Source organism: Camelus bactrianus, chromosome 8, assembly GCF_048773025.1.
Source record: "Camelus bactrianus isolate YW-2024 breed Bactrian camel chromosome 8, ASM4877302v1, whole genome shotgun sequence".
NCBI lineage: Eukaryota > Metazoa > Chordata > Mammalia > Artiodactyla > Camelidae > Camelus > Camelus bactrianus.
Genome location: NC_133546.1, coordinates 35,923,371 through 35,995,459, shown reverse-complemented (window position 1 = coordinate 35,995,459; position 72,089 = coordinate 35,923,371). Strand labels below are relative to the sequence as shown.

The following is a 72,089-nucleotide window of genomic DNA, read 5'->3' as shown; positions in this document are numbered from 1 at the left end:
GGGGGTGAGGGGGCAACCAGTTAATAGAACTTTTGGTTCACAACAAAGTGAATGGCAACCAAAAAGAGTAACTGTTTTTGTTACCTCTCCTTGAGAATCACAATCATTACAAGCCATCACATTAAGCATTATCTGATGGGATCTATGACAGTGCTAATGCCAGGTATCTACACGTTAAGGGATACCGAGTGTCCAATTGGGTTATTCATCTTATTCAGATGAAAGAGCCTAACTCATTAATGCAAATGACAGTTGGGTGGGTGCTTAAAAGACACGTTTGCAATTAAGTCACTGGTATATTAATAAAGAACTAATACCCAGAGAACTGCCCAGTGACCCAATTCACATACTGTGGCACTATAGGGTATTTCTGTGGAATCTCGGTATTACAAGAAAGTCAGTTTTTATTTTCTCATAGAATGTAAAGAAACTTAGTAATTAATTACCACAAGCATCTACATAATTATATTTTACTTTGATTAACATTGAAACACTGACCAAACTGACAACTTCTCTGTGTGCCTGAAACACGTTAAGTTTTTCTTAAGCTCAGTCATTTCATGCATGTGATGAGATGTGTGCAGTTTATCATTTTTTACTTGCTTGTTTTTGTTGTTCATCCACCCTCCCACCCCCCACAATTGGAGTATTGAGCAAAAGCAGATGACACTGGCAAAATATTATATTCTCTACGAACAGAATTAGGGCCAATTTACACATCATCACATAGAAAACTATCTACTGATATAACTCCAAAAATTCTGTTATGTTTGTTTGACCCTCATGGACTGTACTTCATTCCCAGTGTAGTATTTTCTGCTAAATTGTAGGTTTTTTTTTTTTTTTCATCTTTCACATTCTCTCACCATCAAACTATCCATCAAAGCTAAATTACTCCCTCTCACTTCAGGCTTCCCCTGGCTGTTTAACTCTTTGTCAACCCTACAAGCCCTTGTTTGACTGCTCTTTCCATAACATCAATTTCACTGTCTAATGTGTCACTTCACAATGTAAAATACCCTTTCCTAGAGGGGACACTCCCTTTTTTATGACCCCTGGGAGGTGTGATTTCCCTGCCCACCTGCCTCCCACTCTTACCCCTTGCAGTCTTTGGCCCTGTCTCTGGGCTGTGATCACAGATACCCACTGACTGCTAATTTTGATGGCTGGTGCAGTTTCAGTTCATAGAACAGCCATCTCTTCTTTGTTCCATCCAGGAAATCCCAGGCCAGGGTTCCAATTCATTTTTTTCTGGCCTCTGTAGCCAGGAGGTACAGGCATTAGACAGAAATGTAATACTGCTTGGAAGGGAAGAAAATTCTCCTGGATTTCATTTACTTCCTACTAGGAGAAGATGGCTCACAGTTCAACACCAGATGAAAAAGTTCTTTAAATTCAGACAATGAACTTATTTCTAAGGAGCCTATGTAATCCTACTTGTAGTTACACTGTTTAAAATTCATTACCAAGCTCCTGGGAAGTCTTTGCTTTGCTTGCTTTTAATTTACCAAATAATCTTTGACTACTTCATCCTGTTCTGAATCCTCCAATTACTCTCTGCTGAAAATTAGACTATATTCTCTCTGACCAACACATGTAATGTTAATGTTACTTATTTCTTCCTAGATTTCAGCCCCTGCTAAGATTGTATATTATCAAAATATGGAAACATTTCTAGCTTTAACCCAGATTTACTATAGTTTTAAGACCAACGTCATGCATTGGGAAGCCTTAGTCTTGGGACTGAAAAGTTTTTTCTGGCTCTACTGATAGCTGAATATTGCCTATACACTTATGACTTCAATTTTCATCAGTTAAATGGACTGTTGGCAATTAGAAGTATAAATTGAGCTAGATAAATAACTTTTGGGATTCTTGTCATCTCTACAGACTTGAGGCTATTTCTTATCCCCAATAATGGGGAAGTCCTAGGCTTAAGATATCTAGGTATCGATAGGGAGTTAAATGAGTGTGTAAACTGAGGGCCCACAGCCCAGTAAAGGAAATTGAAGGTGGGCAGCAATCAAAAGATAAAAGTTGATAACTCACAGAGAAAAAAATGTGACGAATGTGCATATGTCCATGAATAACTGAAAAATTGTGCTGAACACTGGAATTTGACACAACATTGTAAAATGATTATAAATCAATAAAAAATGTTAAAAAAATTAAAAAAAAAAGATAAAAGTTAATCATTTTTTGCTAGAGATAACCCCTTAAAGTGATGTTTGTATTTCTCAGGCTATAATTAGTATTGAAGCCAACTATACTCTTCCATGAAATGTGATGTGCCCTCAGCCTTTGTTTTTGAAAGTAGATTCCTGCATCTAGTTATACATTGTGTTAAAGTGGTGTGTTTCAGTACCATATTTTCCTCCAGGCAGAAGACAGACTTGTGAACCACATAAGTCACTGCTTAAGAAGAAACAGAAGTATAAATGACCACAATACAGAGTATGCATAAATTACACTTGAAATACCAAGGAGAACTATTTCAGGGTACAATTAGGAATAAAGTGTTACGTGTACTGGGATTGAGGTTTGAAAACAGGTTGCGTGCAGCGTGCCTGTGCATGGGTACGGGTGTTCTTACCTCGATTCTTAGGTACCCATGCTTTTTGAAGACCTCGCATCAGCATTTTGCTCAGGCGTGCAGGCAGACACAGGCCTACCAGGCAAGAGCTGTCCTCATTTGTCAGATGGCTAAAATAAGCAGAGGCACTTAGCACAGGCAGCTTCTCAAGTCACATGGCAAGGCAGTGGTTGAGCAAGTAATACATCTTCGCAAGGTTAAGATTGCAATTTATTTGGCATGTGGGCTCTGTTGTTTCTAAGATTTAGCATGTCTCAAGAAAATTTAAGACCTCTTTTCAGGGGAAAGTGGAAGAGTTTGCACTTGTGGTGTTTCTGTTTGTTTGTTTGTTTTGTTTTTTGATTTTTGAAGAGTGCTAGAAAGAGGTGAGACCTTTTTGCAATATTTTGACTGTTGGCTGAAGGAAACTATATGTCGAACTAATGATTTGTAGTTTGCGATCATTTAGTCATCTTTTTGTTTCTTTTCAGGCGGTGCCCAGACAACATGGGTGACTGGAGTGCCTTAGGCAAACTCCTTGACAAGGTTCAAGCCTATTCCACCGCTGGAGGGAAGGTGTGGCTGTCTGTCCTTTTCATTTTCAGAATCCTGCTTCTGGGGACAGCGGTTGAGTCAGCCTGGGGTGACGAGCAGTCGGCCTTTCGCTGTAACACTCAACAGCCTGGTTGTGAAAACGTCTGCTATGACAAATCCTTCCCAATCTCTCATGTGCGTTTCTGGGTCCTGCAGATCATATTTGTATCTGTTCCCACACTCTTGTACCTGGCGCATGTGTTCTACGTGATGCGAAAGGAAGAGAAACTGAACAAGAAGGAGGAGGAACTCAAAGTTGCCCAAACCGATGGTGCCAACGTGGACATGCACTTGAAGCAGATTGAAATCAAGAAGTTCAAGTATGGCATTGAAGAGCACGGCAAGGTGAAAATGCGGGGGGGCTTGCTGCGAACCTACATCATCAGCATCCTCTTCAAGTCTGTCTTCGAGGTGGCCTTCCTGCTGATCCAGTGGTACATCTATGGATTCAGCCTGAGTGCTGTTTACACTTGCAAAAGAGATCCCTGCCCGCATCAGGTGGACTGCTTCCTCTCCCGTCCCACGGAGAAAACCATCTTCATCATCTTCATGCTGGTGGTGTCCTTGGTGTCTCTTGCCTTGAACATCATCGAACTCTTCTATGTCTTCTTCAAGGGTGTTAAGGATCGTGTCAAGGGAAAGAGCGATCCTTACCATGCTACCACTGGCCCACTGAGCCCCTCCAAAGACTGTGGATCTCCAAAATATGCTTATTTCAATGGCTGCTCCTCACCAACAGCTCCCCTCTCACCCATGTCCCCTCCTGGGTACAAGCTGGTTACCGGAGACAGAAACAATTCTTCCTGCCGCAATTACAACAAACAAGCGAGTGAGCAAAACTGGGCTAATTACAGTGCTGAACAAAATCGAATGGGGCAGGCAGGAAGCACCATCTCCAACTCCCATGCACAGCCTTTTGATTTCCCTGATGACAACCAGAACGCCAAAAAACTCGATACTGGCCACGAACTACAGCCTCTAGCCATTGTGGACCAGCGACCTTCCAGCAGAGCCAGCAGTCGCGCCAGCAGCCGACCTCGGCCTGATGACCTGGAGATCTAGATCCAGGCTTGAGAGCATCAAGATTCCACTCAATGTGGAGAAGAAAAAGGTGCTATAGAAAGTGCACCTTAGGTGTTTGCTTAGTTCCAGTGGAGGTGGTACTCAACAGCCTTGTCACGAGGCTTAGAAAACAAATACATTAGAATACCTGGTTCCTTGGGGGTGTTAGGGATAGGAAGGTGGGTGGAGAGGGGGGAGCTGAGGGAGGTACATGTTGGTATTTAATGTAGTTGATTCAGAGAACCTAAGTTCTAAATAAAAGATGCATTAGGCTATCCATAGGTGAGGGCTTTTCCCCACATACCCCCCTAAGAATAGTTCTGTGTATGTGAAAGAGTGGGTGATGTTTTTGGCTAGATACTTTTTTGTTTTACCAAGAAACTGAAATAACTTTGGCCAGGAGAAGGTAATTCCTGAACATCTTATTTCTCTTTTTCAAGAAAAAGACAGAGGATTGTCCTTATGTCCCTGCAAGAACATTCCATTGTTAAAATTTGCACTTTGAAGGTAAGCTTTTTCAGCCTGACCCTCCAGGTGTCAATGGACTCGTGTGCTACTATACTTTTTATTCTTGGTATCAGTTTAAAAGTTCAGACAAGGCCCACAGAAGACTTTCCATGCATTTGCACATCTCAGCCATTCACATTTACATTCTTTTTTACATCCACTTGCAGATATTATTACCATCACCTTGCATCATTCCTCAACTACTATTCACATTCATTTAGTGATTTCCCTAAACCTTTTAAAACAGTTGGGATGTCACTTAACATTTTGTGAGTTAGAGTCAGGGAAGAAAGCCATGCTCAATATTTAACAATCACTTGTATGTGTATGTGTGTGGAAGAGTGTGTTTTATTTGTCATGTATTGGTACAAACAGATGCAGTATATATTCACAAACACAGATTTGAAAATAATGCACACATGGTGTTCAAATTTGAACCTTCCTCATGGATTTTGTGGTGTGGGCCAATATGGTGTTTACATTATAGAATTCCTGCTGTGCAAGTAAAGCACATTTTTTTTTCCCTAAAATATTTTTTCCCCAGGTATCCTATCATGGATACTGGGTTTATTAATTATGATTCTCTTTTTTTTCCTTTTTTCTTTTTTCTTTTTTTTTTTTTTTAGAATATAGCAGTAATGCTATTGCAGAAATGAATGATTTTTCTTTTTCTGAAATATAATCATTGATGCTTGAATGATAGAATTTTAGTACTGTAAACAGGCTTTAGTAATTAATGTGAGAGACTTAGAAGAAATGCTTAGAGTGGGCTATTAAGTGTGCCTAAATGAATTTTACAGTAACTGGTATTCTTGGTTTTGTTCAACTTAATATACATTAATTCAGAACTTGTATTTGAAGTTTGACAGTCTTTTGGAGTAACCAGCAACTTTGATATTTGCACTAAGATTTTATATGGAATGCAAGAGAGGTTGAAAGAGATTTCAGTAGTACACATGTAACTAATTTATTTGAAATATATCCGAAGGAAATCTACCAGTTTCTTCAGATGCCTTTTTAGAACTCATCACAGATGATTAGTGAAAATGCAGAGTGTCATACTTTTCTTCTTGCATGTCAACAACATAAACGATTTTGTACAGTGAGAAATACTAATTTGTTTGACATTCCATGTTAAACTACTGTCATGTTCAGCTTCATTGCATGTAATGCAGACCTAGGCCATCAGATCATGTGTTCTGAAGAGTGTTCTTTATTCAATAAAGTTTTAATTTAGTATAAAGATAGCCTCCATAACCGTGTGATTTTTAAAACTTTTGTTGCATCAACTTTTATTGCATCTATTCACGATGATCAAAGACATTTCTGTTGGTTGGGGATTTGGGCAGAGAAGATTCACAAGGCTCCAGAATCTTTAAAAGGACAGTATTTATTATTAGCTCAGTTCCGTGCAACATTGACCAACATTTTTGGATATTTATTCAATGGAGAAGATACAGTATAAAAATGTTAAAGTTGGAAATTAAGATTAATGAGATGTGTGATAAAATCTAAAGGTACTACCGAGTAATTTAGTAGATCTCTACATTGACAGAAGTAAGCATAAACAGATGGGGGTGCGAACATCTTAAAGCTAGAGAGCCTTTTAGATGTAAAAGAATTAGAAGAGTCAGTTTGAGTATGGTTATGCTCTGTGACAAAAGAATGAAATAAATATAATCCTATTATTCCAAGACATTGTGAAAACACAGAAAATAAGACTTAAAAAATTTTCATCACCCAAGGAATTGAACAATTCAAAGAGACCAGAACAATTCTGGGCAATTGATAATATTGCTGCAATTTTATATATAAAATGTATGAACACTTTTAAGTCACAATTCAAGAAAGCTTTTTACCTTACTAAAATTGTTTACATAAAGGTTTATTGTCGCAAGGCAAACTAGTAGATTACTGGAACATAGAAATATTCCAAATTTAGAAATAACTGGTGGCTTTTTTTTTTTTCAGTGAACAAAAGTTGAAACTTGCCTCAAGTCAAAAGATGATCTAGTAATCAGTTAACAAGTCAATATAATTGATAGTGTCAACATTTCTTCACGTATTATTTGCCTGGCTGAGAATCTGAAGGGAGAGGAAAGTTTCCTCTGTGCATGTCTGTGTTCGCATTTATTGTGGGAAATAGAGAAACTGATGACTTAATGTAGGTTTCTGATGTACGTGTGTGTAGGTGGGAAACCAAGTTACATCTCTCAGAAATAGTCCATCTTAAATATTTCCCAACTTGAAAGCTTGCCACTATTTTTAGAAATATTTAAACATATTAGAAACTTACAGTTTTAAACTACAAAAGTACATGAAGTAGAAAATCAAACCTCTCATCTCTTCCCATTTGCCAACATAGAGAAATTCTAATTCCTGCAAAGTTTCAGATACCAACCATTTATCAGGCACGTTGTTAAGTAGTGGGGATTCTAACATGACACCATAGTCCCCTGCCCCATGAATAGGAATCCTTCCAGAAGTTTTAAAAATGATGTTCCACTGTGGCTTGTCTTAATTGGCTCCCTACTTTCCACAACTAAAAATTAAATTGAGCCGTGTTTAAAAATTATGAGAAAACTATGCTTTGTCATTCCACAAATATTTATTAGATACTTATTTTTTTGCACAAAATTTCATGTTTAAAAAATGAAATTTTTGAATCTTCTGGAAGTAGTAAAACTTTCTGTAGTGGAAATGTTCTAGTCTGTTCGCTGTGGTAGCCACTAGCCACATGTGGCTATTGGAGCACTTGAAACGTGACTCATGAGTCTGAAGCAAAGAATTATTTTGATTTTAATTAAAAAGCCGCATGTGGCTAATGGCTATGGCACTGGGCAGTGCAGTTTCTGAGTCTGCTGGGTTGGAGATGGGGGAGAGGATGGTCATGTTAGAAACAGGAAAGAGAGACTTCAAGGTCCTTTTATAGTCTAACATTGTTTCTTATTCTGTAAACAGTGGGAAACCCTTATTTTAAGTGAAGCTTCTGCTTTCATGTGAAATTCCCTAGTCTTTTTTAAGATAATCACATATTTTACATTACCATCATTTTACTTGAGAATTTATACACCAACTTCTGTTGCCTATTTTTAAAAGTGGCAGGATTGTCTAATGTCTTTAAATATTGCGATTAAATTTGGTTGAATGTATTAGCATCCTAGCCCCTGTGGGTCTTTATGAAGCTTTCAGGCCATGGGCTGTTCTTTTACCTTATTTTGAGAAACTTGCTGAACCTCAACCTGCCCACGGTGCTAGTTCCCTGCCCACACATTGCCTCTCCTAAAAATTCCAATCTTCAAATTTCAATATGCCAAAACATCTGTGCTTTGTACTTGGAGGGAGAGCAAAATAATGAAGTTTGGGGGCTTATGAAAGTCTTAGAGTGACTTCTTTTTATAAACAGCACACCAACAGTGTAGAAACATGTTTATAATCTTTACTGGCTCTGAGATTCTGTTTTTACCTTTTCTTGGTTGGGCAAATATAGCTGAGCCCTTGGCATGTCAGAATTTGCAGCTGGCAATTTTCAGAACTCAAGAGCAGACGTGGAACAAACACCATAGAAACACTGCTTCAAGGATAATAGAGTACGAAGAGTATCGTGTAAAGAAGAAAGCTAATTTGGAGGAAAAAAATTTACATTTGTTTCCTGGTCTTCAGAAGTATTGAAATTTTAAGTCGGATTATTTCTTCTGGTCTCCGGATGTTTCTCTCAAACAACCAAATGCTTATTTGGGTTATGACGTGTACAGTAATTTCAATACCCACACACTTTCCTGTTGAATATAAAAACTGTCTCAAGAGGCATCCACTTTAGAAAGCAAAACCTGGGCCCACGTCTTATTTAATGCAATGAGCCATCTGTCCCTACGAAATACGGAATGAAATGGAGTGTGGTTGGGCATTGGTGCTGGAAAGTCTCATCAGCCAGCTACTCTTTACAAAACTGTTTGTCAGAATTAGTATAGATAGTAAGGGAGTTTTTGTTACAGTAGCAGAAACCACGAGGGTTATTTTATTTTTAAAGTAAATGGAGAGAAGTTGTTAAGGCTGCCTTCTGCTTCGAGAAACTTGGGTCACCATTATGTATTTCATATATTTAGGTATGTTTAATTCTGAACACAACTAAATGAGAAACCCTTCCCTGCAAAAATTTAAACTAACCTTAAACCTAAACAGTGAGAAAATAACTACAACTGAGGTTAACTCAGAGAACTCCAGAACATAAGGGGTAAAAGATTGAGATTCCTTAAAACACTACTTGAAGCCTCAAATCCACTCAGAGTCCCCAAGTATGAAAGACTTTGATGTGATTACAGCTCATGTTCGAGTTTTTCTCAACTCCGAGTAACTGTAATTAAACTGACCTTTATAATTTGCGAACATATTAATTTCTAATCATTCAAGCTACTCACTATGTAAAGACATATTCAAAGACAGACACAACTGAATTAGGAAAATGTTTGTTCTGAGACAATTTTCCTTATTTTGGCCAAACTTCTCAAACTTTGGCAATGCCTTTTCTTGGGCAGGTAATTTAAAAATATTTGGGGGAACCATTTTACATTCATGAGTTACGAATTTCTGTGAGACGGAAGTAATTTGGAATGACCATCATTCAGTTATCTATAATTCTATGTAAATTAAAACTACAAAAGATATTTACATGTTATATTATTTCTGTACACTTAAAATATCTTATAATTTACAACTGCATAATTCATTATTTTAAAAATAAAAATGACAGCAGATACAATGAAATCTAATGTGACTGAAGTTATTTTTTTCAGTCTAGAACTTTCAGTCTTATTTCTTCTTCATTTTCACATTCTTTGTTTCTTCAGTCTAACCTCTTACCAGAATTTTCTGACTTGTGATAGCTTGAAATAGATACACATTATTTTCCTCTCAGGTTTCATTCATAGCTGAAGTGTCAATTATGAAATTGCTTTCCCACCTTGAATCTACAATTAAAGTTTAAAAGGATTTCAGTGATACAAAATTTCCATCAAACTCCTTTCTTTCTTTCTCTTACACACATTTAAAACAGTTCTGTTGTTGGTTTTTGTTTCTTAATTTGCAATATCGCTTTCTTTGGTCATGTATACCTTATACCTTGCTCCCCTAAATATTTACCTTTTAACAAACAAGTGCGAACTTAACATTTCAGTAGTAATTCTGGAATAACCTAGCAGATGTTTAACATTTGTAATTAAAGAGTATCATTGGAAACCATCAAAAAATGTGTTTAATTTTCATCTTTACTCTAGTCCTCACTTGTCTGGAGGACTTGCAGCACTTTATAATTATGAGTGTAAGCACTATGAGTGATGGTTATCTAAAACTCCAAACATGGCAAATGTGGGAACCAGGGTGCTATTTGGCACGTGACCAGTCTTTTCTGTCAGCATTGTTGCTGGGCTCTGCCTCTAAACTGATGATTCTATACGATAATTAGCTATTATGTGTGGGAGAAAAGAGAGCTAAAGAAGCTATCATGTAGAACAAGTAACACCAAATTAGAGAAAAAATGTCAGTGTGGGAATATGTTCACACAGAAGTGCTCTAACCTTGTAAGACAAAGAAGAGTAGTTCTAACAGAAACAAAGTGTGGTTAGCTAGTTAACTGAGGAATTTACAAGTTTTTTTCACTTACAGCAGCACCTTAGCTTTGGAAATCAATTATTAAAACAAAACAAAAAAAATCAGTCTATCAATTTGGTGTGAATCAATCTACCCTCGTAAAGCTAAGCCCATAGTTTATGATGACAAAGATAATCTGATCAGTTTTGGTATTTAGACAGGATTTTGTTTTTCATTAAAAAAATATTTTTTTATGTCTAAGTGCAAGATGATCTTTAAAAGCAGGTACTGTTTTTAAAAGCCACATTACATTAAAGCTGCAAATGTTTTCAAGAATTAAAACATGAATGTCTCAAGATTTTGCCAAAAATCCCAGGACTTCTGGGGAATTTCCAATATTTGTGGGACATAAACTCTGTTGCCTCTTAAAAGTGTTCACAAAACTTGGATAATCAATAAAAATGTATTCTGTGGTGAAATGATATGTCAAGCAAGAATGATGTAAGTGAAATTTGATGAGAAATTTGTAAGAAAACGGCTCCTGAAAAAATTCTTGCCACGTTAAATAGGATTTCATCATGTGTTCATCCTTATATGCTACACATTTTTAAAGATGGTGCTTTAAACAAGTCTTGTGCCCTTTCTTGTTATTTTTAGTATCTCCTCAAACCATAAATATAACCATATGTCAGGGCAAAGCTCTATTGATGGTTTGGATGTGGTGTACTTAACTTTTATTTTTATCACTGAGTTGCATTTAAAGCAAGTAATGTGTATTTTTCATCAATGATCAGATTTTGCATATTGTTAATTGTTTGTAGGCTATAGTTTGAGGAGCAGAATACCTTTATTCTCACACTTTTCAATGCATATAATTTCAAAATGAATTTTTTAAGTCTATGCAATACATTTAAATTTAATTTTAATTTATGATTCTAGTAATCTTTGAAGCTGGCAGAATCACAGGTAACCTGAAACTGACTCCCCGGGGAAGTGTCTGCCATTTATTCATGATGTGACCTTGAACAAGATATATAACCTCTGAGCCTCAGTCCCCCAACTACAAAAAAATAGATTCATTCCTACAAGGTTGCTGTGATAATTAAATGAAATGTGAGTGAAGTGCATGGGACATGCAGGTACATCCTTGATAGATGGGAGCCATTAACTAATGGTTACAGCTTCTCTCAGGGGGAATGAACAAAGGGAGAGGTAGTACTGCTGGGGGGAAAAAAATCCAGTACAGCCAAATTCTTAGTCTCAAATATTGCCACTGTGTTTTCTACTTCTATAAAAACTGTAATAAGTAAAACAATGATAGGACAGTTTGTGTAATCACAAAGCCATTGAAAAACAAACCTTAGTGTCTCACTCCCCATGAGGACTAGAAAATGGAGAACATTAGAAATATGAAAAGAAAACAAGGTTTTTTAGAAGCGCTTTCAATAACTTCAGCCCCTACAGTAGACAGGGATACACAATCAGTCATTTCTCTGAGGATTTGATGAACAAATATTAACCTGTAAAGAAAAAAGGTCAGAACATGTCCTCACCATAAAGCAGCAGCTGGAAGGGGTACCATTAGCACAGAAAGGAAAAGAATAGAGAAGGAAGATAGAATGAATTTCCAGTTTAGCAATCTTTAATGACGCCCTTTGTCTTTGTGGAAATGATGACAGCAGTCCTTCAGTCTGCCTCGAAGACATGACATCAGCTGGACGTGCTCTTCTGCAGACTCATCCCTCTTCATAGCCTTCTGACCACTGCCGTTTCAGACTTTCCTAGTCCCTCCAAAGCTTTCATTTTCTTCCCACTTGTGGTCCTTGCACAAATTGTTCCCTCTGCCTGAGTCACATTCCTCCTTCTGTGTGTCGACCTAGAATAAATAGACTGCCAGTTATTTCTCCAGAAGAAATGAATTTACTCAAGATCAGCAGAGAATGGCAGTTCAAGGTCCGTAACCCTGGCGAGCCAGGCGCCGGCTCCTGCCCAGCAAGGGAAAGAGGATACTTTTCTAGAGGGGAAAGGAAGTTGGGAGGGTGATCAAAAACCAAGTCCATGGCTTTTCATTGGCTGAGTTGTTGCCAGGAGAGAAGAGGAGTCTTTCCTCTTCCTGTTGGGCTCTGCTATCAGAGCAGTGTGTGAGAGCCTTCTGGTCTCCTGACTGTATGTAATTGAGGTTTCTACTTATTAATTTTTCACATGTTTCATCTAGCTAATTCCTTTTCATCCTTCAATGCTCAGCTGAAATCTTTCTTCCTCCTGGGACCTTTCTATGATTTCCTGGGGCTGCCTGTTTTATACTCCCATGGCACCTTGTTCTCTTTACAACATGGACTGAATGGTTTAGTGTTTGACTTCCCTAATACACATCTTCCTCGGCTTAAGATCGGGTTACATCTGAATAAGGCCACCGTGAATTAGAAACACCGTAAGTCGAAAATGCATTTAATACATTTAACCCACAGCACATCACAGCTCAGCCTAGCCTACCTTAAATGTGCTCAGAACACTTAACATTAGCCTATAGTTGGGCAAAATCATCTAGCACAAAGTCAATCTTATAATGAAGTATTGAATATCTCATGTAATTTATTGAATACTGTACTGAAAGTGAAATACGCTAATAGTTATGTGGGTATAGAAAGGTTCTTTTGCTTGTTTACTGTCCTGATAGAGGCTGACTGGGAGCTACAGAAGCCACTGCCCAGCATCACAAAAAAGTACCACACCACATGCATATTGTTAACCTGTGAAAAGATCATAATGCAAAATTTGAACCAATGTGTATCATAAAGTAAAAAAATAATAACTCCCACCTTCGTAAGTTAGGGACCATCTGTGTATTATACTCACTATGGAAACAGGAGCCTTTTTTTTTTCCTGTCTTGTTCTCTGCTGTATTCTTAGTGCCTAGCGTTTTGCCTGGCATAGTAATAACAGCAATACCTAAGAATTATTGACTGCTAATTAATGAATGCAACTGCAGCTATAGATACAATTCTCTGGTTCTATGTCCTCTGTATCTCCGTTAGGGAAATAGATACATAACGTTGAAACTAGCCATTCACGTCAGATTCTTCCTACTTTTACTATGCTCCTCAGGATGCTCACTATACTCGTGTACCGTTTTCTGCACAACAAACTGGGGGGATAATTATTGTCTTCACTTTACAGATAAGTAAACCGACACTAAGTAACTGGACCAAATCAGTGGCAGTAAGTGGCCCAGTCCAGTTCTGCAACCATGTCTGCATCCATCCTCACCCACTCTACTCTCCCAAGTGGCTTTGTTGTAGAGGGGGCTAGGCTGGTCAGAGGCTGTGAGGCTCTGGTCCAATATTTACTTCTATCTCTAATTATGAATGTAGGCAGTGGTTTCCTAGTTTTTACATCTGCCTCATATTTGCAGAAAACATTAGGCCTCCATTCCATAAATAGATCAGCTCTTGGTAAACTGACATTTGAGCTGTAAAGGTTTAGAACCATACCCTGGCCTACAGTGTTTTCACTAAGACAATGCTCCTGTGTGACACTCTCTCTGGATGGTCAAGACCAACTCTAGAGAATGGCTCTGTATCCTTCTGTATCCAGCAGTTGCAAATTCTCCTTCCTTTTCTCCACCTTCCTTCCTTGTTCTGCTGCTTCTGCTGCTGTTACTCCTGATTCTTCCTCCTCCTCCTCTTCTTCCTCCTCTTCTTTTCCTCTCCTTCTCCTTTAGTTATAAAAGCAACACCCTCTCACCATAAAAATGCAAACAAAGGCAGAAGTACATAAAAAAGTGAAGGCTCCTTCCAACCCACTTCCTAAAAGTAACCAAATTATACGCATATACACACATGCTTGTGAATTATTTTATTTGTTCTTTACAAACATCCATTTCAAAATATATGGACCCACCTCATTTCCAATGGCTGCATAACATTCCACTGGATGAACATTCAGTGCTGTATTTCATTATTCCTCTATTGTTGAGCATTTCGTTTTTTTCTCAATATGTCATTATGATAAATAATACAACAGTACTTGCACTCATATCCTGGCCATGTTTTTAAAATTAAAAGAGGAAACTTTAGTTAGCAGAATGCCCTTTTTTCCCCTAAATGACATATCTCAAGTGTTTCACTATGCTCCATAATCAGCATATGGTTATTAACATGATTGGCATTGTGTTTGGCTTATGATAGAAAATGTCTTGATCATGAGGGCAATTCTTGGTTTAATGTAACAAAAAGCATTATCTTTCATAATCTCCAAGAACTTTGCTAAGGGAAGATCTAGAGCTCTGCCAGAGACCTCTATTTCATCTGTGCTCAGCAATTTCTTTTCACTTTCTGCTTAGCTAGCTGCTTGACACAAAGACTTGTAATTAAAGGACAAGATAAATTTCAATATGACACACTATATCACTATGAAGATCAGGGACCAGTTTGGAGTGCTGAACTTCTATCAGTCTTTCCTAATCAACTCTAGTTGTTTATACTGCAAGTAGAGCACATACCTCTTTCAGATAATATTTAACAAAATTATAAAAGTAGTGAATATTTCTTAGAGAAAGTTTGAAAGACATTTAAAAGTTAAGAAAAAACAAGAAAGAAGAAAAAAATAATTTAATCTCAACATCCAAAGGAAAGAATGACTAAATGTAGAGATTTTGGGTTTTTTTGAAAATACGAATAGGTAGGCTTTTAGTTTGAAAATATTAGTGATAGTTTTTATATAAATATCTACAACCTTCAATATTTTTTTAGGCTTAATTTTAAAGTGTGAATGGTTTTGCATTAACAGAATCTTTTTAAATGTCATTGAGCATTTGAGCCATTTTTTATCTAATCATTCTTCCATTGTTCAACATTTAGTTTGCTTTCAATTTTTTACTATGATAAGTAACATTTAATAAACAACTTAATTTTTTTAAATGAAATTTGTTTATTTAGGATAAATTCTAAGAATTAGAGTCAAAGATTTCAATGTTTTAAAGACATTTTTGAACCTAGTGAGAATTATAGTTGAGGCATCTTAATTGTTTTGACAGGTGAAAATTCTCATTTTTTTAACTTGCATTTTATTAATTAATGATTACAAGAATTATATATTTATATAGATATGCCTATGATACTTTTTTCATATGAAAAGACTATTGTGAGCTTTGCCTTTTGCTCATTTGTAGTCAGTATTTTTAAGAGCTTTTTTATAATAAAAAGTTTAACCACTTGTCTTTTTTTGCTATGGCTCTTTTTCTAGCTTATTATGTGATTTTAACCTTTAAAACATTTGTATGTTTTGGGGATGAAATTTCTTAGACTCTGTATACTAAAAATTTTGGTCTTTACTTTCAAGATTAGAAAATCATATCTTCCACCTAGAGATTTGATATTCAACCTCAATTTTATTTCAGCTGCTCATTTAATGGCTTTATTTTTACTTTACATTTGATGTTTTACCACTCCTGCATCTTTGGAGTAGGACATATGTTAACGCATCTACTGACCTTTTTTCTGACTAGTTGACCAATGGCCTCTACACTATTGTCTTTTTTGAAACCATCCTTTATTAAGATGAAGACTATGGTTAGTTCTACGATAAAATATTCTGCATATAAAGACAAAAAATCAAAAGATGAGTAACATATCTGCCAAGTTCTCAGGCACCAAGGGCAAAGGGAGGGGTGAAGTAAGTGTGTATAAGGGAGTTGGCTACCTGGGCAGGTGAGGAGGGGGTTGCACAGGGAGGTGAGTGCAGAGGACACTCTTATAAAAAGGTCAGCTGTGGGGTGGGGACAGTCAGCACCGACACTATGGTGCCTGGAGAGAGCCTCTGCTGTCAGCTGAGGGAGCTGAACCAGAGGCCGCAGTTTTCACACCATGTTTCACAGAGACATTTCAGGGACTCTCTTGGGAAAGGGTGAAGAACTAGAAGTTTGTAGCTCTCTTCTCTCTCTTCCTCCATCAAAACACTCTGCCTTTTATCTTGTTTCAGTGTAAGACTTATTTGAAGAAATGATTCCAGTGTTTTTTAAAAAACGTTTTGTTATAGAAATTTTAAAAACTACATGAAAATAGCAAAAATAATATAATGAATTTCCATACTTTACCAATGATTATTTTGTCTTTCTTATTTCATCTCTCTCTCTTTCAATCTTTTTTTCTTTTTTAATCTCAAATATTTTAAAACAAATCCCAGATATCTGGTTGTTTCAACTGTAAATAATCTAGTATGTTTTTCCACCCAAGAAAGATACACTCTTTTTCAAAATATAATTACCATGCCTTTATCACAGGTAAAAAAAATAATTTCTTAATATCAACTAGTACTCAGTTCATATTCAGATCTTCCCAATAGCTCAGGGGTGCCTTTTTACAACTGATTTCTTTGCATTTGAGACCAAACAAAGTCTGTATGTTATACTTTGTTGTGTCTCTTAAGGCTCTAACAGTCTCTTCCCAACTTTCTATGACGCTGAATTTTTTGGTCAGCACAATTTTTTGACTTGTCCATCTGTTTCTGATTGATTTGTGATGCTTCCCATATTATATTATAATTTACATATACTAGAGTCAGTTCTGCTCCATCAAATCTATTTTATTGAACTGTGTTTCATGTTATAACGGCATCATAAAAGTTATTTTAATTTCAGAATAGATTTTAATATCCAGAAGGACTTTTTAGTACTTAGTCTACTATTTCAAGATCTACTTTTATAAAATAGTCTTACCTATTTATTCTTCCAGATGTTTCCTTAGATTCTTAAACTTTCCAAAAACAACAAAAGTTTTTCTAAATCCAAATATTTGGGTCACAGTCTCTTACCAAACATAAAACTCTTACATAAATCAATAATTTCTGAAGTTATGTATAATTTTCAACTTTTTTCGATATCAGTATTCTCTGAAAACAAATCTAGAAACTAAATCTACTTGATACCTTCATTCAGTTTAAGAGGTAATTTTGAGGAAATAACTTATTTTCTGGTAAACCACCTGGATTTAATGCAAAAAAATAAGAAATGCCATGAAGACTTGGGCTTGCTGTGGTTTGAGCAACAGATGAAGACACTTTTCTCTGTCTTCTGAATTGAGTCCAGGGGAAAAGTGAGAAGATGGGAAGCTAGAGATAATAATGTTTATGAAATCAAGGTTAAGAGTTCAAAAACATTTCACTGATTTAGTAATATCTTGAACAAGAAGGAGCAGAATAGGAAAGAAAAGCAAGGAGTTAATCTTAAGCATTTTTATTCATGCTCTAAAAATTCTTTACTTTGAGATCCAGTCCCATTGCAGAGAGAACTTTAGATGACCAATTCTTTTCATTTTATGCTCTACCTTGCCATGCCAAGTTCACAATTTGTTACTATGCATACGTGTCGTGAGGATGAAATCAAACTTTTGCAACTTGTTTAACTTGTTTGTAAGATGAATTATGATAGATTTTGACATCTAAGGCTGCTTAGGGATAACTGGCTGATTTCTCAACTCAAGGTAGGACACTGTGTATTAAGGTGAGAAGGCACTTAAACATAAATCAGCTAGATTTTCTAAGGATACCAAAATGTGGGATTCCAAAGCATGGGCCTCAAAAGCAACTGAAGCTCTTCTTCCTGGCAGACATCCTGCTTGTTAGGCCAACCCAATGACCAAGACTAACACAGGACATCAGATCATCAGGTAATTTCTGGAGTTGTTTTTCCAGGGAACAATGAGAATTCACTGGGTTGAGTTGGGTCATATTAGGAAAGCTAGTACCTGTCATTTTAGTTAGTTGCTGACAAAGGCTTGTGTTTTCCTATATTAACTTACCAGGTACTGGCACCTCTCAGATCACAGATATGTTAGTGCACATTTCTTCCACATGGCATAGCTGAGTACAACACTTACGCTCAGTTCTTTTGTCTTTAGCCTTACAGTTTCCAGTCAAAATATTGTTTCCCAGAGTTACTTAGGTCAGCTCCTTTTTCTGCATCTACTTCAGAGAGATTATGTCCTACATTTGTAATACAGTTAAATTCATTTGTCACAGTCTTAATTTGATAATCAAGTTGTCCCAAATTTGGCCTCTGGTTCCCCTTCAAGCTGGCTTCTGTGTCCTGCTTGTATATCTCTATCACTTCTTGAGCACTTCTTTACTTTCTGGCACCACAAGATGTCAAGGCTCAAATTTAATTCTGCCCATACCAGCCCCAGAATCAGTCAGTTCTTCAAGCAATTCTGGGGGTATCATTGCTTTAGAGTCTTTTAGTAGACAGGTTTAAGAATGGAGGATGTATTTGCTAATGTTCTTGAGCTCCGTGTGTGTGTGTGTGTGTGTATCTAGTAATTATTTTGAATTTAAGATCATAAAGGGAGAATCAGAAATTAACTATTACTGTGCTTAGAAATGTAACACTGTCTCCTCTACAAACATCTTCTTAATTGTTTTCTAGTTACACGTGTTTTCCCTCCAGAACCACTGTTCATAATAAATTATTATATTTTTCTTTCCAATCCTTTGCTTATTTTTTATTGACACTTCTGAAATAGTATTTTTTTTTTATGGTGATTGAACCCTGGACCTCATGCATGCTAAGCATGTGCTCTACCCCTGAGCTATACCCACATGCCCAGAAACAGTATTGTTATCTTTTTTTTTCCTTCCTTAAAAATAAGCTCTTACCATTTGTATGGAAAAAATACGTTCAATTATTTTAAAAATCTACTTAAAAATAAAATTTTGGAACACACATAATTCAGAGAAATTTATATATGAAATCACAAAATATGATACTTTATGCCTATTGACAATTTTAACTTACAGGAAGAATGTTACTCCAAATATATATTCCAAATTTTATAATGGGGAGGAGGTTTCAGATAATTCTGATACAGTACATCAAGTTCAAATGGCCCCATTAAAGATCTTCTTCCAAAGTAGACATGCTGTTAGCAAATGACAAAGAGAAGACTTGGGTTGGGGAGAAAATTATGCTCACTCTTACTTTTAATCAAATAGCCATTTGATTTAGGCAATTGGTTATGCTGATCTTGAAAACCCAATAAAATTCTGTAACTGTTGTCTGGGATAAATTTTTCCACTGTCAATTTGAAAATTCAAGACACATTTTAATACCATAATTTTAACATCTCACTATGGATTAAATATTTAAAACTTACTTCTGTTGAGTAACTTCTTTGATTCTTATGGAAATACAATTAAGTTTCAACCATACCTTATAATATGAAATTAATCACTGAAAAATGGTATTTTTTTTCTATCATAAAAATTTAGGTTGGACTCTAAACATAGTATGAAAACTTGTACAAATGTCTGGTGACTCTTTAATTTCTCTTTAATTTGAATAAAGTGAAAATTTGGGATGGATATTAATATTATTTTGTAATGGTTAAAGATTTACTAATCGAACAACACTGTAACCGGATAGTCATAGATAATTTTATGAGATAAGTAAGATAATTTAAGAGATTATTTTTGTGTTAAAATATTTTAATATTTTTACTATACTCATGATATCTTATTTGATGAGAGGAAGGTATCAAGTCATTTAGAAATTTGTACTTGCTCTTTAAACATTTCTTTTTCTTGATAGGTAATCTTATCTAAGAAACATAACTAATCTTATATAAGAAGCATGCATCATGTTTGCCTTTTCCAATCAGTCAATAAGCAAAAAGTACCCTATAGGAATTAAGGCATTATTAATATCCTCTTTCTGTCAAATTGTTCCGTGAAGCTAAAAAAAGGATGAATCAATGGTATCCTAAGAAAATTCTCAGGTTTGTCTGTTTTGTTTTAAGCAAAGGTTACAATTTTCTCATAAATTTTTAGTTTTACTTTAGGAAAAAGAAAAGACAATGAGGAAAATGTTTATGAATGTTTCAGTTCCTTTTATAAAGTGTTGCAACTGAAACCAGCAATCACATCCACAGCCATTAACTCTGAATACAATATGAATTATATGTAAGAAGCAGAATTTACCTAGATTACTCTGTTTTTAAAAAATTATACTATCATAGAACGTTGTGGCTTCTATAATTTGAGTCGATTTAGAAAACCAAACTCCTACCTCCATACTATAAGGAAATAAGAATAATTTTTCCACATAAGTTATCCAGTGTAAACAAACGATCTACTTTTAGGAAAAGGTAAAATGGTTCACTGCTCTACTTGCAAGGATTATTCTGATCCTCAGTATTTCCTAAACACAAAATAAATGAAGTATGTGCTTTTATAACTGTTTGGGTTTCCCAAAGCTAAATATTGATACAGAATATGTTAAATTGGCTAAAGTGTATGGTTAAAGAAAAAGGAATTGAAAAATTGAATATAAAATTTTACCAACTTTATCTTTTTTAATTTTACAACAGTTTCAGGTATTGAAACCTGATTGCTCTCTTGAGCCATTATGAACACTACTCAATCTTACATTTTAACACTCTCAGTGCCATCTTTTGTTTGGTGTTTCATTTTGCAATTTGTGTGGTCATTTCATCCAACTGCAACTGTTCTTGCCAAGGTTTCATTTCACTGTCAAAGAATTTTGTTATCTTTAGCAAGCTGAATATGTACTTGTCTTTGAGACTAGGCAGATTTTTTTCAGTTTTTATTTATAGTTATCAGCTTTGCCTGTGATGAACTATCCTTAGCTTTTTGGGAGCTTTCAAATATAAAAATGTTATAAGCTGAGTAAGATCGTTTCTGTTTTTTATGCATTATTAACTGTCTCTCTCTCTTCTATTAATGCTTTCTTTTTAAAGGTTTTGCATGGTTTCTTTTTCCAAAACTATAATCTAACTTGTACTTAGCTGTTCTTGAATTCTGCTGCCTTTAATATCTTCATATATCTGGATTCCAAACTTTAAATATGGATAACTGTTCTTTAGAAAATCAAAAGTATGAAGTCAAAGTCAAAGGCTTCTTTGTTTTCTTTTTTGTCACTTATTCCCTTTAACTTTCTTTCTTTTCTATTTTCTTCTGTTTTATTAAGATATAATTGATACAGAGCACTGTATAAGTTTAAAGGTGTACAGCATAGTGATTTGACTTAACATACATTGTAAGTAATAATCACAATAATTTTAGTGAATATCCATCATCTCATATAGATGCAAAATTAAAGAAATAGAAAAAAATTCTTTCCTTGTGTTGAGAATGCCTATGATTTACTTTCCTAACAACCTGCATATATAACATATAGCAGTGTTGAGTATCAAAGGCTTCTTCGGATAGCTACACAAGGTGGGTGAGAATCATCTAGGTACACAGACCAAACTGAAGCACAGTCCACTCCCACAGCACGTGCAGAGCTCCGCTCCTGACTTTCCGTGAGCACTCAGCGAGCCCCACGCCCCCAGAGAAGCACCTGGGGATAGTGCAGAGACCCCTCCTGGCACAATAAAACAACTCCAACCACGACACCTGGAGCCCGTGTGTGACTCTCCTGAGTTTATCATGCTTGCCGCTCTGGTTTGGTTTGGTTCTGTCTTTTTTTTTTTTTTTCGAAAACCACCCTTCTTGGATAACATCACATAGTTTTGTTTTAGCTTTGGGTAATGCATAAAATGACATCAATCTGTCTAGTCTCTGTGCAAATATTTGTAATGTTAATATTTTAAGATACTGTCTGCAGCGTCTTCAACATCTTTTCTTTAGGCTTTCATTCAGTATTTAAGCCTGTAAGTATCTCCCATAAAGAACTCAAAACAAACAAAAAACAACCTTTCTCACTTCAACCTCTGTCTAGTAACAACCTGATTTTCTTTCTCCTCCCCTTCATAGCCAAACTTTTTGGAAAAAAAAAAATCTCTTTTCTTCTCTGTTTAAACATGTCCCGTTTACTCTTCCATCCAGTGAAATCTTGTTTCTGCTGCATGTTCAGGACGAAACATTCTCATGTGATCATTGATCAGATAAATAGTCATAACAAAGGCACAATTTTTTATCCTTGCTTGGTCTTTGGGAAGCATATGTTGCTATCAAGAATTCCCTCCTTTAGGCTCAGAACTATCTCCAGGAAAATGCTTGGACATCTGAAAGGAATGCAAAATACAACATGTTCAAGATAAAATTAATTGCATTCCCCCCAAACTGTTCCTTAACTGAAATTCTGTAGGCTATGAATGGCACCACTATCTACTTCATGAATGGATATAATTTTAGTCATTAATATTTGCATTTTCACTACTTCCCAGTATGTAGGTACATTGATTTCAGGGATGCAAAGATATTTTGTGGAGTAGAGTGTAAAATGTATGTAGAATGTAGCATATTTTTATTAACTAAATAAGAAAAAATGTACACTTTATTTTCCCCAATCAAATTCTATTTGAAAGCTTGTTGCACAGCCAAAAATAAAGAACGTATGCCACTCCAAGCACTTGGAAATTAGGAAAAAAGATGGCCTCTGAGAGTTAAACTGGTAAAATCTACAATTATTCAGTAAGAGCGGTTATCTATGGGAGTAAAAAAAAGTTGGTTTGAATTTTAGCTAAAGATATTGAGAACACCCAAAACAAAAACATTCTTCACTGGAATGTCTAGTAAACTCAAATATAATCAATTGTGAAATGTATGGAAAGCTAAAACTGAAGAGATATTTAGCTGGAAAACAGAAAAGAAAAATCTCAGTGAGTCAGATACTGGCATGTGACCAGTGAGTTAAGGCAGGCGTCCTATTCACTTGGTGTAGATGGTGGCCTCAGACTCTTGGAAGCTAGTGCCAGTAGCTATTTCGGCTCCATAACCAATTCCTCCTTCGTGCTCAACCGTCCAGTCATAAACTGATTTACCATGGAGTCCAGTCTATGTGAAAAGAACAGAGCTCTGCCACACATGTTTACTGGTTCCAAAATATAAACAACACACAAACACGTTAGCCATGAAGTTATACCTCAGTCTCTTTTGAGTTAGTTAACCCAGTCTTCTATGGCTTAATTTTAAATTCCTCTCTGATTTCTAGGCTCAGACTCTAGAATATGAAGATCTAATTAAATTGATACAATCCCCTTGCAGGGAAACAACTTTTACAGTAGTTCTTCCTTATCTGCAGGTTCACTTTCCTCGGTTTCAGTTTGAGATCCTAGATCAGCCTCGGTCCCAAAATATTAAATAGAAAATTCCAGAAATAAACAACCCATAGGTTTTTCAATTGTTCCGAGGGGCCTGATGAAGTCTTTCGCCCTCCTGCTCTGTCCTCCCCGGGATTCCCCAGTCTTCATGTCATCGGCTCCTAACATCCAACCAGTGACATCAAGGCTCAATGATCCAAGATCACCTGGAGCTGATCATCCTCCTGACATATTGTCAGAGGTCAGTGCATCTAGTGCTACGACACAGTGCCTACATCTCTCCCCTCACTTCATCTCAGCAGGTTGGCATTTTATCATCTCTCATCATCACAAGAAGGGTGAGTATGGTTCAATAAGATATTTTGAGAAAGAATGGCCACATTCACATAAATTTGTTAAAATATGTTATTACAATTATTCTATTTTATTATGATTTATTGTTGTTAACCTCTTACTGTGCTTAATTTATAAATAAAACTTTATCATAGCTATGTAAGTATAGGAAAAATCATAGTGTATGTAGTGTTTGGTACTATCCTCAGTTTCAGGTATCCACTGGGGGTCTTGGAAGGTATCCCCCACAGATAAGGGGAGACTACTGCACTTCCGAAATGCTAATGTATTTATGTAATTTATTTAACCAGTGTTTTGCTGTGGAAACTCTGGAAACAAATACATGCAATTAAATGTTACTTAATTGACTTGCTTTTTTTTTGCCATTTCTATAAGAACAGTGCCTGTAATGTATAACTTCTATTAGTTTTAAACTTTACAATCTTCTTATGGTATCACAGACTGATGACTATATTCACACACTCAGCATTTTGTTACTCACATGGGAACTATGCCTATTCCTCTTGCTCCACCATTGTTAATTACCAAGATGATCTCATTTCATTCCACCATTCAACAGAAATTACTGGGTGAGAATGAAGCTTCAATATGCCATTTCAGAACATATCCTTCGGTCTGATTCTAATCTCCTGACTTCTCTGGATAGTTCATCTTACGTTTCTCATAATTTATTTTCCAAAGTTAAAAAACTGAGATTGTTATTTTTCTTCTTAAATGTATTTTTAAATAAACATCATTATCAAAACCACAATTCTTTTCTCTTTTATATTCCTAACTCTCAACATACCTGTCAGCTTGAATTCTCTTTTTAAAAAATCTTTTCTATTTTTTGTCTCGTAGTACACTATAGTTTTACTTCATTTTTTTTCTAAATAAATTTTTTTTTGCCTTTTCTTCTGAGTCATCTCTAATATTCAACATAAAGAATGTCATTCTGGTTGCTGAAGATGAAACTTCTATACTGTTCTTTGATACATAAAGATAATTTAGCACTCTATAAATTAAGAGATTTAATTGAGGATAAGCACTCTGCTTGTATCTTTGAATTTTCAGTGCTTTCCACACTATTTAAAACAAAGTGGGACTCAATGGTAAATGTTTTCACTCGTGAATAAAATCCTTCATTTTCTCACGTGAAGATAATAAAGAAAAGTGGACAAGCTATATATTTTACTTCTTAGACACATCTGAAATGTGTAATTGTGTGGCTTGAAAGATGTTAAAAAGTATACAATCACAAAAGAATAAGCCCCTAAACTAAATAAACCTATTTAAAAATTTTTTTACTCTTACATTGAAAATTTAACAAAAAATATTACGTGTATGTGGGTATGAAGATGGAGTCTGTAAAGCCCCAATGAAAAGAGACTGAAACTTCTGCCATTGTATATTTCTGGTTGTGTTTGTGCATTCACCCTTGCACCTCTTAATGCCTTATCTCATTTTCTCCATCCAACTTAAACTACTTGCCAGTGAGGTGGTCCAAAAGACAATATTACTTCCATGTAACATAGAACATTTTTTGTGCTTTCATGAAAGAGAGTTTCATGGAAAAATAATTTTCTCATCTGCCTTTTTCCTCTTGCCATGTCCTCCCACAAACCAAAACTGTAATAGTTACTGGTAGTATTTTTTAATTTTTTACTCTGTGCCAAGTACTGTTCTAAAATCTCTGTCTCTCTCTCTATATATATAATTGTATATATTTAATTTAAAAATAACCACAATTTTTATTCTAATTTTTTCAGGAAAAAAAGGAGTCAGAAAGCTTCTTTGTTAAGCATCTTACAAAGGCATTTTTTGTTTTTTTAAGTACAGCCCTTTGCATGCCAGAGGCTCTGTACCTCCATGGCATATTAGAGGCATGGAACTTTCAGCATTCCTGTTAAATTATCCTGTTACTTGGATTGCTCTAACCTGTTCCAACATTTTTTTTCCTAACCTTTATTAATTAGTATTCTTGCTATCTTTATAGGGCATTTCTGGGCCTACTACCAGATATAAAAATACAACATGAAGTATTGTGAACATTTACTGACTTGTTGGTATACCAGCCATGAAATGGCAGTGCATTGACATTGATGGCATCTTTATTCTATTGAGATGATAAATTTTTTTATTTGCTTTTTATACTGAGTGGTCAAACACTCATTAAATAGAGATGAGGCAGATTAAGATTTAGAATACTCTTTTATTTTTCAATAATTTTGTATTATTTGCAGTAGCACACTTACATTAATATTTTCTTTTATTAGTTTCTTTCTTTTTACATTTTTAATAGAGGTACTAAGGATTGACTCCAGGATCCTGTGCATGCTAAGCATATGCTCTGCCACTGAGGTATTACCACTCCCCCTATTACTTTCAAAACAGCATCATAACTAAATTTTTATCTATGTGGATTTGTAAGGATATGAGTAATATTTAATGTTGCACATATAGCCTATTTTAAGAACCTAATAACTGGGATATATTATGTATTCTGCTACTTTTTTTTTAAACTTAATAATAGGCAGAATAGAGTCAGTGCAAAATCTTGAATTTTTTTGCGAATTTTGATCACATCTATTATGCTCTTTCATTCAGTTTAATTGCTTTGATTCACTTTAATTCTATGTTATTACCAGGTATATATTTTTAAGACAGCAATTTAATCAACTTTAGAAGAATTTTCCTGGTCCCATGGCTAACCAGTTTGTCTGGCTCATTCTTCAGTTTCTACAACAGAATAATTTAAATCTGAAAGTTAATTGTAGGAAAAAGGGTAGGATTGTTGTTGGCTGTTTTGAGAAGCAATGATCTATGATTACAGGAACCTAGAAAAAAACTCTGGGGAGAGATATGTGCATCTATTGAGAGAATGTTAATTATGTTCATTTAAGGTTGAAGCAACCTGGGTCATTTGCATAAAGGGAAGTTTTTATAATGAGGTAGGTGTTTAATTCTTTCATAGAGAGTGGGTGTATTCAGGTGTGGTCTTGTTTCTACAATCTGGAAGACAGTTTCACCTCCTTGCTTTTTAGAGCCCACTGTGTTCAGTAGATCTGTCAACCAGAGCTGTGCTTGGGTTAGCTCCCCAATGACATTTCATGTTGGAATTTGTTTAAACTTCCCCTCCTTCCTTTCATTGATCTGCTAAATGGATTAAATGATAATAAGCAGCTTTTGCTTTTCTTCAATTTAGATCTTTAAAAGTTATATCTATTGCTCTGAGTCAATAAAAGGAGTATGTTTGGACCAGTAACTGTGCAAATTTTTTTTGCAGTAGATAGCAGTAGGAAAAAGTGAAGGCTTTAGGCTTGTAAAAACATTTACTGTCTCCTAGCAATCTGCAGCGATGCTATGCAAGTCTCACAATAGACGTTTTCCAATGTCATAAAACTCTACAGTAATACAGGAAAGTTACTTAGCTGTTTGCCTCTGGAGTTGATGTTTTGATTTTAGAGTTTCAGAAAGTCTTGACTATAAACTAACTTTATAGAGTTGTCAGTTATTAACAGCAATACAGACTTAAAGCAGTAGTCATTTTGTCTAACTTCTATATTTTTTCAAATAGGAAAACTGAGATGTTGAAAGATCAAATAAACTTTCAAAGTCACATGATTATTTTAGGTATTAAACAAGGACTAAAAATATTCACTATTCTCAATTAAAATCCACTACTTTTCCTCTATGGCATGGAATCTCACCTAAAATGCTTAGGGCTGAGGCTGAACTGACTGGAGGGCTTGAAAAGAAAGCAAGAACTATAGAGAATCTAAAAAATAACTTGTATATTTAAGGTATATATTATGAGACACAGCAATGGATAGTCAGTACAAATATGCACCATTCTAATAAAATTACCTGCTTCTCATCTGGAATTTGGGCACGGTCAAGGTGCAGATGCCACAGCTGGTAGGTGTGTGTAACTACGTAATTTGTAAACAGAGAGTGGAGAGTGGATTGGGGGTAGGTATAGCTCAGTGGTAGGGCACATGCTTAGCATGCACAAGATCCTGGGTTCAAACACCAGTCCCTCCATTTAAAAAAAGAAAAAAAAAAAAAGGAAAGTGGATCAGACCAGGTTCCAAAACTCATGCCTGCAGGATCCAGGAATCAGGAATGGGCCAGGTGGTGACCGCATTGAACTAGAGAGCAAACGATCACCTATAGCATGGGTGATGCACACGCAGATCCACCTGATGCAATGCAGCAATGTGAGCCCAGTGTTGCCAGACCTTCCTATCAAGAAAAAGAAATGATAACTGAATTTTAAAAAACAGTATATTTACTAAATAAAGACAGCTTACATTTAGCATTGCCAGGTCTAGCAAGTAAAAATACAGGACTTCCAGTTAAATTTGAATTTGTTTATCTTTTTGTCAATTTTTTATCTGGCACACCTTAACTGTAAGTCACCTGCCTCTTTGCAAACTCTGGTTTAAGGCAACAGTATGTATATTGACTCACATGATGTGTATCTACCTCTGATGTTTGTCAATGGCCTTCACTTAGATATCACATATTATTTTCAGGACTTTTTGGTTCAGAGGTTGTTATCATCCTTTTACATAATAGTAAATTATTTGAATATCATATTCGTAAGGTAGCAAATTTCACATTAAATATGTCAAAACAGAACATTTGAGTTTTTTAAATTAACCAAAGAATATAGCAAAAGGCAATTTTATTGTTAGCTTCTAGGGAAGATTAATGTTTTCAATATAAGAAATAATTATATGAAGGTTTTCTGGGAAGGAAAAAATTCCTATGTATTATTACAGGCATACATGATAATAATAGAGGCAGAATGCTCAGTCTCCTTGAAGCTTTGCCCTTGTCTGTTCATAAAATCAGATAGGCTGAGAACAAGCTGCAACGCCTCCATCAAAGTTATAATTAACATTAACTTGAGAAAGAGTTGTGGCTCCGCTTAATGTTAAATTCCATTTGATCTTAATTGAAAGGAGGCAGGGAGTTACAGGAAACAGACCCTTGCATTGAAAAGGCCACAGTAATATGTTTAGAATTTCCCAAGAAACAGAAAAAGGTCTTGAGAGCACAGACATTTGGAAGGGAAGAAAGTTAAGCCTTTGACACCTCGCAGCAGCAAAGCTCTTCTGTCAGGCTTTGAAGGCCTTGGCTCTGGGATTTATTTCCTCCTCGTCTCTTTAAGATAGGCCCAGAAACTTAATTTTGCTTTTGAAGTGAGTAATTCTCTCCAACACTTTGTCAATTTGTTTTTGATTACATTCTAATGCTTAGTTATCTCTCACAGGGTATCCATCTTGGAGCTTTTCTGAATAGAAGAGCTTTTTCAGAGAAAGTGCTAAAATAGAAACAGATAGAAGAAAGTAGTTTTAAAGACAATGAACTCATCAAATGCTTATTTAAGTTTCCCAAGCAAGAGGCATCATTCTAAGCCTGGATTCCTGCTTTCAAGGAACAAATAATTTGAAGGAGGAGACAGAGGCACAACAGGGACTGGACTACAGACACAGAGACGGGAGCACAGGAAGAACCTCTTCATTCTTTCAGAGGGGAGGGTGACATTAGTGGACGCTGACTTTTGATTGGGGTTTTGAATGCTGAATGGGAATTTGCTAGACTAACAAGGGAAAGAAAATCCTTGTAGCAGAGGGACACACTTGAGCAAGAGAAAACAATTAAGTGGTGTGTCTGAGTAAGCATTTTTGAATCATGTATAGACAATATTATTGCAAAGAGAAGGGAGGACACATGAAGTCTGGAGACTAGCTGTGAAGGTCATTTTATTTGCATAAAAATATCTTTAGACTTTCTTCCCAGCACTAGAGAGCAAGAGATGATTAAGCAGATTGTGTTTTAGAAAAAGATATGAGCACAGAGCATGGATTGGTGAGAGAGAGGAGGAAGAAGGGCTGTGGTTATAGAGCAAATTAGAAATTTAAGGTGTGGACTGGGGCTGGGAAATAGGGATTGAAAATTTAGGAGCAGTGAGTTGGTGACTGAGAAGTTCCAGCATGAGTGTGAGCCTGGAAGCTAAATGAGGAAGAGGAAGGGATCCTCCTAAACCAAGTTCAGACTAGTGTTGGTCTAGAGACTAAATCTGCCTCAGTCATAGGTTTATACATTTGGAGAAATTTTTTTGGAGGAGGGACAGTGATTCAACAAAGTGTTTTTCTTTTTTTCTTGTGATTCTAGATACTTCTTATTTTGAAAAAAAATATTTACAGGGACTATTGTTGAACAGTAGAATGCCTATATGTATATGACAGGAGGGAAGGGGGCAGGGCACAGCCATTCAAAGAATGACACAGCAATTAGCACTAAGATGGTGGAGAATTAAACTCCTTGAAGCCCAAGATGGCCGGAGACTTGGCTTCCAATACGCTTACTGTAATTTATTACCATGGTAAATGGCACGTCCACAGGTGCCATGACAGTTCTGAGGCTAACCATAAAAGGTCTAAAAGTGGCCAGTGGCTCAATTTCTGGGAATCCCAGCCCCTACCCCAAAGTAGTTGGAATAATCCTCCCACTTAGCATATGAAGTTACCCAATCCATAAAAACGAACAACCCCCACACCTCATGGCTGATCTCATTCTCCTAGTACTCAGTACTAGGCCTAGTGTGCCCTGTGCTCAGGCCTCCGCTCTCCCATGTATGGAATGTGTATCTCCTAGGCCCGTCTGCCTTCCTCTTGCCTTTTGAAATGGCCTGCATTCTGTCTGTGGAGTGTGCTTCTCTCTGAATAAATCTACTTTTTTTCAACTGTGGTTAGCTTTTGAATCCTCTCCTGCATGAAGCCAAGGATCCTCCCTTGATGGGGCACGTCCCAGGGGCTCACCTGGAACCTGGAACACTGCCATCCTCTTGTGCCCCATATCATATATACCATATTACTGTATGCATCAATTGTTAGTTTTGCCACATTTGTTTTTCACTTTTTTTCCCTTCTCTTCCGCTTTTTCCTTTTTCTTTCTTTTTTTTCCTGAGTCAACTGGAAGCAAATTTCAACCATTAGGTCACCTCACTCCTAAATACTCAAGCATCTATGTCTTAAGAAAAAAGATATTCTCCTAAAAAAATCTCCATATCATTATCAAACTCAAGAAGTTATTTATGATACAATAATATTAACTTCTCTTCTATCTATATTCAAATGGCCCAATTGCACAATGTTTTGTGTGTGTGTATGTTTTAAATCTAACATCTGTTTAATGATCACATATTGCATTGAGTTGTCATGTCTCTTGAGTCTCCTTTAATGTAAAACAGAGTACCACCTTTGTTTGTCTTTTGTAACATTTTGTGGCATTTGTGATGAGTTCAGGCCATTGTTTTGGAGAATTCCCTTAATTTTTATTTGCCTGCCTGTTTCCTCATGATTAGATTCAGGTTAAACCTTTTGGGACTGGCGCGTAAGGACTTCTCACTGAATTGGAGCAGGGGTATGTAAGTCAGTTTGTCTTATTGTTATCAGTGGTGTGAAGTTTGATCGCTTGCTCAAAGTGGTCTGCACTAGACTTCTCCATTGTGAAGATGTCATCTCCCTTTTGGAGTTAATAAGTACTCTGCGGGGAGAACTTTAACATGCTATGTCTGTACTGCTCCTAACAACCTTTCACCCAATGCTTTTCGCACACATTGGTGATCCTTAATTGGCTGCATAAAGTTAGACAAATTAAGAAATTGCTCACAAAAATCTGGATTCCCAGATTCTTATTAAAAATTGGAAGATGTGACAACACTGGACCTGTATTCCTGGGCTGCAGTAATTGCTGGGAACGAAGCAGTGATTTGTTCAAAGGAGCGATTCTCCTAGAAATAAGGCTGTGATTTTCCACAGTTTCCAGCATCCCCAGTTGTTTACCACTGCCCTAATCCACTCGCTATTGGCTCTATTTCTCCTCTGTAACCATTCAAGTTTTCTATCCTTGTACTATGGTTTCTACTTTAGGGATCTGCGTGCCTGATGGTGCTGAGGGCTATGGAAACCCGGAGAAGGAGACTAGGGGAAAATATTGACAACATTGGTTTTAGATGTTCCATGAGTCGGCAATTGTCACAGAAAGGCAGAAGAAACATCTGAACTGGAGGTACGATTTTTGAATTCTATGGTGCTAGTTGGATGCAATAATTCCTTCCATGTATTATATAATATATTATGATAATAATGTCACCATTCAAAATAATCATTTACTTACAATTCATCTCCTTTACTGGTCTATCATTCATCTTTTACCCCCTGGACATGGCACATCTTAATCATTCAATAAACTTCACTGAATGAATGAATAAATGAATGATTCATATGAACGATGCCACTTATTTGTCCAGAGGCATTTCAAGAGGGATCTATTCATGGGCCAGATAACACAAATCTCAAAGGATGAGGGGAAGGCTGATGTGATCTTTAGATTGTGTAGGAAGTGGAATGTGGTGGAATGAGTTGCCTCTGCTCCAGGTTGCCTATGGGGGAGGAGTGGTCATCAGGAAAGAAACATTGTAGTGAAGGCAGAAAGGTGGCCAGAGGGATCTGTAAATGAGACATCTGTGGGCAAGAAACCATCTCATGATGTCAGGATGCTTAGGTGATAGAGGAAAATAGCTTCAGTGTGGAGCTAACAAAGATTGAGAATCTAGGTAGTCTTAGGGGCCTGATAAACCAGAATTTGGTAGGGTTTCTTCCAGGTTCCAGAAACAGAGTTTTGAAAAGTTATTCTGTAAGAATTTCCCTCAAGTATCTAGAGATGGAATTAACTTGTTGCAAGGATTCAAACATTCCAAAAGAAACACCGGCAGCCTGCTGTAATTCGAAAGCCTCCCCCTTGAACTGTAACTTGAGACTCCGTTTAGATTGTTAAAGTTCAGACCCTTTGCAGACAATTGGAGAGCGTCAACCCCAAAGAACAGAGGAACTAGTTGGAGGAGGGGTGTTGATCAGTCAGACCTTGGTGGTTCTCAAATTTTCCTGTGCAGAATCACTCGGAATCATGAGGGAGCTTTTCAAATACACAGATTTTGGAGCATGACATCTGAAAATTCTCATTCATGATGTCTGAGGAGAAACCCAAGATCACCCTATATAATAAGCAAGTCAAGTGATGACAAGGGCCACACTTAGGAAACTCTGGTTTAAATTTTAGATGTTCTCCCCTTAAAGGAAAATTACTGCTTTGAAAGAGGCCTCTGGCTTGAACAATCAGGAGTGGCAAAGTTCATCTCGGATTAATAGCCAGTTTCTCTCATGGTTTGTACTTGAGAGCAACTGCTTACTAGTAATGAAGTATAACTTTGCACACTTGGCTACATAGCTACATATCTATCAAAATATTGTCTTGCTCCCCTGGGAGACTTACTTTGTACCTTTTAGGGAAAATAATGCTATGAAATTAGCAACCAACTAGAAACATTCCATTGTCATCAAAAGGAAAAGATTCCTCTCAGGGTTTTTGTTTTGTTTTGTTTTTTTGTTTTTTGGTGTGTGTGTGCATGCATACATTTTTCACTGTTCATTTTTCATTATTTTGCTGTTCTTGAGTAGCTAATTATTTTGCTCAATTTTAAAGACTGTAATGTGGAAGTTAAATAAAGTTATTTAGCAAAGTGTTACCTGGATCTGCTTTTGGATTTAGCACTCTCACAGGATCCAAGATCAACAGATCCTTTCAGTTCATTTCAGCTGTCACTGAGTTCTTGCTTCAAGAAGGATAAGGCTGTGAATGGTCCTGGGGCAATGGAGACAAATAAGATGCAGAATTGTCCTTAGGGAATTCTAATTCTGTAACAGATCAAGAGGTAAATAATGATGATAACTTAGTGCCAAAAAGTGCAGTAAGAAATGTGTGTACACAATGTAGCCTAGTAATTAATCCCACATCACCCCTGGAAGGGGCAGGGCATAGCGACGATAAGACCTTCCTCTGAAGTCAGAGAGCAGTAGGCTCAAATCTTAAATCTCACCTCCTACCGGCTACATGGTTGGTCTCTTTGAGCCTTAGTTTCTCAGTCTATGAAGTGGGAATGACCCTTGGGCAGCTGTTACAATGTTTAAATGAAATGATATTCATACAGCATTTAGCATGTTGGTGCTTGGCATTCAGTAAGGCCATGATATCTTTATCAGAGATGCCCTCTTGTTTGCATTCTGGAGCAGAGCTATGGAGCATGGTACACTGTGGTTGGATATTTTTAAGCTCTTGTTTTACTTTGGGAGCTCTTGGTAACTTATAGTGTCTTAGCCCACACACAGAAAATTCTTTTTGTCTTTTAAATGACCACTTGTATATTGCACTTTCTAAGGGTTTTTTTTTTAAACTCAAATATTTTAATAAGAAAATGTATAATTTATGTAAGAGAATTTACCTTTTTGGATATAAAAAGCATTTTCTACCTACCAGAAATAGAGTCTCTTGAGCTTTTGCTTGTGCTGGTATAGGGACATTAACCAGCAGGGCTTATTTAAAATCCTTGGCAAATTTCCTCGACCTTCTCATTTTGAATAGACACAGGAGACAGAACACAAATGATTTGTTTAGATATGCTGGCTGTCGACATATTTAAAATGCAGGCTCTGTATAGAAAAAGTCCCCAGTTCCTTTTTATGATTGCCACATGAGCGTTCTGTTTTACAACTATCACTCTATAATGTTCTGTATTATGATCACTTTTGCAGATTTTCAGTTAAAGACTGACTGGTCTGTGTAACTAAAAGTCACATCAATTTCCATGTAGCATCATTATAAATATAATAATTTGTTTGTAAGTTGTTAAGCATAACAGAGACCAGGCAAAATCTCAATATTGACAATAGGAAATTCATCGAAGTTCCTGAAGTTAAGGTCTATTTTTGTTTTTTTATAAACAGTGTAACCTCAAATCGTGATATGAGACATTTGATGAGCTCAAAATGACCAAGGCACTCCCTGTTTGAACATTCTGTGCTTCACAAAATGTAATCTCTCTTAGGACTTTAGAAATAATGCAACATTTTAGAAGGATAAATTTACTCCCTTCAGTGCTGATGTTAGCCAGGATTAAGCAACAGGGAAGACAGAACCCCACAGAGAGTTGACGCCAATTGATGAGTGTGACACATGTATGTGAGAGAGTTCCGGAAGTACAAAGTCAATATAAGCACCATAAGAAAAAACTACTCTAAAAGTTGTTTTTTAAATTATTATTTCTATGTATCTCATTAATCAAGCTAGAATTTTTTTCTGAGTAAACAGTCTAATCTCATTGATGTATTGAGGATCTTTTATGTGCCTAGCAACAGGTTACGTAATTTGAGAATTTAATAACTGTAATAAGAACAAACATGCCAGTGAATCCATAAAGCTGCTCCAAATCCTTTCAAAATACGTGGTGGGTGGAAACAAGTAAAAAGTACAATAAAAAAATAATAAAACAAATAAGGACCTCTGTCCCTTATTAACAATAATAGCTTCAAAAAGGATTTGGTTATCAAGAATTTTTAAGTTGAGTTAGTAACACTAAAGTGAAACCAACCATTTCTATAAAGTGGGTTTTCAGTCCATTATCAAAATATTAGGAAATTATTTTTCTTATTATGATAAACAGCTTTTTTTTTTTTTCAAATGGAGTTTAAACAGGAAAGAATAATTTTAAGCTGTAGCAAATCTAAGTTAGAATTTAAGGGTATTTTTGGACTTGTTGGTTGAACAAATATTTAAGGAGCACTTTTTGTATCTGCTGCAATCTGAAATATATTGGGGAATAAGGTGTTGAACAAAATGGGAAAGGACACTCCTCTCGTGGTGCTTGCCTTCAAGACGGAGGAGAATAAATAGATGAACATATTGATGAGCAAGAATATTTCAATACTGAACACACCATGGGCATGTGACGTCACATCACAAATCTTCTTGCTTGGTTTTTTACTGTTTTTCCCTGTCCTGCTTTGCATTTTAATTCGTGGGCTAGATTAACCTGCTTCTAAAACTGCAGGTAGGAGAGAAAAGAGATAATATAAAAATTAAAGTGTCATTAATCTGGCTTTAAGAGCAAAAGGAAATGGATACTTGGCTGAAGATTAAGTAAGAAAACAGTGGAGAAATCTTCAACAGTTACAGAGTTAGCCAGCAGTTCTGCCTGGACCACGACTGTAAACAGTTTGTACTTCTAAGTTCTCCAAATTCTGTCATATTCATTAATCATATTTTACAATTAGACCATTGCCAAATTCATGCCCTTCAAAGTTTTTCTAAGCCTTCCTCCCTTTTCCACTCTCATCTCATAATTATTTAAATTTCGTATTTGTACTTTTTGAAGTTTCAATTTTATATTTATTTTCTTGTATTAGTCTAATTTGGATCATTGTTCAAGCTAATCAAAACATATATCATCAGATCATTTAATCTATTTCTTGACTAAGGAAGGATTCTTATCAAACATTTTTATGCAAATTTTTTGTTACATTATTACAGTGATATGTTAGGCCAATACTCTAACAAATTGTTAACATACCATGAAGGATCAAAAATGTAGTAGATTGCACTTTGTAGGCCATTGAGTGATTTATTTTACTAACATCATAACTAATGAACTCATTTGGAGCACATAGAAAAGTTGTTTGAAAATTAGTTCAATAAACCTCAGGAACATGAGTAAATACAGAATGCTTTGCTTTATCAATTATTAACTATTAAGCCCCGTATTTTTTTGACTCTATTCCTTTCACATTCTTAATTTTTTGTTGTTGTTGTTTTCTTATTCTTTTTTAATCTGTCTGATACCACAAGAATGTAAACTTCTTGAGGGCAGGAAATTTCTCTTTCTTATTCAATGCTGTCTCTCCATAGCCTAGAACCAAGTTGGCCAGAGTAAGCCCTCAACAAATATTTGCTTATAATTTGACTAACTTTACCGATCAATTTGTTAACAAGGCAGACTGATTGATTTCTCTTGGAACTAAAGTAAAAGTTAGAATGGCAATGTTCAACACACTCAGTAACTTTCAGCAAGTTTAAATTTATAGGAGCATTGATTCTACCACAGAAATGAACTACCATGAACATGCCATGGATTAGTGAGGAAAAACCACCTCAAGTCTTCTGTCCATTCCTCCCCTTTGGCTTTTTCCTTCCAGCTCCCTTTGCCCCTTCTCCTCAGCTCCATACCCTCTTATGCTTTCTCTCAGTAGTTTCACAAATTCACTGCCAGTCAGCAAAGTTGAAAATGTCCTTAGACACTCAACAATGGCAGAAGAATCTCCTTTGAAATTTGCAAATCCCTTATTTTCATCTAAATCATGCAGTGATGACCATCTGCTTTCAGGGCCCCCAAATTCATGGGCATCTCTTAGGTTTATTACGATTTGGGGCTAAAGAATACTCAGAAATGAAGAAAACACAATTCATGATAGTTTTGAGATAAAGTAGACAATTTAGACAATAGTATGCAATATTTCTAGCAAATAAAGAAAATACACTGTGGGAATGGAAATGAAGCATTATTTTTTAGTAAAAGAAAGAAAATTAGGGAGAGTCATTTAAAAAATATTTACAGTATCATAGAATTTATGATTAGGGGAATTTATTATGTAAGCTTCTATGCATTTATCAACTTAATTCTATCATGTGTGATAGAAATCATGCCATGACAGAGAAGACGACCATTTCTTGAGACTTTCTTCAACTAACAAAAGGTAAATCTTAATGTTAAACACTGTATATCCTGATAAAGCTATGCTAAAATGTGGACACTCTAAAGAGTCCTACTATGATTAGCAGAAAAAGAAATAAAAATGCCTCCTTTGTGTAAGAAAAGATTCTCAAACTCAGTCACAATGCAGATAAAATTATACTGATGCACTTTTTTATGTAACATTTACAGAGATCAACAACTTAGAGGATAGAGTTGGTCAGACTGAGTGATGAATAAGTTGCTGAAATCTATCAAAATTAGAAACATATGTACTTCTTGCCCTAACAATTCAACTTCTAGGAGTGCATCCTGCAAAGAGACTTGTACATCCGCAAAGTGATAACTCATACAAGGTCATTAACTGTAGCATTTCATATGATTCAATATGGTAACAAAAGATTGGAAATAATCTAAATATTCAAAACAGAGGATTGATAGATAAGCTAGATAAACAACAAGGTCTTACTGTAGAGCACAGGGAGCTATATTTAATATTTTGTAATAGCCTATAATGAAAAAGAATATGAAAAGGAATATATCTATATGTATAACTGAACCATTTTGCTTTATACCAAAAACTAACACATTATAAACTGACTATACTCAATAAAAAGAACCCAGAGAATTGATTAAATGCATTATATTTTCCTGTAATATAATGGTATGCAACCATAAAAAATAACGAGGAAGATCTCTATGAACCTATATAAAAGAAGCTCTCAGCTATATTAAGGGAAAAAAGAAGAAACAGAATAGTTTATATAAGGTGCCACCATCTGTTCAAAGAGAAAGAAGAAAATAATATATAAGTGAATTTGCATCAAAGACCTAGGAAAGGATAGGCAAGAATGGGACAGCACTATTTGTTGGTGGGAGAAGGGGGTGTATGGGTGGAGAACAGAGTAGAAAGGGTATAAGTGTGGAAGGAAAAATCTTACTTTGATCTTCTTTGCCTATTGAATTTTGAATCATGAGAATATATTAGCTTTAAAAAATTTAACATACAGGTTATTAAAACATAAAGTCAATTTTACTAGCTATAAAGTAATTGTCAGTGTATACTTAACTATTTATAATACATAAATTAACATCTAAAACACAGACCTTAAAACTTAATTTGATAGTAGGTGACAGAACCACTGATATGTTAATCTCGACTTTGACATTTCCTCAAACTCTCAAAAAGTGCTTCTCATCCTGTGTGCTTGACTTTAGAGCTGTTCACTTGAGTCTCCTATAGGACTTGATAATGCAAAACTATAGAATTTGTGTAACCAGAAATGTAAGAAACACTCCATATTCCAAATAATTTCTAGAATTTGGCTCTTGACAAGATTATTCCCAGCTCAAGTAGAAAATTTCTGATTCACAATCAGTAGCTTCTCTTGCCATGAGTTGACAACGGCTCTTAAGTGTATTCAGGTCCACCCAGGCAACTGTCAATGAAGGGCATCCAGAAGTCTCGGCAGTGTCTGGGTGTGTGCAGAAGGCAGGCATTTTGCCTGCTCTTAATCATCACCCTACACTCAGGTAGGGGACCAGCTTTCTACGCCTGCACAATGCTATACCCTGTACTAGGGTTGCATGTGTACTTTAGAGAGAAGCAAAGGAGTTAGTATCACAGGAATAAGTCTGGTAGTGGGGAATGAGTAGGCAGTAGAGAAAACGGATGGTGGTACATGGTTTTCCCCAAATCCTGAAGATGAGGCTGAAAGAAAAAAAATGTGTTCTTCCACTTAGGCTGCCTTTCTTCTCCGTCAACTCTCTGTTTAAATCCGCTGTCCCATGAACAAGCTGAAGAGTCATAGTTTATCTACCAGAGACGGAATCTGACGACAGGATATTGCTCTAACCCAACACTGGATTTGTTGACACTTGGGATGAAACTCAGGAACTTTTATTTAAATAAAATTGTCACCATATTTCAGTTTAACTGGTCACGTTATAGTTCGGGTGGAAATGCTCTCTGTGTGGTTAAAGTTTGAGGTGGTTATCCAGGAAGTTTGTCTTTTAGACTTTGATGATGATCTTGTTTGGAAGAAATAAGACAGACTCTGAGAGAACTAAGAGTGAAGGTTATGAACACCAACTGAGGTGGGGAGAGAACGAAGGCTGGGGACAGTTCAAAAATAACAAAATCTGCTTTTTACAAACAACGTGGTTTGAGAAGGAAGGAAAAAAAGGTTCTTGCTGACCTTCATGAGTCAGATATCGCCTCAGCTTTCTGTTCTGTTATGAATCTATTAGTAGAATAGATCCTTAACTTTTGCTTAGAAGTATGTAAGTGATACTTCCTTTCTCTTCTATTGAATTAAAAACGTCCTTTCTTTATTTCTATTTTTCAGATTTTATGAAGACTGGTGGGACAAACCACTTCACATTTCTGTCACTTCTTTAGTGAAAATTCTACTCCAGAAGCTGAGAATATTTGATGGCTAAATACATAGCTGGCCTCTCCCCTTGGAAATGATTCACAGAATGTGGTGGTGGAGGACGAGAAATGTGGTGCCACTTGAGGACATGCAAATACAGTAGTTGAAGTCGTGTCTTAGCAGAGAGCCTTGTGCAATTCAGATGACCAATTTCCGGTATTTGTTTCACTTACTTTTCCCAGTATCTCCAAAGAGTATGAGACATTTTATTGACTCTTTTTCCGGGAGTAAAACTGGGATTTCCAACAGGAAACTACAAAAGTTCACAACGATAACTAGGGAGCTGCAGTTGGCTCCTCAAAACTTTGTCAATGAATCCTGTTTGGAAGTAAATCCTGTACTAGAACTAAAACATTGCTATGTTTTGTATGTGGAGAGATACAAAATTATGAGCTGAAAGGAACTTTTGAAATCTAGTTAAAACATTTTTGAGAAACATTTTATATAAAGAAAACAAAGCTCAGAGAAGCTAAGTAATTTTGTCATTTAAAAAGTTCAGCCTAAATCTTTTGTTTTGTGCCTACATACTCAATTGCTTGCATTTTTTTTTGTCAGGTACAATGAATGGTATAATTTAGATTTTTAAAAATTTTAGTTATCATAGCATTTTTGAACAACTTTATTGTGTTATAATTTCTGTACAGTAAACTACACGTATTTCAGATGTAGAATTTGAGGAATTTTGATAGATGTATATACCTATGACACCACCACCACAATCAAGATATGTAATTTTTCTATTATTCCCCAAGAGGTGCAAATTTCAAACTCCCAATTTATCCCTTCCCCCATCCCTTTTACTCCTTGGTAACCATAAGTCTGTTCTCTGTGTCTGTGAGTCTGTAGCTTTGTCTTTCAAGACAGCAAATTTCTGATGATCCCCATAGATAACCTCTAGGTTCCCATCCCTCTGATTCTCAATGGGTTTACTGTTTTCAACAAAGCATAGATCCAAACCTTGCCTTTATCTTGTGGCTTTTCTGACTTTCAAAATCAAGGATTCTCCCCTCCTAATCCCACTTCCTGGTCATGCTCCTTAAACTGATGTTGCAGATACACTGGGATGTGGATACATGTTTCAAAAGCTGGTTTGGAAAAGGAGCCAAGTAAGTGTGTCATCACATCAGGCAGATGTTTCTTCCTCCTGCCCTGATTACAGTTTCTGAATCATGGGGAGTGAAAGCTAAGTGTCTAAGGCGGTGTTAGTTCACCAGAGAGAAAAGCAGATTGAAAGGTAGCTGATGCGGTGGAGGGTTCAGAACTCAGAAGCTGTGGACTATCTATGAAGAAATGTTTGTGGGGAGTTAAATATCTCAAGTATGAGTTATTAGACCTCAAGAATCTACAGCTGACTGGAGATTCCAGTGACATTCTGGCCTTTAAACTTTCAATAATGAGAAACACTTAGAAAGTCCCCTTTATTCAATCTGTCTTTATCGTGTACCGCTGTCCCAGATGAGCACCATGTCAGCTGGGTCATAACGTTTCTTCAGGTGACCTGAAACCCTCTCCTCATGGTTCCGCCAGCTCATCGGTGAGCTTTGGAATTGGTCCGTATGATTTCTTTTCTGTGACCAATCATTTTGTTTTCAAAAGTGGAAATTCTTTTTATCATGTACACAGCTTAATTCTCAAGTCAGCAAATCAGAAGATTTAAACATATGTAGGAAAAATAAAAACTGTCATGGCAGTTTGAAGACTTGAAATAATACTTTGATTTTTCCTTCTCATGGCATTCATGTGCTCCAGTCTCCTCCCCCACCTCCCTGCTCCTCATTTACACACTCATATATGTGCTCATCTGTTCACACACCAACAGTAGTGAGAGATGGACTTTACTACAGAACTTTGAAAACATGCAAGTGTTTTTGCGCTCCCTAAAACTCACATAGGATAATCAAGTAACACTCCCTCCCTTTTTTTTTTTAAGGTCTCAGTGATGTTCTGAGGGCTATCATACCCAAGCTTCTTTTGAGCACAGTGTAAAGATTGTCACATTTGGTCAACTGACCCTAAAGCCCTAGCTTGAAGCAGAGATTGGAATTTGAGTCAAGGGCAGCTATCTGTGTGATGGTCAGCAGCCTGTGAGGCGGCCTATGGTGGGATTTCTTCTAGAAGCTGTGCTCACACCAGACAGTGAGGAAATAGAGATTGTCTTTCCTGGTCAATCTTTTCTAATCGGATTCATTCTCTGCTGGTGAATCCCAGTGTAAGTCCTCACAGAGAACAGGGTGGGACTGAAACACAAAGAATGTAATCAGGGGCCAGCAATCGATTGGAAAGCAGCTTTAGACAGAGATACAGAAAGTTGAGTTACACGCCCAGCAGCGTTCTCTCCGTGGGATACGGTGCCTTCCGTGCTGTTCTAGGGCACCAGGAGGCCAAGGATTTTGAGAAGATTTCCTGTACTTCCTTTCTGGTTTATTCCTGCAGCAAATGATTATGGCCTATGTCTGTTGAGAGTATCTCTTTTCCCTTAACAACCTGAAAGATCCAAAACACTATTAAACATCTAACTGCTGAAAACGCTGAATGCAGATCTGCTCAGACTTTCCCCTGAGCTGTGGCAGGACAAGGTATTTTTTAACTTCACATGACAAAGCTAATGCTAGTGCTCCTTCTTGACTCATCTTTTGAACATTACCAAAACTGCAACCCCAGATTACAACCTTATTTGACCACAAGATCAAGTACTGTGAATAGGAATTGCAGGGGCAAAGACAGAAAAAGCCACAGATACGGCTCTGGCTTGAAATGTCCTAGATTTGCCTTAAGTATATTAACTACTGGATGAACCACAGAATTACTGGATTTCAACTCTCATCATGGTAAGACTGAAGCAATGGGGAAAAAAACATGGAAGTATATGTCCCCCACTATTTTGATACTAGATTTTGTGTTTCATTTTTTTTTCTAAACAGCAAAATAGACCTTCTGAATACTATCAAGCCTCACAATATTCACTCTGTACTTTCCTATCTTGTTAACTAGTAGCGTTTTATTAATTAATTGTATGATATTTTTATTCTCTCTATAAATGATGCGAGGAAGGGAGCTATGTCTTTGTTGTTCCCTGCTATCTCCCCAGTACCTAGCACAAAATGTGGGGGGCCCAGGGCAAAATTAAGATATGGAATCCTTTGTTCGAAAATTCTCAAGAATTTTAAGACAACAACAGCAGAGCATTAAAACAAGTGCAGAACCCTTCTGATGGTGAGCTCCATGCAACACTATAGGTTGTGCACGTCTGAAACTGCTTCTGTAGGACATAAAAGGCTTTCAGTAAGTCTGTGGTGACTGACTGACTTAGTGAATAAGTATTCTGAATGAATATGTCTTTTATTCTGAAGACCAGAAATGGAATACTTATTGGCGAGATTAGTGCTGCAATACCAATTGCCTCTCCAATAAATCAGTCTCAAAGTTTCCTACTTTTAGTCCTGCTTTTTACCCAACAGTTTGGAATACAGAATCCGGTCGGCATTAAGAAAACAGATTACTTTTTTTCTTTTTTGAAAATAGATTAATTTTTGTGTTATCTTTATTTCATTCTTGTTTGTGTACAAGCTCAATAATTTTGGCAGCTCTCTCTTTTTCAGCCACTATTTTCCAATTGTTTTGCATAACATCAAGCTTATGCCCTAAAAGATGCCAATTAATATACAAAAAATGTAAGTTAATATTTAAAAAATATTATTATGCATACACTGCCTTAGTAATACTAAAATAAGAGGGTAGAAGAAAGTGCAGTTACTTGCAAAACTGGTGTGCCTTATATCTGGGAAGTCTCAAGCCACTGATAAAGACCAGACTACTTTAGAAAGAATAATAGCCTGAGGCTGAAATTTACTCAGGACATCACAAATCAATGACAAGTAAGTTTCTCCTCTAGGTCCCTGAAAGTATTTTTGTTTAATTGAAGGAACAGACTTGGCTTTTCCAGAAACAATCTGATTCTGGAGCTGTCAGAGGAAACCTCTTTCTAAATACATCTATCTGTAATGATAGGCTAAATCAGTTCATGAGGAACAAGGAGTTTTTAAAAATAATTTTTTTTGTTTTCTTAAAGTTAAAAAAAGTAATCTAATAATAAATCATGATGGTTTACCTAAAGTAAGTCTTATTGAATGTTATTGTTATTATTATTATTATTATTATTATTATTATTATTATTATTATTATTACTATTACTACTACTACTATTATTATTTGCCAGAATCAAGTCTCTCTTTTCTTTTTTTTTCTTTTTTTGAAGCAGGGGAGGTATTTAGGTTTGTATTTACTAATTTATTTTAATGGAGGAATTGGGGATTGAGTCCAGGACCTCATGTATCCTACACCTGTGCTTGACCACTGCGCTATACCCTTTCCCCCTAGAATCAAGTTTCTTATTGCATGTTGGCCCCCTGAGACTTTGGCTTAATTTCAAACTGTGTATGCTACCTTTTTTCATCTTTAAACTGATTCCCATTTTTCTTTCTCTGTATTTCTTCAACACATGGAAGTAAAAACTACATGGATTATTCTTGCCTTCAATAATATGACAGAAAGCGAATGGTCTTTGAAAAGGGACAAACTTGTATTTGAATCTTAGTTTTGCTGGTTTCCTACTGTGTTGTCTTGAAAAAGTTATTTAATCTCTCTGAATCTCAGTTTTACCTTCTGTAAAATGGAAATGATTCTTCCTTTGCAATATTTGTAATAAAGATTCATGATGATAAAGGTAAGTTGAATGACTCGATAAGTATTTAAAATATGGTAGGTATGATGATGATGGTCACTAGTTCTCATTGCTTATAGATAATTTTCCTTTAATAAAGTTTTCTTTTTCTCATAATTAAAGGAATACATGTTCATTATAAAAGACTGGTAATACACATAGATACCTAAAGAAACAGAAAAACAAATTATCCACCATACAAAGATGATAACAATGACAGATTCGTATCCTGTCACTTTTTGGTATGAATCTTTTTCTTTACCTAGTTGAGGTCATATTTAATAAGTCTTTCAGTTTTGCTTAATATATCATAAAGATGCTCCTGCATTATTAAATTTTTTCCTAAATGCCTTCAATTGTTTCTGAGTAGTCCATTGTATAAATGCCCCCTCCTTTTTTTACTGAACTCTCAAAACACTTTTATTTCAATGACAAAAGGGCTAGAAATACCGAAATAATTATTTTTTAAATGTGGTAGTTTGCATGAAAGGCAGCTTTCGATCTTGCATCCACCCATTCCAGCTTTTCTTCAGTGATTTGATCTCAAAGCAGCCACTTGGAACCAATGAACAATAAAGTTGGCCTTGCCCATCATACACACCTCCAGAGTAGGAAAAAATAACCATCTGAGTAAGAAAAATGAGTGTTTCTGAAATGACACCTGGTCATTACCGTGCTGACAGAAATAGAAAAGGTGAAGGAGACTTACAAAGAGATACTCCCAAGCATTCAGCCTTTTGATCTCTCGAGGGAAAGATTTTTAGAATCAGAAGAAATAAAGAGAGAAGAGAAGGTGGCAGAAGTCACTTAGTGATGCAGCACCAGGGTGGGAGGTGAAGAGCGACTTCTCATATGTTCCAGTCCAGACAGGAGGCATCGGGTCACAGAAACATGGGTGACACCGGACTGGACCAGAAGTATAAAATGACTTACCCTTTAATAGTTTCCAAATTGAGAGTTAAGTATATTGAAAAGTATAACAATCATATATGTTGTTAGATAACACAAGAATGGTAACTTTGTATGCTGGGAATACCTGCCCAAGCTAACAGCCTGTTAAGATTAATTTGTATTGGTAGCAAAATAATGATGTCATAAGAGGAAGTAATTATAAGACGTATAATAGTATTTTTAAATGAATCATAAAAATTAAGACCAAGTTGTTTACAAACAACACTAAAGTTTCTTGTCTTCTCTTTAGTGAAGTGGACTTTTTACAGGTGTGTGACAAAAACAGGGAGGAATCATAGCATCAGTGGTTTAAAGAGAAAATCGACCTTACACTTAAGACTGAAAAGACAAATAATGACAGTTGACTTCATATCTAAAAGTGATTCTTTTTGAATATATCTCAGTAGTGACTTCCAATTTAATTGAGGGGTCTTTTGAAGAGGCATGACTTCCAGGAATGTAACATACCTGGGCAGCTAGCACTAAAGAGCAGATACAATTTTCAGGGAGAGATCTGGAAAGCTCTGAGCCACGTGAATTAATCAGCACCTCCATTGATATAGTGATGCAAGCTTTGATCGGCCCGTTGTTGACCTGCTCTGTAGGTCTCATAGAGAGTGGCTTAATGAATTGCTGTCATCCACTGACTTTGTGTCTTTCTGTGGCCATCCTCATCCCAGCCACAGGCTGCTGGACCCAGAACTGGGTGGCACTTTGTCTCTACCTTCTTTACCCTGTGACTCTGGGAGCTCTAGAGCCTAAGACTCTTCTTCCTGGTTTATCTTTTATTCCTTCTTCCTTTTACTTTCACTTCTATCAAAATAAACCAGATTTATGGTAATCAAGTGGTTTAAAGAGATCAAAAGTATTAACATTGATCCCTCTAAAGACAATGATTAATATTTTTCATCAAAATTCATAAAGCTTAATTACATATAATGAAAAAAGACTGTGTGAAAGCCACAAGCCCAATGCCTAACACAGACTGATGAACCACATGTGGTTATTTGCTTTCCCTGGAATTAAAACCAAACGTGTAGGAAGAAACTGAATGGAAGACAAGGCCGAAGTGGTTACTCTTTTCTACTTCATATCATTTGGCCTTGTATTTACACTGACTATTCTAACGATGACCATTGATTGAAAAAACAAAACACTCTCCAACACAAAGCAATTTATATACAACATGTTGACCAACCTAATCTTTAGGTTTGTTTTGTGTGTGTAATGAGTAACAGTGACATTAATTTTTATTTTGATTATCATTCCCCAAATTATGTTTCATTACTAATGACATCCACAAAACATAAGTTCTTAGTGAGCTATTAGTCATCTTAATCTGACGCAGGATTTTAAATATGAAAACAGTATCTAGATGGAAGGGAATTAATAGACAATTTAATGAAACTCTAATAGGTATTTTAATGACATAACTGGTAGTAAAGCTCTAACCTAGATCCTATGACTACATGAGCAACAGGAGAGCAGTGCAAGGAATAAAGAGAACCAACTCAGACAAATCAAGTTACTGAATATTTTTCTTTTCAAAGCCAAAATATTATGACTGTTTCAACATTTTGTTTGAACGAACATTAAATCTGATCTAGTAGGGCAGTAGTTTTTTTTTTTGTTTTTTTATTTTTTTGCACTCAGCCTCAAATCAATTGAGTCAAATTACCATCAAATTGAAGAATTATAGCATGTAGGACATTACTGATCATCTGACCTTACCTTCTATTTTTACAGTGGACAAACTGGAGAAATAGCTTATACCTTAAGAAAGTCTATTGTTTCAATTATTATTTACTTCAACTTTTAAGGGCTATGTTGCACTCCCACATGCCCTACTATACTTTTCTACACTCTTCTCAGTGTTTCCTTTTATTATATACCGGGGGACTTTGAAACGTGATACAAGATGAAGGGCAACAGTATAATTAAATGGACAATGTGGGAGCCGTCTGAGGACTAAGCCAGCGAAGGGAACGGCAGTTATTTATTGCCCAAACAGTTGGTTCTCATAGATGTACTGGGTATCTTACCATGAGGGGGCCAAAAAGAACTACCAGTTAAGTCAGGATATAATCTGTGGTTGACCTTTTATAAAGATAAAGATAGATAAAACAATGTGGTCTTGAATTTCCTGCTAGTTAAACTAGTCATAATTTGTAAACATAAACCAACTAAACTGAACTTTATTGTTTTAGGCAAAAAGGTTTATATATTTTATTTTGGAGTTCTCCCTGCATTTCTCCCCCCCCCCATTTGTGTTCAGAAATGAACCTGTTAGCTCAACAAGCGTCAGCCTTCCAAGGGGAAAATTGGAGATCGTTTTAAATGGGGGAAAAGAAAATTCCATTCTCTGCATGCACAGGAGGTTTGTTGTCTGCTGAGTAGAAGTGAAGTTACTTTCTGCAGTTTGTTGTTGAACTTTTTTCTTCTTTTATGGAATTATGAGGAAATATCTATAGAGGATCATTAGTGGACTGGGCATGAGGCTTCCAAATATAATTCAGTTGAAGGTTCTTAAAGATATAAATTGTCAACCTGGAACAAGAAGATGCCTATGAACTTGCCTTAGTGACATGATCAGTCCTGATTTGCTCATGAATTCCACAGAGAAAACATCTCCCGTTCTGAAAGGCAGGAAAGTGATAAGGGAACTCCACCTTAAGTAAAGCCAATTTCCATTTCAAGTGAATCTGTGAAAAACAGGAGTCACCCTTGTTAGAAGTTTGTAAACTTTGTAACTCGCCAAGGTTCAAATCTTGTTTCATTTTCCCCACAGTGCTTAACAATGATACTTTTAGATGAAAAGGGCTTTTGTGCTTGTCTTCAAAGGCAGCCATCTATACCTGGACCCATGGTGGGGATCAGCAGGATGGTTCCCCTCCACAGCCCTGGCCAGAGAGAGGAACCCTGAAGGGCAGTGCAGGTGCCAATGAGAGCAAAGGCGAGGAAGAGGTGAGACTAGAGATAAGCTAAAAGTCATCCTTGGACTGAGATGTTTCTGTGAGGAATTCCTTGCTTTCCACAGAAACTCTTTTTTTGTTTTCTATGAGTTTGAATCTCTTCCTGCTCTAGATCAATTAATACTAAATTAACTGAGGCCTCTGGGGGCAAGCAGAAATGTTAGGAGAGGATGGAATGTTAGGAGATCTGAGTTTAACCCCATCAGAGAAAAGAAAAAAGGAGGGTGGGTATGGCTCAGTGGTAGAGCATACGCTTAGCATGTGCAAGGTCCTGCATTCAATCCCCAGTACCTCTGTTAAAAAAAAAAAAAGATATGAATTCAAGTCCTGTTCGTGTATGTATGTGTGTGTGTGTGTATATATATATATATGGGAAAGGATAAGCTATTTTACTTTTTTAAACATCAGCTTCCTTCTCTATAACATAAGGTTTTTTTATTCCCCTCCACGAGATTAAAGAGAAAAGGTCTGCTTGGTACCTGGCACCAGCTAAGTGATCAATAAAATATTTATTTATTCAGAGTTAAAAATTTCTGAAAATTGTTCAATAACAACAGGCATCTGTAAAGAATGAGGAAGAAAAGTGGTAAAGTTGTTTTAAAGATTTGCTTTTAAAAGTCTAGTTAGGAAGCCTATTCCTGACATCACAGCAATGCAAGTCTGTGACTGGCACCCAGTTTTCATACGTTTACAGGTTTTCTTTTGAGTTACCATTGTGGTGAAAAAAAATCAATATGTCAATTAACATAACCAATGTAGGAAAGTACTTTTGTAGACTGATATATCTAAGAATATACTACACCTTATTCCAGAATTGGTCAGGGTGAAGCCTGTTCCACTGTTTTCTCCCAGATGATTTTCTTAGCTTTGCTGTTTGGAGAAAGCAGAGACATGAACAGTTAAATCATCTTGCTTGTTTCTCACATATGGTTTAAATTGTTTTGTCTAGTCAAGATTTTAAAGGCTAAAATAAAGGGATTCCAACACTTCCCTTGGTGAAATCGAATAACATGAAAGCTTACGCAACATGGAAGAATTTTTATTGTCTTCTAAGATATAGAGAAAATCATTCAATTGTACTTATCTTTGCATAGTTACTCTGACAAAGAAAGATTCTTCATGTCTAGGAAACACCTAATGAAATGACTACTTCAGCTACACACTGAGCAGAGAACACTAGCAACATCTCCAGGGAAGGTGACTGCAGACAGCAGGTATGGTTTCAGGCATCCTCCCCTCCGTGTCCTTAAATATAGTGCATTGGAAATGGTTAGATTCATACTTCATTTGAGTCTCTGAATGTCTCATTGCATCTTGAGTCATGAATACACATTCAGTATTGGCTGTTTTCTGAATATTGGTCCCTGTAGGCGGAGGTTAAAAATAACAAACAATTGAAACCCCTGAAGGGTTCAAACAAGAACAAAATGTAGATAAAAATTGACCCATTCAAATGTTCAGTTTTCCAAAATAGTTTTGTACATTTAGATGCTTCTGAGGTTCCAAGTACTTTGCCATAATAATAAGTCCTTAGCATGTTGTTATGAATAAAATCATTATGAAATATGAGCTTAGTAAAAAGCACCATGACTGTGGTTTATACTCTTAAACATGGTATTTCTCATCTGTAGGACTTATTATTCCATAAGTCATCACAGGGGAATGATTGAGAGCATGTGTTCTAGAGGCTTGAGTTCAAATTATTGCTCAGTTCCTTCCTAGCTGTGTGACCTTGGGCAAGTTGCTTAACCTTTCTGTGCCTCAATTTTCCTAATCAAAAAAACCAGAATAACAAAAGCACCTACAAATAGGATTAGTATGAGAATTCAGTGCATACAGTGCTTGGAACTGGGCCTGGCTCTTAATAAATGTTAGTGATACTTTTATTTATGTGATGTTTATCTCCTGTGCTAGAATCTAAGTGGCAGAAAGCAGTCTTTATCGCCATTTTTTTCTCGGCGTTTTCCATAATGGCACAATAAGTAGGGCTGCAAAAAATGGGTTCAATTGATAAAATTTGTTCCAATAACAAGGAGGAATAAGGTTTTAGTTATTATGTATCAATATTGTTTTGCTAATTGTAACAAATGTACCACACTAATGCATGAAGATAATAATAGGGAAAGCTCTGTGCCCAGGGTTGGTATATGTAACACTTCGTACTAGCTGCTCTATTTTTCTATAAATCTAAAATGGTACTAAAGAATAAAGTCAATTAACTATGCAGGAAATAAGTAAAATGAAATAAGGACTTACTAATGAGATTCAGTCTGATTAACTGCATGGGCAAATGGTAAAATGGCTGAATTAAGACAGACTGATCAAAGGAAATAGGAAAATGTGAAACCGAAGAGTGTCTTGTCTGAACACCAAGACTATTCAAATGTGTGATTGCTTAATTCCACCAACCCAAAATAACTAAAAGCTCACTTGGGAACAGTTAAAGTCCTAATTTGCTAAAGAGATGGGCCATGGAAATATTATAGACAGCAATATATGGTACAGTTTGCATTTTACATTAAGTTGCTTTGCTTGTACATAAATCGTGTCCTAAAACAACAATCAGCCTCTTTTAGAAACACTGAGGATATATCTAGTAATGAAAAAAAACCCAAAAAAACAAAAAAACAACTCCAGACTGGGTTAAAACTAGTAAATGCCAGACTGATTCAAAACTGGCACCTTTAGTAGCAAGTGCCTAGTAAATATTTGATGAAGGAATAAAATGGAATAGGGGGAGATGTGAGGCTGTCATAGGAATGCTTCTCCTTCAGTGAAATGGTGTCGCATGTAGAATTACTTTATATGAATCCCAACAATTACACCCCAAAGTTTTCTTCTAGAGATTTGCTCTAATATAATTATGAATACACAGCTCAATCACATATGAGATGAATTCTTTATAAATACACAAAAAATAATCATAGAAAGATTATTGGAAAGACGGTTAAGTATAAGTATAATCCAAGGTGCGATGTTAATTTTGAGATTAACTCATGTAGAACTTTCATTCCATTCAACATTCCCTAATTTTTAAGTAGAGAAAAACATGCTTTTTCCTCCACCAGCATTTCTGCAGACTTGAGGTCCTGAATATTGGTCGTGTGTAAGGCTTTAAGGGAAAAATAATATTTAAAGTAACTTACTAAACTTTCCTTATTCCTATGCAGATGGAAAACTGTTCAGAAAGATACTCTGGTGACTGTTCACATCATGCTATTTGGGAAAATATAGCAAACCTATAGATGTCCCTGAAAAGCCTGTGTCCTCAAAAGATCTTGCTTCCAATGTGAAGGCAAAGACAATAAAAGACATCAAGCAACTAACCTGAGCACCTTCTAAGTGCCCAGCACCATTCTAGACGTGGAGACACATCAGGGACCAAATGGATGATGACCCCTGTCCCGGGGAGCTTACCTCTCTTTAGTGGGATAAACTAGGTTGCACGACCCAGTTTTGTCCTCCAGGCACAGTGCCATGCGAAGAGGAAATGTTGGGTTGCTAGAAAGTGTGTTGTGTTTGCAAAACTAAGCTGTATTTAAAAGAAAGATAAAATTGAGTAATCACTCATGTCAAAAGAATAAGTATTGGAGCCGGGATAGAATGGCAGAACTTGCGATGGGGGAGTGTACTTGTTGTGTCCTGAACTTGAGTACTGACTTGTCTGTTGTCCGCTTGTTAGCTGTGTAGCCATCCTGAGCCCTGGCTCCCTTAACTGCACAACAGGCCCCCGCGATGACAAAATGAGGCCGTGTGTGTGTAACATGCTCTCCTGCTATCCAGAGTGAGCACTCGGGAAAGGGTACTACGTTGTCAAACTTCCAAATCCAAGATTTTAATTTTTATTGCACATCTTTATCTTTTGTAGTTTACTGAAGAGGTTAAAATGTATTTCTGATACTTAAATTTATCCTGCCTAAAATTTTATTTGGCATACTTGGGCCCATGCCATAGGTTAAAATATATATTACAAACATATAGCCTGAATTTTTGTCACTTTGTCCATTTCCACAACACTTTACCATCTGAAAATACTGTTTCTTTTGTTGTATGTAAGAATGGCTTTATTAAGGTAAGAAATCAGATACAACTGTTTGTGTCATTGACTCCACTTCTGGTGTAAGTGTATGTAGCTGTGCCAGAACAGTGGCCTGGGCAGGGTCCTCTTCTTCATTCTGATATCAGCTTGACTCTTTGTGTTGAGTTGTTGTTAAACTTAAGGAGTTTCACTGAGATTTAGCTTTCAAGTTGTACCAAGCCTCGAACACACTGTCAGGTCTTTCAAAACTGGTCGGCAGAACTTGGTTTTGAGAAAATAGAGAGGAACGCTTTAGTGGATGGGAAATGATAAACCACAAGGGGAAAAAATGGTGCAATAATACCAAGACAATCTAGGGTGTGTATTTCCTGGAGCAAGTAAGGAATTTTATCTTTACATTGAATTGGCCTTTGGAAAATATTACTAGATTCTTTCTAGAAAAGGTGTAGAGAATTGGGAATCAATTTCTTTTGTGAAATCCTGAGTAAATAAAAGCCATGTGTCATCTCATTCCCCTTCAAAACTCTTTGGGTGGGAGAAAGCAGGGAAATGTAATTTCTCCCATGTTTATAAATACAAATGAAGAAACTTATTTTGATTAAGTTCAAAACTGAGTTGGGCACAAACTCAAGGTAAGAATCCAGGCTTCTCTCAATCAGCTTCCACAACTTCTTTTTCTAATTTTCTACTTACAGCAGCCAGATCCAGTCACCAAATTTAGGAAGATAGTCAGCACTGTTAAGTAGTGACCAATACCATTGATCTTGAGGAATGATGAGAAGACTTTTAAAATACTTTCTTTACTCAAAGTCCTTTTCCTTTGGTTTGTTCTTCAAAAGTTATAAATCTCCTTTTGGGTAACAGCTATCAGCATAGCCCCTAACTGGGCCGAGGCCATTGTACTTTTGTTTGCGAGTATAACAATGGCGTGGTGGACTTTGGAGCTTAAAAGATAGACTCTGTCAATTCCTTGAAAAACGTCTATAAATTTGTAAGGCCAAAATAATCTACTAGGTTATAAACACACAATGGTCACTTGTGAAAGGCACTTCTGAGCTTGGCTGTCAAGACTGGTTTTGATTCCCATCCAGTACAAGAATTACTGATTGTAACACCTCAGGCCATCACTTGGCCTCTCTGAGTCTCAGGTTCCTCATTCGTAAAATACAGATAATAATCATGTTAACATTGTTTAAATCACAGGATATTTTTATGAGGGTACATATATGATAGTATACCTAGTAATATACATTAATGTACCTAACAATATGCGTTATTGTATATATCATAAAAATTTTGAGTGATTAAGTATGTTGAACATATTAGTCTTATAGTTTGTGAAATACATATAACTGGGTTTTAATATACTATACATTTAATGAAATCTAAGATGCTGTAAGTTGTAAGTCACCATTATTTTACGTACTACTATGAAAGAAAAAGACATTGTCAGTTAAACTAGGACACAAAGCTAAGATGTATCCTGATTTCAGAGATATTAACATCTGAAAGAAAAAGAGTGTCTTATTTTAATAGATGGAATGTGATAAATGACATTGTCACCCTCATTTAACATATATATGTCACTTTCAAACTTAACTACTAACCATGCTTTCCAATTCTGCAAATTGCCTATTCAATTTAAAAAGTATGAATTTAAGAGTCGTATGCTGGAGGTCAGGAACCTAGGTTCTGGCATGACAGACTGAGTTAGAATCTGCTTTCTGCCATTTAACCAGTTGCATGATCCTTGCTAAGTAGCTATGACTATTATCATCATCGTAATTATTATTGTTATGAATATTGTTTATGAAATAAGGCAATTGGCAATCCCCATAGTGACTCATAGTGTTGGATAGAAAAAATAAATCCTATTCAAGAAATATTTTTTATTGTTCACAAAAGAACTGAGTGAAAAGTTATTTGATTCAAGGCAAGCAACCACATCTCCATTTCTGGAGAAACAGTTCAGATCTCTCACGCTGCCAACAGTGGGTCAGAATCTGATGGATGGAATGTTCGTACACGCATATGACTACAGCGTGCTAATCAATCATTTCCTCCAAACGATACTCCTGTCATCATCTGCATCAGTTAGCTGGGTGACAGTCCTCAGAAAACATTTGGAACAAATGTGCACCCTTTTAAAAATACGTTATATTTTATCCAAACCCAAAACTGTCATGCTCATTTCAACTTTATTCACAATATGTAAGAATAGATTCTATTTTTGCTGGAAGAAAAAAATACTCAATTGAAGTCAACATTGTCTATTGTGAGCCATAATATGATATCTAAATGACATATAAATGATTTATTAGTAAGTGCAGGATGCAAAAAATATATATTTCATCCTCTTTTTCTTTTCAAATTTACTGAAAAGAGCAGCATGTTTGTAAACTTGCATACTGCATGCGGTTGGCAAATTACTAAAACTCTTTGGGATTCAAATTGGTCACCCATAGAATGCAGATAATGATAGAACTCAACAAAAAGTTGTGAGAATAAACGGATAATATAAAAGTCTCTGGTACATAATAAATACTCAAACATACCAATTGCTATCTCCTCCTTTCCTCTCAGAGTGAGGTAGGCTTTATTACGTTTTCATTCTGGATTCTCCAAAGGGCCAAGTCCTTCATTATGACATTCCTGGGGACTCACACATGGCAACCTGAATGAAAATTTGGGAGTGTGAATTAAAGACTCTTTTCTATGTATTCAAAATATGTTTTCAACACGAAAATTGAGGATCATTGGGAACAAGATCATTGATCCTCTCTCTGTGCCAAGACCAGACTCCTCTTATGCCAAGAAGCAGAGCTGGGTTTACACAAATGTGTGTACAGATGTAAAGGTGTTCACTTAGGCAAACTTTGTTATTCAACTTGGATGGCATGGCTGACCCTTAACTGACCTGCTGAATGAGGTACAAATCAACCGGGTAATGGACGGAACTTTTGCAATGTCAAAACAATGCTTGTTCAATATTCTCTGGGCTGCCCTGGAGACTGTAAAAGCTGTTCATTCTTAGATCTTTGATCTTCAGCCACCAGTTCATCCCTGGTCCTGTGTGACTTTCTGTAAAATTAAGTCTCTCAGTGTGACTGTTCAGAGTAACCACAAAAGAATGTCTATGCAGAAAGAATAGTTTCTCTGGACAGTTTTTCACCGAGGTCAGCAGTAAGCCTCTGGCATCCTGATACTTACAGACTTCTTAGTGTAACTTTTCTTTTTCTTTTTTTTTTTGCATCCATTACCCAGAGAGAAGCATTGTCGGTGCAATGGGAATTAGCCCATGTCAAGCTGACAGAGTGACACTGCCAGCTGAGGGAGACTGCTGGCGTATAAGTCTTCTTGCAAGGAGGCCCACAGTTCATTTAGCTTTTTCTGATAAGGAAATAAATAACGTTTGTGATTCAGAATCACATTGTAACTTTAATAGAATTTATGGCTAACAAAATTTAAAAAAACACACGATTCTAAGAGTGTCAGTAGTTTTTTTTTCCTCAGCATTCAGTTCAACTTTGTTCTTAATTGCACAGACCTCACCGCCTGAGTATGTCAAATTCACTTTTTCCTTTCCTTTTTGGATGGCAATGCACGGAATGCCCTTGTATAAACAAAGCCAGGGCATGAGCAGAGTTCCACTTTGTTTCCTCAACTCTTTGTTTTGCTCTTCCCTCATTCTCCTGTGCCTGCATTCCTTGACTACTGATGGATTCAGTCAGCATCATCCAAGAAGGTGTGTAGAGGAATTTGTGAAGTAAAGGTCAGGGAACAAATTCAAGCTAAAATAACAATGATAAAAAAAGGTAGGTGTATTAGTCAGGAGTTTCCAGAAAAAAAAAAAAAAAACCCAGAAAAAAACATTATCAAGAGGCTGTGTACATGCAGAGAGAGACTGATTTTAAGAAATTGGGTTATGCCACTGTCTGGGTTGGCAAGTCTGAAATTTTCAGGGTAAGCTGGCAGGCTAGGAACCCAGGGGAGAACTGAGGTGGCTGTCATGAATCCAAGGGCAGTCTGAAGACATCACTTCCTTTCCTAGGGAACCCCAGTCTTTTTCTCTTAAGGCCTTCAACTGATTGGATGAGGACCACCAAATTAAAAAGATAGTCTGCTTTACTTCAAGTCTACTGATCTAAATGTTAATCACATCAAAAAAGTACCTTCACAACATCTAGGCTAGTCTACCATAGCCTAGCCAAGGTGACATATAAAATTAACCATCACATTGGGATATTCACTTGCAATAATTGAACGGATATTTAGGCTCTACATTTTAGTAAATACATTTTACAAAAAATAAAGAAAATATATTTGCAAATGTTTTAAAGTCAGTAAAAAATGAATATGACATCAGCCAATGCTCTGAGAATATTGCAGGACTCGGGCCAAAAAATTAATGTAAATCAAACTCTTCTACCCCACTTTGGAATTCTATTTTTGGATAATCTCTTAGAGTTGTTTTTGAGGCCACTTGTGATAGTTTTTTTCTAGTGCATTTTATAATTAAAATTCTTTGTTCTGACTCTTAAGGAACTAATAAAAATATGTGAAGATAAAACATCCAACTTTCACTCCACATATTCCATACATTCCTCACACTTTTTATAAACTTTTTTTGAACTAAATGTAGCACAAGTGTGTTTCAATATAAATGATATATGATTGTGTCTAAAACAGAATCTAAATGACCTTTGGGAATAAAAGCACTTTTATACTTTACTTCATAGACATACTATTACCTCAATCCTTAGTAAAAGATGAGACATCCTAAGAGTTAGCTGAATTTTAATGGCTCTTCTAAATAATACATAAAAAGCTTGGTTTGCTATTTTGATTCTCAGATTCTCAAAATTGTTTAATTAAGTTTTCTTATGTGATTTCTAATAGTTGGAGGGAATTAATTATTAAGCAAGCTATCAGCTCTCCCTAACGAATGAAATAAGAATCTACCTAGAGACAGATGCCTAGAACAAACTTCTTAAAGTCTACCTTATTTATTTCAATAATAAAAAGTTCCAGTGAAAATATCAAAAGTAAATTCAGCTGAAGTTGCTAGTCAGCGCTGAGGAGGTGGGATGAACTTGACCGTGTAAGCAGAGGAGTAGGCAGAGCAAGAAAATGAAGGCAGTGCTACTGAACACAGAATGTGTCATATTTCTGACCCCATTAATTTAAATTGCTAAGCAAAATAAATGCATCTCTTCTCATCTTCAAAGCACTTCATAAAAGAAAACAAAATTAAGTATCATAATGCTAGGGTGATTCTGATTTTGCTGACCGAGAAACTGATGAGAAACTCTAATGGCCTTTCTAAGGCTGCAGCTGAGCTCTGACAAAGCTGGGATTAAAGAAAGCACTCCCTGCCCTGCCTTCACCAGGGCACTTCTCTCCCTGGATCCTGCAAAGCGGCACAAATGAATCATCAAGGGTGCTAGCAATCTGGCTGCCACATGGAAACAGGCGAGCCCAGCAGTCTCTCCGAGTCTGCAGTTGTTGGTTTGGTGGATGATGCATGGCACAGCTGAAATTCAGCCGCGCTGTCCCAGGTTAACCCAGAATAAGATGAATAAAACTCTGATGGAAACAAAGAGATGCTCAAAACATTGGCAGTACCACCTTAGAAAAGTTCAAAACAAAGCAATAAAAGGAAAGTTGATCTGCCTGGAGCACTGCTCAGGAATTATAGGCTTTCTGGGCTGAAATCTCCACCCTGAATAAAGCTGTCAATCCTGAAAAAATTACATCTCGTTTTAGGAAGACTGCTTTCGGAGACTTTCTGACTCGAGCAATTTGAGCAGCTGGCTTTCCCTTGGGATGTTTGCTGTTAATTTGCAACTTGGAAATCAAATGGCCTTGGGAGTTTCATACATGTTCTAGTTTAAGAAAATCTTTGTCTTATAAATTCATGAGTTTTTCTTAAACAGACTAGACTGTAGCTATTTGGATACAGAGGTATTTTCGTGGCTGTGAAAATTTCTGCTACCACAGACGCACAAAGGTGCACAGGGCCACGTGGTCTGAGCCAAATACACCCCTTGGCCTCACTTCCTCTGCAACCCCCTCCAATCCACACACGGATGGGAAATGAATTACGTTTCAGTCAGAAGCCAGGTGAAGTTTTCCCCCGGAGTCTGAAAAAGCTGAACATTTTGCTTGGCTTCCTTCTGAATAAGGTATTTTCAAAGCAACACAGACCAGATCACACAGAACTGTCATTTACCAGGATTGCAGAGAGGAAAATTATCCATTAGGCAAATCACAGACACTGTTAAACATTTCCCTTGCTACAGTATCTAACAATGATTTTTTTTTTTCCTTTTAAACTGCTGGTTTCCAGAAGAAAGATGGCAGAGGTTACTGTTAAGAAGACAAGGAGGGTGTTCCCTTGTGATCGGTAATATTTTCCTAAATTAACAACCACAGGATGTCAGAGGCAAGCAGGCCTGAGCCAGTGTGGTCCTGCTACGGGCTTATAAACTACATGGAATCAACTTGTCCCATCATGATCTTCCCTCCCAAGCTGCACACCCAGCGTCAGCGTGCCTTCTCTCAGGGGGTTTCTTATGCACACCTCTTCGTTATTAGAGAATTGGATAAAGAAAGGCAGGAAAATATTTATGAAACAGTTGAGAAATAGTCCTGCTTATAAGAGTTGTTTCTCCCTGTTTTTCTCAGCCAACATGTGGCTTTGAGGCCTGGGTTCCTGTCTTTCCATTTAGAGACGCTGACAGAAGTCATAGTAGGGTCTTCTGCGGAGGAGGGCCCTGGTGGGAAACCCGATTTACATGGGTGTTGGGGGCAGGCAGGGAAGGTGCTCTAGGCCATGAACAAGCTGCTATTGCCTGAGCTGCAGGCCAGGCTCCTCAGTGACTGCAGATCACACCGTGTTAACCCTATGTTGTGAAGAGAGAAGCTGCAAGAAAGAAAGGGAGGGAAGCAAACCCACGAGAACGTGACATGTGCTTCCAAGGATACCTCGTGGCATGTTGGCAGTGTTGATGGAAGGAGGCCAGGAAGCACTCACCGACCAATATCTCCCATACTGACCCCAAATCAGAGATTTCATTTAGTGTTTCTCAAAGGCATTGTGGCTTGTACTAGCCACAAACGAAAATACACTCACCTGTGGGGAGGGGAGGGGAGCGCCCCTTGGGAGGAGTCTTCATGACTATGGAAAATGAGACTGCAAGAGGGAGACAAAAAGGAGGCTCCTGGATTGATGCAGAGGGGGAGAAAGAAGTGTGAGAACTCCATAAGATACCATTTTCTGATTTTTGCCCAGGAAAGCTATGTCCAGATGTGTAGCAGAGCAGCAAGCTGTCAATAGGCTACAAGGGGTTGAGCTATCCACCTTCCAGACCAGGTTTCACTCACTCAAATGAAAGACAGAACAAGTCATACGGGAAACATTGCACTGAAACTGGAAGGAAGCAAAACAAAACAAAATGCTGCACTGAGAGAGGGTATAATGTTTCACATTTTCATTAACTTGGAACTATGGAGGCTAATAATGTTACTTTATGGTCTAGAAATAAAAGAGCTCTGAAAAACACTTCAACAGAGATTTCTGTTAAAACAGTCAACGTGATAGATCTAAATATCAACTGTGAGAGAGCTGATGGAGTCAGATTGCTCTTTTTTTGGTTGTTTTTCTTTTTTCTTTTTGAAAGTAATTTCAGTTTTTTTGAAGAGTGATTGATTTACAGTGTTAATTTCAGGTGAACAAGCAAAGCGATTCAGCTATGCATATATATACATATATATATATATACATATATATATATATATATTTTTTTTCAGATTCTTTCCCATTACAGCTTATTACAAGGACAGATTGCTTTGAATAGCACCTGCTGGTAGGAGGAAGCAGGCTGATTCACTCCAAAACCAAGGACACATCCTTTACTTAATCCTATAGTAGACACTTGACCCCTTCTGTTTCTATGTGAATTATAATGTGAAAATAATGCAAATAGGAACTTTAATCCTGTATGTAAAGGCCAGGTCCAGGACTTCCTCATCCTTCGTGCTGCCGCCAACGTTCTCACCTGGGCTGAGTAACTGCCACCTCTGCACTTCCCGGCCCTCGGCTGTGCCTCCGTTGTAGCACTTGCTGAACCTGTCTTCCAGTCAGATGCTTGTATATTGCCTTCCTCCATCAGACCACGAGCTCTCTGAGGGCAGAGAACTTATTTTATTCCTCTCTCTCTTTTCTCATTGTCCTCAACCTTGTGCTTTGCACCCAATAAGTGCTCTATAAGTAGTTGTCAAATTGAATTTGCATGTTGAACTTCATTACCTAAATTTGATAGCATTTTAAGTCATCTAAAATATTTCTTAAATTATAATCTCTTGGGTTTATACAGTATGTCTTCCCTAATTCCTAACTTGGATTATCTCATCTAATTTCATTGCATCTCCATAAGAAAAAATAGACTTTGTTCTTCTCAAGCTTGGCTATAGAAACTAAGATAGAAAGGGAAAAACAAATGTTTTAGAGTGGGTTAGTGATAGAAGGGTCAAATATATTTCAGAAACAGCACCCTGAATTCCTTCTCAATGCTGTGTACAAAAGCCCAAGAACTGAGATTTACCAAATGCCTTTAAATGTCCCAGATCTCACGTTCTCTAAATTGTGAAGTAGTAACTACGCTACTTGAGTAATATCTCACTGATAATAGATGTTCAACACATGTAATAGTAGAAAAAAAGGTATACAAGTGCCACTTGCCTCTGACTCCTCAAAGGGGCTGTAGGTTACAACCATTAGATCTTAATGGCAAAGTTCAAGGAGTTACTAGCAAATTTGAGCTCAATTAAATAGGAAGAAAAGGTGGCCAAAAGGAAGGTGATTAATGGACAACTTTCCTCATTTTTTCTTCTAATTTTGTTTCCTGAAAATCTTTTATTGCATTCCTAAATAATTTTTGTTTTTGAAAAGTAGATGAAAAAGGATAATATAAAATGCAACACACTGAACGTGACTATCAAAACAGTAATTGAATACTGCCAATGTCAGTGCAAAACAGCTTATATTTTTGAGAAAGAAGAAACTTTATAAAAGGTCTAAGGACTGCTTATTTTTGTGGAACCAACTCCATCCCTCACCTTTTCCTGGTCTCATAATCTGCTGCTTTATTTCTGGGGTTAGGGTTTTATTTATTTTACTTTATTTAACTATAGTGCTTCATATGAGTGTCAGGTGCTGTTCTAAACACTTTACAAAATGAATTCAATGTCTGTAACAAACCTCCAAGATAGATGGTATTTTATCTCAGTTTCAGAAAGAATCAAGGCATAGAGGGATTACATAATTTACCCAAGGTTACACATCTCAAGAATAGAGCTAGGAAATGCGGCATTATTAGTAACTGTGTTTTGTCCTATGAGGCCTCAACGCCTTCGAGAAGTGTGCTTAACAGAAGCTGATGATTTCTCTAATTCATCCTGCTGTCTCTCCACTTAAACACTTAGCCTTTTCAGCAACCCACAAAAATACATTTGCTATTAATACTTTTAACTTTCAGTCCAACTGCTTAGTTCCTTGTCCTTTTTGATATATATCAACTGAATTGGATGGACACTTCCTAGAAGAAAAGGGCTATTTCTGTGTAACTTTCACTCCATCCTGTTCACAAAAATAACTTTTCCATCAACTCATCTGGAGATAAAAAAGCAACTCAGTAAGCACTTATCAAGCACCTATTAGCTGTGATGCAGTAGGAGAAGCAGGGAAAGGATGGCAGAGTCCATGCCCTTCTGGTGAGCACAGGTTAATAGACACGAACACAAGCCAACATGACAGATCGCTGCATCTTTGCTGTGAAGCCTGCGAGTGCTCCCCTTCCCTAGCCCAGCGTGAGCGCTCACTCCTGCCAGGAGCCAGCTGATGAATGAATGATGGTGTTTCAGGCTTGCGAGGCCTGGAACATGTTGCTTAGTGGGAGGCAGGCTTCTTGTCTTCTGCTCCCATTTGGCAAGGACACCTCATTATGTAAGGCCGCCACTGTTTATCTGCACCATATTTATGGTTTCTACAAGGGTTATTCTAAGGTTTGGCAGATATGAAGGAATATTTTATAAAGCCAGGCTTGCAGTGGGCAAGACCTCAAATGAAATTTCTGGAGTATATCTAAAGTACCTTTGAATTGTTCATTCTCACCCACCCTTTCCCCAGTAGGTCATATTTAACTGATTTAGATGAGAAGTAAACTCTTCAGTCCAGGGCACTTTTAACACATTGTCATTCCTAAGTTAAAAAAAAACAAAGTACATTTAGTTGCCCCGTGCAACCTAAACAGCCTAAAAAACATTTAAGTTGATCTCATCTTTAGCAGGTGTTTCTCAAACATTGGAGTCACAGCAGCACCCAGTCTTTGGAAGTCCTCTCTTCACTGCCCAGCCTGAATCCTATAAGATTGTTTTTAATGGCTTGCAGTTAACACCCTGATGCTTATGAATGGGAGATTGCATCAGGGTACATTTGGGGAGACGCAGTGAAGTGCCAAGTGTCTACTAAGAATTAGTTCTTTATTCAAACATTATTATTTTATTGTTCGCTTCATTGGACATTTATATCCAACAGTCGCTACATAAATCTGGAAATTAATAAAACAGAACCTCAGCATAAAAGAGTGATCACTTTACTTGCCTTTGTTCTAAAGCTGATTTAACATCCCTGGATGTATAAGGACCATTTTATGAGCAGACAACTTCTTCTATGGTCTATTTCCAGTGCCACCTAGTGTATTTTGTACTTTAACCTACATCTGATTTAGATTGTCTCCACCTGATTAAACAGCTTAAAAAAAAAAAAAAAGTGCAGTTTGGAATTGCTTTTCAGTCCCAGTCTAGAAAAGCAAGTATTTCCATTTAAAAGAATTGTAGCATGTGAAAATAAGTAAGTTTTAGAAGTCCAATCAATTTTGTGGGACTCTCTGCAGGCTTGTCATTAAAAATAGGTCAGTCTTTCAGAATTTATTAGAAATTGCCAAGACCTTTAAATCTGTGATAAAATATTAGAGATAAAAAAGCTGACTTTACTATACGCATATGTGTTCCTGGAAACTGTGCAATAAATCTTACACTTTATAACTAAAATCACAATTTAAATATTTCCAAAAAGCTTCCCTATTTGGCGGAACAATGAGGTCAATACCCATGTAAAGAATCAGCTTTTGAAGTATCTGCTTTATAATATTATTTTTTCGCAAAGCAGATTAAACTTGTAGTGGACAGTTTTATTAATTTTCAATCACTTAAAACAAAGCAATAAGCAACAAATGATATGAGTGTGCAACAACACACGTTATCACTACAAACTGAATTATTTTCCTTGATGAAAGAAATAGGGGAAAAAAGGGCCTAGTGAACATTTACCATTGAGTCTTCAAGGCACAGTTATCAATCAGCTGCGAAGGCTAGAAGAGTGTTTTAAGTGGTGTAAGCAGAATCCTGGTTCAGGAGATTGCTTTAGTCTGCTAATACTATGGGCTTGATATGCTAACAGTTTTTGTCTCCCCATATAAAATTATAAATGCATTTCTCATGTGTGGTATCTCATGAAAACACTTTCCAACACTTAATGGAATTGAAACCTCTTATCACCATGATTTCCTTTTCTTTAAAAAATTGTTCCTTTTCGCTCTCAATTTTTCCTCTTATTACATTTGTGGTTTTCTTTTTGTAGGTAAATAAATGTGAGACATACACAGTATCTTAAAATAAAAGCAATTCTCAAGAACTAATGAGCTAGACTAACCTAATTGTAGATGGAACAAAATCTAGTGTTTGATTTTTTTGTTCTTATAAAATGTACACTATTTATACCATAATACATCTAACTACCTTTCTATCTATATCTGCTTTCTAAAAGAATTGCTTTGTCAGTGATTTTTTTTTTTCACAATCTTAGGTCTGATGCAATTCTGTCTAATTCGAAGGTCCCAGCCCAACAAGATATAGAACCATTTATTCAACTGATAAATATCTGTGTTGCATTATATATACTGCATTTTCTCTTGCCAAGCATTGTACTTATGACTGGAGATACCAAATCAATATGACATGGATTTCACACCTGTGGAGCTCAATCTAATGGGATGTAAAAGTAGGGGTAAGAATGAAAATTATAAGTAAACAACTATATCACAACATAGAAATTACACACACAAATATTAATAAAAGGCATTATTGGGTACATAAGTCAAACTGACAACATACAGATGTACAACTAATTGAGACATAATAATTAATATTACATTGTCAAGATGGAAGGAGGGGAATTGTGTCTTATGAAAACCCAAAAGCCATAGTGTGTTACAAAGCAAGCATGAGATAACAATATAGCATAATGGTAAAAAAGAATTATGGTTCAGGAATATAAATGGAAACAGAACAGTTAGAAACCATGAGGTAATCCTTCCATGAGATAAATTTTTTATCATACAGTTGGCTCTTTCGTCCATTTCTGCGGTTGGTTAAACCCACAGATATGGAAGGCAGACTGTATTCGTTGTATGACTTTGTATATAAGGAACTCGAACATCTGCGGATTTTGGTAACTGCAGGAGTCCTGGAACCAACCCCCTCACAGACACAGAGGGACGACTGTATGCAGTGTAGGTGAGGCCCTTGTTATACAGTTCAGGGTCTAACACCTTAGTGAGATTTAGAGAAGTCGAATGAGACAAAGAGAAAACAAGTATAGGTACTTTCAAATATGAGAGAATCTATTTGGTCAGAAATGCTGATATAAATTGCAATTATTGTACCAGAGAAAGGACTAGTGGAATGAATATATGTAACTTAAAAATACATGAAAACTTACATTGTAGAAAATAGCAGTTAGTTCTTTTTAATATAATTGGAACAGAGAAGAGAAGAGACCTTTTCAGATGCATGCAGAGGAAGTTAATGCTAGTCATTGGGAGCACTGTTACAGGGTGTGAGAGTTGAGGGTGACTGGAGAAGCCCAATTAGAATAATTAAAGGTGAGAAATAGTCCTGGGAGAAAAGGCTAAGATAACAACACTGTTTCCACTGGAGAAAGCTCTGGTTCACAGGACTAAAGAGACCAGAGGACTCTGTTGCCCTGTCCCTTTCTCCCAGCCAATTTCAACATTACAATAATATAAATATAATGAAGAATTCCATACTGGGTCCAGATGTATCCCATTTAGACAGAATGACTTAAGGACTCCAGGTTCCATATTTTCCCCAATGACAGAAAAGTGGGAGTTGGGGGTGAGAAGAGCAGTTTCATTTTAGCTTTAGTAAGACATTCAACATGTCTCAGTGATGGTGAAGTTATAGTTCTGTCCATATGGTTTCTCTTTTTATGCCAGACCTGGGAGGGATGGGACAGACTGGGGAGGCCTGACAGTGGTTGAACAGGAGAGGGGGTTAGTCCTGATATTCCTGAATTCTTTCTGTTCCTCATTGGCCCTTTTCCCAGCAGGAAGGGGTTAGCAGGTCTCAAAAGATGTGTCCTTGAAACTGACTCAGTACAAGTTTTCTGGACTTAACAAAAAAATGAAATATTTTGGTAACGGGTAGTTGTTTTCCACATATCAAGAGACAGAAAATACCAAGTCTATGGAAGAAAGTTATGGAACATCAGATGAAGACTTTCTATGTCTAAGGACTGCGAGAAAACAGGAATGAATTTATGAGATACTGTAAAAGTCTATTTTTCAAGAAACGTTAATGATTTAAAAAAAGAAAAATCGACAAGATGCTTTAAACTGGTCTTCATACAAATTACTCACAAATTACTGGAGCTTGCTGAGTAGTGGCAGTGTTCTGCGTGGGGCTGGGTCCACGATTGCAGCTGACTGGAGCCCTTCTGCCCCATCATACAGAGTCAGATGGAGAACCCCCAGCATCAGGGTTTAGGCCCTGAAGGATTGCTGGCTTAGGAAACTGAAGCCTGAAACCTGGAAATCTGAGTTCTTATTTGAAATTTGGATAAAAAAATTAAAATTAAAATAAAATCCCAGTGTAGGCCAAACTAAAGATGTTTGCTGGGGTCAAGTCTGGTTCATGAGAGTACCCATTTGTGATTTCTGGTGAGAATTGAGTACACAGTCCCTCACAGGCTTTGGCACCAGATGTGTTTGCACAATCAACAACTCTCTAAAGTTGTTGATAGCTTTACAAGTCATCAGCACCAGGTTTCTTCCCCCCTCGCATGACAACTCCGCTGGGAAAGAAAGGGCAGAGAAGTTTGGGATCGGCTTTCTTGGAGCTGGACCAGTTCCCCTTCACAAGTGCATCAGGCCGTGGCATCAGAGCAGAAATCCTGGGGGCAAGGTGAGTAGCTGGGGTCCTAACACCAGAGAGTGAATTGGGTGCATCTTTAGAAAAATGCTTGGAGGAAGTCCTGTCTGCAGTCAGGAGGTTGGAGTAAATGGCTCCTGGGGTCTCCTTCCAGGCTATGATCTCATGGCTCTGAGTCATTTCTGGTGATATGCCTTATTTGCTCTCAAAAAATATTCTCTCCTACCTTTAAAAAAGCTACTCCTCTGTCTCAAAAAAAAGAAAGAAAAGAAAAAAAGAAAGGAGAATTACTCCTTCCACTCCTCAAAGTCTTAAAATGTGAATACAATGAAACTTTACAACTCTTCCTAAACACACAATGAACCTGGAGTGTTTTGTCTACAGATTTTTAAAATCATTGGATTGACTAACATTCCCTAATGATGCAAGTCTCCACCACTAAAGGTTTAATTTATACCTAAAATGTGGCCATTATTTGGGGTAATGACATATAATTAAGCCTGCCGACTGTGTTCTCATGCTTTTCTATCAGTGACTCATGGCTGTTGTCAAAAAGCAGCTGCATATCAGTGCTCTTTTTGGGTTAAAGCCCCTGTTTGAAATACCCAACAAACAGGATTTTCTTGATTCATCAGATTATCCAGGTAGTTTATGTGCTTTTATAAAAACTTGAGTCGATGCCAGGTTCCATTTATATCTACCGCAACTTTTTTTTTTTTTGCTAGAAATTCTTATGATGTTACCACAAAATATATGTAATAAGAAGGTAAGGCTGGTTTACACAAAACACATTCATTACTGTATGTTCCACAGTGCAACACGGCAGAAGAATACAGGTTAAAAATCTAAGGGCTCTCTCCCCCGCAGATTCCTGTGGGTACCCTGATAGGTGCTCTCATTTTTCGAAGAGGATGATTTGCAGGTAGAGTGACTTGCTCCAGAGGAGCTGATCTTCCCAGCACTTTTGTTGCTGGAGATTCAGATAGCACATGTCGGTTTTTCCTCACGTAAACAGCTAGAGTAACAATGTCTATTTCTTGGGTAGCAAGCCAACGCGTTACGTTAGTAGAAGACAAAAACCAAAGCTGAAATCTGGTGTCGTTTCCTTTCTGTGGCAGCAGCTGGACTTCTAGAGAGGACAGGAAACTAGAAGACTTGTTCTTTAGAGAAAGGGTTAACTAGCTTCGATCTTTAGTGTTCAGTGAAAAAATAAAAACAGCAAAAAAAAACCTAGAGAGAGTTCAGGTAACATAAACACTTTGAAAAGAATAATTTGACTCTTCACAATTTAATGTAATGGCATACAGAAAAAAAGAAAAAGAAAATAACTTCGCTCTCTTCAAAAGGAATTTTTCGACTTCTTTCTGACTGTTCAATATGTATTTCACAAAACACAGCTGCTTTTAAAATTACTGTCAGGGGCAAGGCAGAGGTGTTTGTTTTCCTAGATCTGAAAGTAGAAAGTAAAAAGGGAAAAAGTAGGGACTCACGTGGTTTTCCACTTGAGGGGGGAAAAAAGAGAGTTTGATCATGAAAGAGAGATCTGTTTTCCCTAGACCCTGGATAATTTCTTTCAGCTTTGGCTTGATTTTTATAATGAATAGTTTAAACTCAAATTACAAGTTTAAATTGAGAGCTCTTAATCTAAAATCCTTTTAGTCGCAGCAAGAAATAATTTCAGGGATTCATGTACTGTTGAAATTACTAGTCATATATTTTATTATGGTTAATCATAGCCACTATTGAAAGAGAGGTAATAATATATGTTTTCTCTGCTAAGATCAGCTGGTGAAACTGTAGTTCTCACACAGTTGCAATGTTCCCGCTAATTATCTAATCATCAGGACAGAGATGTGCAGAACCAGGCAGGTTGAGACGGCTCCTACTGCCGGGTTCCCAGTCAAAGTAAGAGTTTTGTAGACAGTGTGGCCTATTTATGATTAAATATGCTGAGTTATTCTAACTGCTGCCAGTTTTGAGAGTCAGTGCTATTATTTCTCTGTTTGAATAACTGCTGTTAATTGAAATACAGGCAACAGCATTCTTGGGGATGGGAAATGATGCTTATGAGCTTTCCCCCATAATCCTTTCTTTTATTACCCTCTAGTTGCATATATCAACACATTTATTACTGTCACCGAGTTAATCCTCGCATTTTGTGAACACTCAAGTGTTATTTTCCTTTTATAGATGAATAAAACAAGATGGTACTAAATCATGTGATCATGCGAACATACTCATTCAGTGGCAAAAACTAACTCCTTTGTTTCTAATTGACCTCATTTTAGGAATGAGTAGTTCACATTGCATCCTAGTAGTGACTGTATCTCTGGACAGGTCTCTGAATCGCTCATAGCCTTGGTATTACTTTAATAGCTTCTTTTTTTGTCTCACGGGAGCGAAACGTGGTCAGTGAAGTGATTCTCAAACAGCAGTGTACATATGGATAGTCTAAGAAGTGTGTCAACATGCAGATTCCAAGGCCCTATGCTGATTCCACAGATTTCTGTCTTGGGACCCAGGAACAGGTCATTTTCACACACCCCCCAGGGAATGCTGATATAAGTAGCTCACAGACAGTCTGTTGATTAACCTTGATCTAGTGTCTCTCCTAGGTAAAGAATTATTGGGCTTATTTCTTTACTATTTGATTTCCTGGAATTTATTACACAATTTTAAGATGTGGCTTATTTTTTGCCCTATAAGAAAGGAATTAAATGAAACTCCTGTCTCAGAAGAGACTTCTGAATTTACTGCTTATAAAATACTTAAAGATCCTGAATTTGAATAGATAGTAAAATTTTTCTTAGTGCTGCAGATTTACACTGTGGTCAGTATCTGTTTTGTACCCTTGAAAACTTTAGTTTGATTGTCATTTATGGAAGATAGTTTAAGAGTATCCTCCTGATGAGAGCAACATGGTATCAGGAAGAACACTGGAACAGGAATTAGAAGGTCTGGCTGTGTTTCTATTGTGACTTTTAGCTATAGCTAGCTTGTTATTGCATTTAGAAATAAGGAAAATATAAATCTACTCTGACTAAGGGATCCTTGAAAATACAAAGAAGATTTTGTACATGCATGTAATTTATAAACTCAAACTTGCTATATGGTTATAATAACAACACATGGATTCTGAACACAGGCAGAACCATCTCCTTAAAGACTTTATTGATAGAAGTCTATACTTTTTAAGGTCCTGTTGAACAGAGAGAATTCTTACAGGGAACATGTGGGAACTCTTGGTTTGGAAAAAGCTTCTCATAAACAATCAGATAGTAATTGAATGTGTGGGAGATTGGGGAGTGTATTCCTCCAAGTATTTCCAGGAATAGACTCATATAGTGTTTATATACTTAGTGGGAGTGTGTTATTTGGTAGCTGGACTGTGATATGTGATCGTGACCTTCAGTTAGGAGAAACAAGCAGTAAGTTGAAATCTATGATTTTCCTTTTCCTTTCCTGGGCCTCAGCACAATGTAACTCCAGCTGCACCCGTCTTCTCCTTCTTTTCTTCTTCCTCTCCTTATTCATCTTCTCTCTAGTCTACCTAGTTTGTGTACCCCCTAAATTCACATGTTGAAACCTAACCCTCAGTGTGATGGAATTGGGAGGTGGGGCCCCTGGGAGGTGATTAGGTCACTAGGGTAGAGCCGTCATGAGTGGGACATGGGCCCTTAGAAGAGAGCCCAGAGAGCTCCCTTCCCTCACTTCTGTCCTTGAGGACATAGCAAAAGGACAGCTGCCTATGAACCAGGAGGGGAGTCCTCACCAGACACTGAATCTATTGGTGACTCAATCTTGGACTGCCCAGAGTCCAGAACTATGAGAAATAAATCTGTTGTTTATAAGCCAGTCAATCTGTGGTATTCTGTTCTAGCAGTCAGAACAGACTAGGACAACCTCCTTGATAGTGATGTATGTTCCTGAGGAGAATGGTCTCTGGAACAGCACATAATTCATGTATCACTGTGAATTGCCAGCCATACCACAATTTTGACATATAGAACCTTTTGGCAGAAGTGTCAGTAGCTGTGACTGTGATTGAGTACACATGGAAACAGCATCTTTCGATAATTTCAAGTTATTCAAGTAAGCCTTGAAAGTAATAACCAGAAATATAAAACCTGTTGAGGATAAATTTTCATTCCTGGAAAGAAGAGAAATAAAAATATGAGGGGTAAATCTTTATCAATTTTGCTTTTGCCTTCAAGAACTAAAACTTGTGGTACTTTGCACTGTTATGATGGTTTTATAATCATCCAAAACCTTTAAGTCTTTGCTTTTGGTGAACATTTTGAAATGGGATGTTGATTCTACTTCAATATTTTGGTGTAGACTGATGTTATATTAAAGGGGACACATGCTAAATTTTAGTTAAATTCAAGTGTAGCAGGTATACACACCAAGTGATGAGCTTGCACAAGGAATTCACTTGGATTTTTCTTTTAAGAAATAAAGATGGCAGTTAGCCAAAAGACATGCAGAACTATCAAATAAGACAGAGGGCCTCTGATGCAGTTTTCTCTGGATGAGACATAACCACCATGACATCCAGTAGTGTGTGATGAGACAGTCTGGGATGTGTGGTCCAACCACATATGGAAATAAAGACTGACATCACAGACATAGAGATTCTTTTTTTTTTTTTTAACTGAAATACTCTCTGTCCTGTAGAGCTGCTGCCTAATTCTTGCCATCTTGTCTTTATTAGCTTGAACATAGCTTAAGGTTTAATTTTCAACCGATCTTTGATTACTCTTCAGTATTCCATTTCTGGACTAGGCTTAAAGGTGTATCATGGGGCGGGGCGGGTATAGCTCCAGCAGTAGAGCACATGCTTAGCATGCATGAGGCCCTAGGTTCAATCCTCAGTACCTCGTCTAGAAATAAATAAACCTGTCTACCTACCCATGCCGAGGGAAAAAAAAATGTGTATCATGGGATGAAAGTGCTCCATTATTGTAAATCGAACTACTAGCTTCCTAAAACTGCCTGACTTTATTTTTCTGCACTTAATTTTTAAAGAGAAAAGGCAGATAATGACAATGCAATCTCGGTGGTGAGGATTCTTAAAAAACTAATTTCCAAGGCGTATTCTTGGGTCACTTGCAGATCCAACCCGCCAACTCACCTCCTTCAACTAAGAAAGCTGCATTAAAATTACTGCAAGAGATTATTGTCAGAATTGTTGAGAAAAGTATGTCTTTAATTGTTAGATCTTTGAAAGCAAGGACCTTGTCTCCCATATTCTCCTGTCTTTCCTAAAAGCTTTCAGGGTGCTGTGCATAAAAGGAAACACCCTGATTAGCTG

General features: G+C 36.7%; 1 protein-coding gene and 1 long non-coding RNA gene across 5 annotated transcripts in view; both read left to right on the top strand.

Annotated features, from left to right (window-relative positions):
* Positions 1-5,978, top strand: part of GJA1 (gap junction protein alpha 1) — a 13,006-nt gene extending 7,028 nt beyond the window's left edge. The window contains exon 2 of the mRNA XM_010965490.3: positions 3,064-5,978. Within this exon, the coding sequence (XP_010963792.2) occupies positions 3,080-4,228 (1,149 nt within the window). The 5' untranslated portion in view covers positions 3,064-3,079 and the 3' untranslated portion in view covers positions 4,229-5,978. The remainder of the gene's footprint in view (positions 1-3,063) is intronic.
* Positions 5,979-17,797: 11,819 nt separating this feature from the next.
* On the top strand, positions 17,798-44,699 carry LOC123619807 (uncharacterized). 4 transcript variants are annotated; one of them, XR_006728532.2, is made up of 5 exons: positions 17,798-17,985; positions 23,451-23,717; positions 31,659-31,797; positions 37,312-37,370; positions 39,715-44,699. It is a non-coding gene; the product is annotated as an uncharacterized LOC123619807 (long non-coding RNA). The 4 variants fall into 4 exon arrangements; XR_006728531.2 differs by lacking the exon at positions 37,312-37,370 and having other exon boundaries at positions 23,361-23,717; positions 39,715-44,698; XR_006728529.2 differs by lacking the exon at positions 37,312-37,370 and having other exon boundaries at positions 23,470-23,717; positions 39,715-44,697.
* Positions 44,700-72,089: the final 27,390 nt, after the last annotated feature.